Source organism: Rutilus rutilus, assembly GCF_951802725.1.
Source record: "Rutilus rutilus genome assembly, chromosome: 8".
Taxonomy (NCBI): Eukaryota; Metazoa; Chordata; class Actinopteri; order Cypriniformes; family Leuciscidae; genus Rutilus; species Rutilus rutilus.
Window position 1 is genome coordinate 33,608,595 of NC_140222.1, and position 72,089 is coordinate 33,680,683.

At 41.0% G+C, this 72,089-nt stretch overlaps 3 protein-coding genes across 8 annotated transcripts; 1 reads left to right on the top strand and 2 right to left on the bottom strand.

Annotated features, from left to right (window-relative positions):
• Positions 1-2,026: 2,026 nt before the first annotated feature.
• Positions 2,027-8,869, bottom strand: LOC311295526 (T-lymphocyte activation antigen CD86-like). 6 transcript variants are annotated; one of them, XM_084416974.1, is made up of 7 exons: positions 8,789-8,869; positions 8,476-8,686; positions 6,964-7,077; positions 6,641-6,849; positions 4,957-4,994; positions 3,493-3,674; positions 2,027-3,313 (listed from the first exon to the last, which is right to left on the bottom strand). In XM_084416974.1, exons 4-7 carry the CDS (start codon positions 6,719-6,721, stop codon positions 3,069-3,071), a joined length of 546 nt encoding a protein of 181 aa, XP_084273100.1. In that variant the 5' UTR covers positions 6,722-6,849; positions 6,964-7,077; positions 8,476-8,686; positions 8,789-8,869; the 3' UTR covers positions 2,027-3,068. The 6 variants fall into 6 exon arrangements, 5 of the variants coding, with proteins under 5 accessions (XP_084273100.1, XP_084273101.1, XP_084273102.1 ...); XM_084416975.1 differs by having other exon boundaries at positions 6,964-7,105; XR_014628342.1 differs by having other exon boundaries at positions 3,493-3,816; positions 6,964-8,686.
• A 4,914-nt stretch (positions 8,870-13,783) lies between these two features.
• On the bottom strand, positions 13,784-20,866 carry LOC311295641 (sarcalumenin-like; the record flags this gene model as incomplete). Its single annotated transcript, XM_084417107.1, has 2 exons — positions 13,784-14,633; positions 20,854-20,866. 2 exons carry the CDS (start codon positions 20,864-20,866, stop codon positions 13,828-13,830), a joined length of 819 nt encoding a protein of 272 aa, XP_084273233.1. The 3' UTR covers positions 13,784-13,827.
• A 33,439-nt stretch (positions 20,867-54,305) lies between these two features.
• LOC311295585 (uncharacterized protein) lies at positions 54,306-57,102 on the top strand. The gene is made up of 8 exons (XM_084417051.1): positions 54,306-54,432; positions 54,636-55,226; positions 55,314-55,395; positions 55,604-55,790; positions 55,971-56,092; positions 56,185-56,413; positions 56,500-56,646; positions 56,806-57,102. Exons 2-8 carry the CDS (start codon positions 54,832-54,834, stop codon positions 57,060-57,062), a joined length of 1,419 nt encoding a protein of 472 aa, XP_084273177.1. The 5' UTR covers positions 54,306-54,432; positions 54,636-54,831; the 3' UTR covers positions 57,063-57,102.
• Positions 57,103-72,089: the final 14,987 nt, after the last annotated feature.

Consider the following 72,089-nt stretch of genomic DNA (forward strand, 5'->3'; position numbering starts at 1 on the left):
AGAAACTCATCAGGGAAAGTTTCAGTTCTGTTCTTGTTCTCCGGGTCCAGACACTGAATATTTATCCTCAATTATACTATACACAATCATGTCATTATTGTCTCTCCAGTGTACATCAGTGTCTTGAAGTTTCAGATCATGTTCAGTGGAAGAACACGGCAGGAGAACAGAACCACCAATAACAGCCTCTACTGTTTCCTGCAGAGACACTGAAACAACACAAACTGTCCAAACACAAGACTGACATTACTTCATGTGGCCTGAATTTGACTAGTAAATGAGTTATTCAGATGTTCACCTTTGTTTATCAGCACTGCAAACACACAGATGAACGTCAAAGTTTGATTCCCACACAGACGGGATAAGATGTCCTTTAGGTTAAATGATCTCATGTTTTGTAAGTGATAGTGATCACTAGATTTAAATAGAAACATGATCTGTCCTGTTTATAAGCTATAGTGAGATCTGGAGCACTAGCTGGTGTTTAACAGGTTTTACTAGTGAGAACATTTTTTGAATAGTGAAGGACATTCTGGACGTCATACACAGTAGCAGTCTTTACTTCACCTGTTTCACTTCAACATTTCTCTAAATGATGTCTTATATTCCTGCTGCCATTGAGTCTTAATAAAGAACAGCACTGCTGGATCCTGATGAGAGTGTGCAGATACGACCATATCACCTCATCCTCAAATCACTCCACTGGCTCCTTGTTTCACTCACACACAGTGTCTTTATGGTAACGCCGTATGGGAGATCATGGCTTTCTGTTCAGCCACTCCCAGACTGTGGAATGCTCTCCTGACCGTCTCTGAGGACTGTGGATGCTTTTAAATGCGGTCTTAACGCCAGTGACATCCTATTATTAATATTAATACATTATTATGTCTTGACTTTAGTGTATTTTCACTGTAACAGCAGGACAAGATTGCAGAACTTCCAGTGACATCCTGATCATAACCCACAGAGAACAATAAATGAGAGATAATTGAAAAGAACAGGGAAATACAGCCTGACCTTTCCATGAATTTGCCTTTCAAATGAGCTCAAAAGTAAGACTGTACAATAAGAGACTGTATTCTCTGATGGGAGGAGAGATTCAGAGATTCAGGATTGTTGTCAGACTAGATGTGTGAGTGAGTGCGCAGGTACAGTGTGTCCCATAAACACCATCATGTCTTGGTTTTGTTTATTATTACCAGTTACATCCTCATTCTGATCTACAGAGAAACTGACAGACATATTTATGCAAATATAAAAAATATAAAAAAGTTTGATAAAATACTGAGACAGAACAGACAAAAAAGGTGCACAATGATTTGCTTTATTGTATAAATGTTATTCAGGGTTGATATTATTGTCATATTTCACTGTTTACTTTTATCATGACAGGAACTCACAAACCTGACAGACAGGTTTGTATTTCTCTTCTTTTTGACTTTTGTATTGTATGTATTATTGCATTGTGTAGTGTGATTTGCAGTATATGGTCAAAATACTTTGATGCCTAATCATCATACTGTTTCTGAATCACACAGAGGAATTCAGTTTGATAGTTCATCAGTAGTTTGCAGAGGTTCGCGTTACATTGACTAGTAAGGAGTGATGTTGATGTGGAAACTCTGAGCATCAGGATGTTTGTCATACACACACATGAGAAAAGCCCAATCCCATGTGTGTATTGTGATGTTCTGGTGCTGAGATACAGCTGGACCCTTAGAGAACATTCAGAGCCTCACGGGTCCCTCAAAGAGCCCCAGTGCACTGCCCAAAACACACCAAGCGTCAGGAAGGGGTTAGTGTTGATGAGGAGACACTGGCGTTCAGATACTGAGTTTTATCTAAATGTGTGAACCAAACTAAACTGATATACCACTGATGCTGTTTTTTTAATAAACAGAAACCACATTTCTGCTTTCACACTTTGGATAAAAGCATCATCCAAATTTATAAATGTAAATGCAAAACATTTGGTGTTAGTAGAAAGTATAAGATTGTAAATATCCAAACAATTCTGACAGACGCATTATTTCATAAAAACAATTTATTGGGTCTTGAACATCATGAGATCATGCAAATACAATGAAACTATTCTCCTTGTTTCCTCTGTTTATACATGAGAATATTAAAGACAGTACATTAACAATTTAACAATTCAGTTCCAGCAAATAAAACAATATTTTCAAGATGAATGTTTACATAATTGTTAAGACAGCAACATATTGACAGACTCATTTGTCTTTTAAATTTAGCCAAAAATGCAACTTTTTAGGATCTCATTCTGTTAATAAGAATGCAAGAGTGTATAAGGCAAGAATAAAACAAAACAGTATTTTACATCATAAAACTGTAAAATATAAATATAACTTTAATATAAATATAAGTGGAAATACAAGGCACAGTAGCACACTTTATAAGCACTAGTAAAAGCACTTTACTTCAAAGTGATAATCATAAAGGGTACAAAATATATAAAAAAAAATAGTCAAGGCAAGAATATGTAACGTTTGGTCCTTTAGCAGTTGCAGAATAAAATACTTGTGGAAGAACATTAAGTTCTGGTAAATACTAGAGTTGTGAGTCACTTCACTTTTCTGCACAGATTAATCTGATGGTTTGAGGTGCAGCACTTTTGACTTCTTTATCATAATTAGGACTTAGTCAATTTAGATTTTTTTTATGTGATTATTTAAATTTTTAGCATATTAGCATATTTTTAGCTCAGTGCCAGATATGAGAAATGCGTACGAACGGATGAATGAAAGGAAGAATGCTGTTTTCCAAAATCCATCCTAACAGCTGTACAATAAAACTGTTATAGGCTTAATGTGATCAGCAGGAAATACAGCAACACACACTCACTCAATATACATGATTATATTCTGTTCTCTGTTATTCAACCAAATCCTTCACACACTTTTATGATTATTTCTTACTATTTCTATCTAAAAGTTGTGGCAGCAAAATGAAAGCATCAGCCTCCTCCACTGACTCTGCTGTTACAGTTGCTGCTGTTACAGTTATACAGTTGTGTCACATACCAACTGCTTTATCATTATTATCAGCTATTACTGATTCATGTGTGCAACCTCATGAGCGTCTGAACTCATGTTGTGTCTACGACTGCTTGAGTTCTTTCTTATCCGCCAAGCTACAATTAAACCTATAACTATACCTATAACTGTAACTATAACTATAATTACAGATGTAATGACAACCCAGAGCGAAGGCGATGATTTTTCCACACTGTTTAGATCTGTCTCTCCTCGGTTTTCTTCTTCAGTCGATATGGTTACTCTTTCTGGTGTTGAATCTAAAAAAAGTTTCAGAAAAAACATTACCTCACAGTGATAAAGATAAAGTCTATGCAGCAGCATTCAGACTGAAACATCACTAGTGAACATTAAAAATGGATCATTTCCTTGCAGTATTTAAATTTTAAAGCAACCAACTTTAAATTAAAAACGTTATGCACTATTCAGTTTCACAAACCGTTGATGATCAGCTGTACAGTAGGTTTTTCAGATGAGTGTGAGATGAGGCAAGTGTATTCTCCAGCATCAGCAGAAATAAGTTTGTGGAGTTTGATGGAGAAGTTTCCTCTCTCATACTCCTCTGGAAAAGTTTCAGTTCTGTTCTTATACTCTGGATCCTGTTTCTCTAGTGAACGACTGCTGGGAATTATATCACACACAATCACGCCATTATGTCTCCAAAACACATTAATATCTTGAAGTTTAAAAACTTTAGTGGAAGAACACGGCAGGAGAACAGAACCACCAATAACAGCCTGACGTACTGTTTCCTGCAGAGACACTGAAACAACACAAACTGTTATTGACTATATTCACAGTTACTTCCTGGTTTACAATAAGCCAGCTTGGGTATTCCAGTAAACTGTTAGTTGTCATTCTGTTCTTCAACACAAAGCCATCAATGGTTAACTTTTTAATGTTGTATTTATATTTTAATGCAGTTATCACACTTTTGCAAACAACAGTTTTGTTGGTTGCAATAAAGACTTGAATCTAATGGGAACGTTGGAATAAGAAACACAGTGTGTGTAATTGGACACACACACGCAACATTTTTCCAGTAGTTCAAATGCTATTTTCAATGTGATAACCAAAAACATTATTTGTTCATCCTTCTGAGATTGTCCCCATTTGTAAAACCAAATGTTGTAAGATGTAGGAAATGCAACATTTGATAGAAAACACTTTTATTTAATAATAAAAAAGACATTAATTACCACTATAACCTGAGATAAGGGAAGAGGAGCGTTTATTGGGTCAAATTAACCATTTCCTGTAATATTTTTTCAAGTTTCACTTTTGAATTAATATTAAACATGATAAAATCACTAAGTTTAAAAATAAACTGTAAGGTGAAGTATGAAGTATTCACAAAGTCTCATAAAAACAATATGTTTTCTTGCGAATAAATGACACAAAGTGAGCACTGCACTCTCCCTTTATGATAACAGAATCTGTCAGTCAGTTTAACACAAACTCACTGATTTCAGAGCACTTGTGAAAACTCCCATTTTGTTCAATGAATCTAAAGTTCACAATAAATCTTTAATTTACAGTGTGTAGATGATTATTTTTAAATGAAAGTGTGAAAACTGATGGTTGAATTGAATTCTGCTGAGGAGGAACACGTCTTTTATGTTATCTTGCATTTAAATAACTAAATTAATGCTAGGCCTAACTAATTAAGTGACTATAATCTGATTATAAACTAAGTATTACACTATTGATGCTGTTAAAGCTACCTCAGAACATTGAAGATACCGACACACCAGCAAAAGACATTTCACAGGAAGTTTTCCAGCTGGATTATAATATTGCAGAATTTCATATAACATTCTGTGCAGATTGTCAATTGTAACTGTAACTTTAACAGTCAGTGGCAGTAATTTATCTTTCAAATGTAGTTTGTTCAGATGCTCACCTTTGTTTATCAGCGCAAACACACAGATGAAGCCACAACTGCAGAAACAGAAAAAACAAGTTAATTTAACTTCATTTGGTTCAACTTGAATAGTACGGTACAAACACTAAAGTTATGAGTTTGATTCCCACATAACACACATAATAAAGGTAAGATGTAAGATAGGATAGGGTGTCCCTCCCATACTTAGTTTTATTACTGATCACTGATGCCTCTCAATTAACGTTAATCTCTAAATACAAACTGGCAGTAAATGTTTTTAAGGGGACAGCTTTACCCTTCTGATCCTATTGGTAAACACTTGAATTTACTTCAAATCAAACTACTATCAACTAAAACTCCCTGCACACCAGTTCAAACAGCTAATGCTAACTGCTAACCACTTAATCCAGATAATAGTTACAAGCAGATAAACCATGCATATAAGCTTTAAATTCATTAATGAACCAATTCAATGTTTTAACACTTAAAATATTTCCTTTTTACTTTTAGTTAAAATAAAGCATTTATTTAGCCTTCAGCCTTATCAGGCCTTCACTGCTGAAACATAGCAGGATAAACACAAACACGAGCAACAAGCTAAACCAGGCCTTCATTGGCCTCCATCTACAGTACACGTGTGTGCAAATAGCGTTTCATTCTGCTTTCAGCAAACATACCTGATTATCATGGTGGACCAATATATATTTAATTTGACTATATTGCTTAAAAATACTTTTTAATCAGGGTGAAATACTACTGTTTACAACAGAAAGTATCGTAGCTCTTCAGCTTCCGTTGGCCAAGCGATCTACGTCATGACATCAGACGTAAGTGACGTCAACTGAAATCACGTGAATGATCAGACATACGCAGATCTTCGTTCATCTTAAATTTACTTCAGTAGGCTATAATCCAGACTCCTGATCTTCTGCTGAATTTTCACCATTATTAATATAATAATGTTTCTGATCTTAGTCATTGAATCTCTAATCATCTGTCTGTCACATATACACATTAATTCATCAATAAAATATACGACAAAAGCTTTTTATTTTATCTTTATATTTTATTTTATTTTAAAAGTGTTTTATTTATCATTTTCATTGGTTAGACTAGACTGTAAAAAAAATATCTCGTTAAATTTACAGTAAAAAATGCAGTGAAAATGTTCCAGTTTTTCAGGATGCCAATCTTATCATGAACAGGCTACTTTAACTTAATATGCCTACTTTAACTTTTAAAATCGGCCTTTACCTTAAAAACTGCAATAACCACCATAATAATACAGGAGGCACAATAGAAATGGCCTATTAATAAAACATGGTAATACTCATATAGACGGTGCACGGTTCAAACAGAAATTCAAAAAACCATCAGGGTAACACACAACACTAAAATAATGCAATAAACATGTATTAAATTACATAAAATATCACACAAAACACACTGATGTACATTATACTGGTAAGAATTATTTATTAAAAATAATAATAATCATATGTGATGTGTAATGTCCTCGTACTGTTTTTACTGCCTAAATTATCTGGTAATTCATAGTTTTTAATTGCATAAAAACATAAATTTATTTACAGTAAATGTTTATATGTTTATTTAAAAACATTTTCAGTTTTTCTTATTTTTTTTTTACCATGTATAGTAAACCAATGAACAGCAGTAAATGAGTAAATGTTCTCAGACTTACATGAGTATCTGAGTGAAGCTTCTTTCTTAAACTCCTCTGAGAAAACACTGTGTTCTGGATCCTGATCCTCAACTGAAACATTTCTCTGAATGATGTCTCATATATTCCTGCTGTCACCGAGTCTTTAATATACTGTCATGTCTTGACAGGTTTATCACTGAAAGAGCAGGACAAGATTGCAGAGCTTCCAGTGACATCCTCATTCTGACCTACAGAGAAAAAGAAAGAGAGAGAATTGAATTTAACAAGGAAATACAGTCTGGCTTTTAAAAATGTTTTTTAAAAATGAATTAACATATTAATCTTCTACAATAATAAATTACCTGTTTTCTTTTTCATATCTGATCTCAGTCCAGAAAGATCTTCCTCACAGTTCCTCTCTCTTGTTTTCTTCCTGACAGACTGAACAAGAGCTGAGAGACTGAGGTTTATATTCTCTGATGATCAGATGGGAGGAGAAAGAGACTGATGGGAGGAGGAAGAGACTGATGGGAGGAGAAACTAGAGTACAAGTAGTTCCATTGTAAAGATAATCAATTATTAAATTAGTTAATTTCATCTATAAAGCAGTTCTGCAAAAAAAAAGTCATCATCCAGCTCAGTTCAGTTCTCAAACAACACAGTTCAGTTCAACACAACACATCACAGTTCAGTCAGATCAATAATACTGTTGAATATTAATATTCAGTGTCCCCAACTAAGCAAGCCAGAGGTGACAGTGAAGAAAAAAACCTTGAGAGAAACCAGGTTTAGTCGGAGGGCCAGTTCTCCTCTGGTCATATATATTTTATTTGACTATATTGCATATGAAAATACTTTTGAAATTAGGGTGAAATACTACTTTTTCACCAGAAAGTCTCGTAGCTCTTCAGCTTCCGTACCGCATGAGTTCTATGTATGACATGAGACGTAAGTGACGTCAACAGAAATCACGTGAACTGATCAGCCATGCGCAGATATTCGTTGAGTTTGATTTTCATAAAAGTAGCAATACAACATTATTACAACTTCTTTGTCAAGGATAATACAATAAAGTTGCATTAACTTATTTGTATTGTGTTTTTTTTTTTACAAGACATCACAACAAACCATGCACACACACACACACACACACACACACACACACACACACAAAAGCTATCACAAAAAAAAAACACACACACACACACACACACACACACACACACACACACACACACACACACACACACACACACACATATATCTCCATATTAAGCCATTCTATCTAAAAACAAATCTCTTCACTCTTATACTAAAACCAACATTATCCGTTAAAACCTTAGGCTACTGTCCAATGGCAACTTATTCCACTCCTGCGCACCTGTATATTCAAACGTCCATACAAAGTCTTACTTTTTGTACCATGTTTACTTTCAGGAATGCTAACCGTCTTTCATTGGGTAATCATCCAATCTGCTGAAAGTGTCCATTATCCACATGAGTAAAAGAATGATTTCCTAAAACTATTCTCAATAATTTATTTTGTGACCTTTTTAACTTTGTCATCCACATACTGGATAAATCAGTCATTTATTAACAACACGCATACTCAAGTGGACTTTGTACTAGACCTGTAGCAAGAACCTTTAAACTTTATTTATTTTAAAAAACTATCTAGATATACATTTAATTCGAGCATTAACTTTTCCTAAAACTTTCCATGCCATACTTACACCACTTAACTAATTATCCAGAACACAACTAGGATAATTGACTTATGTTGTCTTTACAAGTACACAACCATCAACTTTAACTACTAAATCATCTGCCTTCCAAATGAACAGCAGTAAATGAGTAAATGTTCTCAGACTTACATGAGTATCTGAGTGAAGCTTCTTTCTTAAACTCCTCTGAGAAAACACTGTGTTCTGGATCCTGATCCTCAACTGAAACATTTCTCTGAATGATGTCTCATATATTCCTGCTGTCACTGAGTCTTTAATACACACTCGTGCCTTGACTTTAGTTTATCTATGTAACAGCAGGACAAGAACGCAGAATATCCAGTAACATCCTCATTCTGACCTACAGAAGAAAATGAAAGAGAGAGAATTGAAAACAACAGTGCTAAATTTTGTGATAAAATTATTTAAAAACAAAAATTAATCTTCTACAATAATAAATTACCTGTTTTCTTTTTCATATCTGGGCTAAATCCATAAAGATCTTCCTCACAGTTCCTCTCTCTTGTTTTCATCCTGGCAGACTGAACAATCTCTGAGAGACTGAGGCTGATATTCTCTGACGTCTGATGGGAGGATAAACTCAGGATTGTTGTCAGACTAGATGAGCATGTGATTGGGAAAGTATGTTTTGTGGTTTTGTTTATTGTACATCCTCATTCTGGAGAGAGAGAGAGAGAGAGAGAGAGAGAGAGAGAGAGAAACTGTCCCGCTGGGCTTTATACTGGGTCCTACCCTTTTTCCTCTTTATATGCTCCCTCTGGGCTCTATTTTCCAAAAGCATGGTGCCTTTTCATTGCTACGCTGATGACACCCAGATTTATTTTCCCCTTAAACGCTCAGGCAACATCATCCTGGGCCCGGAGTGTTTGGAGGATGTAAAAATCTGGATGTCATCCAATTTTCTCAATCTAAACGAAAAGAAAACAGAAATTAAATTTTCTGGTCCCCCTAGTGGCATTCCCACAAAGTTGGTTAATGATCATCATGTCACATCTCAAGCCAAAATTCTTGTCAAAAACATGACTTGAAACTTGACAAGCAAGTGAACTCAGTGGTTAGATCTTGTTTCTTTCATATCCGTCATCTTTCCAAAATTAAGCCTTTTCTCTCTTTTCAAGACTTTGAAAGAGTAATTCATGTTTGTTTTTTTTATCACATTTAGACTACTGTTACTCACTGTATTGTGGAATGAAAGCTACTTCCTTGGCCCGTCACCAGTTGGTCCAAAATGCGTCAGCAAGACTTTTATTGGGCCTCCGTAAATTCACTCACATTACTCCTGTGTTAGCATCTTTGCATTGTGCAGTTTAGAGTGGAGTTTAAAACCCTAGTTTTTGTTTTTAAGTTCCTAAACAACTTAGCCCCCTCATATCTATCTGAACTTTTATCTCATAACCCTTCTTGAGCTCTTCGCTCCGGTAGTCATAGATTGCTCACTGTTCCCAGAGCCAGATTAAAACAAAGAGGAGAACGTGCCTTTGTTGTTGTGGGCCCTAAACTCTGGAACCGGTTACCAGTTCACATTAGATTTGCTCCTACATTACAGATTTTTAAATCTTTGCTTAAAACTCATTTTTCCATTGCTTTTAATGTTCCTTGATGATTATTTTTATATTTGAATTCTGTTAGTAAAGCACATTGGTCAGCTGCTGCTGTTTTAATGGTGCTATGTGTAAACCAAACTTGAAACTTGAAACACACAGGGACATGCGTGTGTTTGTAACTCGTCAAAGGACATGTTTTTTGTTGAGATGTGTATTTATGTTTTTGTTATAAATTAATGTCAATTTGACCTCATTCAATTTAAAAACAAATGTGATTTTCAGAAGCCGATGTTTATAATGTATGCCCTTTGTGGTGTTTAAAGTTAGGGGTTCTTAAAGTAAGATTTAAGTAGAAACTGTAATGTGTCACATGACCCGGTTGAGTTTGGAGCAGGTCTGCGTCATTTTGGGTCAAAACAACGAACATGGATTCAGAGAAACAACATGTAGTCTGAAAAAGAATTTCTTAATCTGCATGGTTTGAGAGGCGCACACAGTAATTTACCTTTATATATATTTTTTATAATGTTTAAAATGTTGTTTTATATAACTTAATAAGCACGATGGAGTTGAGTCAACAGAGGAGAAGGGATTGGGAGGCTGGGCGTGACAATTGGAAATAAAGGATACCTGGAGCTGGCCAATGAAACAGACTTGGAGCTGGCCAACGAAGGAGCCAACGTCATCTACAGAGAGAACCAAGAGAACCATGTTTACCCACCAAACCTTTGTCACTTGGCAGAAACTGTTAACTCTTCTCTGTTCCACAGTGTGACTAGACAGAAACCCAGTCTCATGAGAATTCATAATTATTTGCATGGGATCACAAGATGAAATCATACAAATTCAAATCTAAACCTGACCATGGATGTAATAGGAAGAAAAGAAAATCTATTCAAGTTTTAGTACAATCTAAGTTGGACTGTATATCGTATGATTTTAGCATCTTATTCAAATGATTATGAGTTGTCATGAAAGTGTGTTGGCTTTATGTGACAAATAGCAATTTACTACCATGTATAACTTAATAAAGTAATGATGATTGTGAGATGTTATATGAAAAAAAAAAAAAGTGTGTAGAATGTGGTCAGAGCAAACTTGACTTCCTCTGCTGTCTGGTTCAGAGCTGCAGCAGAACTAACTTCATCAACCAGGTTTCATCAGATTCAACAGTTTCAAGCAGAAACATGAAGATCCTTCAGCTTCATTTCTGTGAGTTTATTACATTTTATGAATATGTTTAAATTAACTCTTTAGTACTTTACCATTAATGGCTTTATGTTAAAGGTTCACTGTGATTTTAATCAGGTAGGCTAATAGTAATGATGCTTTTTTTTATATTATAGTGTTAATCTGTTGTTTGTCGAGCTGCAGTGTCAGATCAACTCACTGATTTGGGATCAAATGTGACCATAAACTGTGATCTTGATGAAAATGAGGTTTATTGGATTTTACTGAAAACACCAGATCCTCCAACAGTGATTCTACGGTCAACCTCAACTCCAACAGCACCTTTTTACTCAAATAAAACATTCAGAAATAAATATTCACTGCAATTTAAACATCGTCTGGTTATTAATAATGTGACCGCTGATGAATTAGGAGTTTATTACTGTATGAGCACACACACACCTCCAAAACTCAGCAACAGCACCAGACTGCACTTCACCGGTGAGTTCATTTACTCCTCGATTGATCAAAACATATTGATGTACAGTGTGAATGTTTATTATTCATTACTTGTTATTTACTGCATCAGTTTTTTTAAACGTGTATGAAAATCATAACTAGATGTACCGCATGGCGGTACAAAATATGACCGCCGCTCAGGCCTGCACTGGCTTTCCACAAAAATAAATGACGTGGAGCAATTTGGCTGTATTGCGTGTTTATGTATATACCTAAAAAAAGTAGTAGTATGTGCATGTCTGTCTGTGTGTGTGTGTATGTGTGTGTGTTTGTGTGTGCGCATGTGTGTTTGTGTGTGTGTGTCTGTGCATGTGGATTTGTATGTGTGTGTATGGGTGTGTGTCTGTGCGTGTGGATGTCAGTGTGTGTGCATGGGCTAGGTTGATGTGGGCCCTTAAGACCAACATACCATAAAAATTTCTTCATCCTTGGTTCCTCGGTTCAAGTAGTTATTTAGGAAAAACTGAATTTTTTGGGTTTGCAGGGGCCCAGCGCGGGGGGGGACTGGCCCCCGGGGACCAAACGAAATTTTTCCGTAAAAGTCTAGTGGGGCTACATGCCCACCAAATTTCATGTTCCCCGGTGTTTTGGTGTCCCTGGTATCGTTGACGGAAAATTCAGTAGATTGACGGGAAAAAAAAACTAAAAATAATTATGACCGCCACATAAAAAAATAAAAAAGTGATTTACAGGCCTAGAAAAGTAACGGAAATCTTAAAAAGTAATGAAAATGATTATAATGAATGTATCTTTTTAATGTTCCAAACTTTTTGTAAGTGTAAATTGTCAAATTATATTTAAAAAATCATTATCCAGTAATTACGAAACACCGGTGAAGTCATGAAAAAGTTGCCTGTCCAAAAAAAAAGTTTTCTTCAGGGTTATATCTGTTGTACGTTTAATCCACTTTACTTAAAAACAATAGAAGTATAGTATGGATGGTATTTTCCCATTGAGTGTGTGCCTGTATGTTCCAGCATCATCTAGAAACATACCTGAGTTTCTGGGTGTGTTTTGACCTTTGATCTATCAGATAAGTAACATCCAAGTGATAATCGTCCCGCACTTCCTGTGTCAGACATTCATCACGTCCAGTTTCTGAGACATGCTGTGTCGTGTCAGATGGGAAAGTTTATGGCACAAGAGTGTGTTCAGGAATTTGACCAACACCAGGCTGTGGACTCGCCATGCATGTACAGCTTTTATTTCTTGTACACACTGCTGCAGATGGTTAAACAAACAAGAGAATAACTAGCAACACAGTATTTAGTGCAAATCTCAATTAAAAACTCTTATCAATTGTATACTCAGGCTACAGCATTCACAATTCTAACCCTTATATAGGAGTCATAAATACTTGCTTTCATGTGTATAAATGTTTTACACAAATTACCTTTTTGAAATTTTATCTTTCTATATAGATAAGATTGCCGCTATCAAAACAGATGAGACTGATAATTTACATAAACAGTATACTTTTTAATAAACCAGAGGTTATTGCATTGAACTGTCTGTGATCATAATTTTTATTGCAGTCAGTTTAATAAAATGCCACGCCATCTAGTGGACATTTTGGGTGTTGAAGTGAAAAATCATTTTCATTTGTCTCACAATTCATCCACTTATTTAGGTATTTTATTGACGTAAATATCCAGTTTATTTTCCATATTGTGTAAATCAATAGCCACAAAAAAACACGTTAATGTCACCACAGGATTAACATGCAGTAATATGAGCGAACTCAACATGAAATTCTCATCTCATTTACCAACAACTCGTATACCACTAAATTGCACAAAGGAAAATGATCAGTATGTACAAGTGGAACTGAAGTACTAATGAAGTCAAGATAAACTTTCTACCACATATATAGCATATTCACATGACATTCAAACAAGAAATAAATAATATTATGACATGTTATATTTATTCTGAACATAGTATAAATAAGTAATGTTTTGCAAACCGATTTAAATTAGAACAAGGAAGAAAAAGAATAACCGAAAGAAAAGACACTGATTCCCTTCGTTTTATACAGACTGGTAAAAGTCTCTGTGTTTAACTGGCTTCCCATTTATGTGAATCTCACAAATGTTATGTCACTTTTACTCCCTCCCTTCCTTGCTTTATTTATAACCATTTATTCATAACTGGTATTCTCATCCATCCATTCATTCAACGCTTTGGTGCCCTCAGACTTGACCGATTGTGCCTCAGGTAGAAAATAAACCCTCACTCCGTTCTTCTTTTACTGTCTCCGCCAACGGTTTTGGGGTTTCTCCTTGGTTTCTGCAGCTGCCTCTTCCTTGGCTTCCCTTTTCTCTGCCAAACTGCTGAGCAAAGCCGGCAGGTCATCTGTGATGGCCTTATCAATCTTCTCCAGCATGCATCCTCCCGTCCAGCCACAGTATGAGGAGAGGACCTTAAAGCCGCTGGGAGGATTCACTCCAAAGAAGTCCCGGTACGCCTCCGGTTCTGGCAAGTCGAACTTGCTCACGTTGGTCTTGGCCAGAATGGACTTGAAGATGTAGAATTTGTCAGGGTCACTGACGATATCATGGAAAACCTCCTGTGGGTCACTAAACCAGCCCAACTTCTCATGATACGTCTGCAAGTAGCGGTCGACCAGGAGGGCGTGGATGCGCACGCGGATGCCGTGCTGGCGGATGAAGGCGATTTTGTTTTCCAGGCGTTTCTCAATGACCTGATTTAGGTCCTCCAGCAAGGAGATCTCCTCACGTTTGAAAAGGTCTCTGTTGGTGTCAGGATTGTAGTCCTGCGGCCAGAAGGAGCTCACGTAGACGCGTGGGGGTTCAGTCACATTAATCAGGGGGGCCATGCTCCAGAAGAGGGCGCCGTATACACGCATTAAGTCCTGGGTTGTCAGACTGTCGGCCTTGTTGAGGATGATGCGGATCTGCGACTCGCGTCCCTTCATCTGTCTGAACAGCATTTCCAGTTCTAATCCTACATCCAGTTTGGTTGGGTCAAACACCAGGAAGATGAGGTCAGCACGGTCGATAAACCACTGGCACACTTCGCTATAGGGGTACCCTAAAGGACAACTACACAAATTGTAAACGTGCTCAAAGGCAGAATGTTATACTTTTATTTTATAATCTGATTCTTATTCAGAAATGGTTCATTTAAAAAAAATAATAAAAAAAAACGAATTTAGATACTGAGGGAATACCGTACTAAAATACTCTGAAAGCTATGTATTCAGTGGAGCCGAAACACCACTAGTGAATCTGTGGCGCGAAAACTAAAAAACTAGGGCCTGGTTTCACAGACAGGGCTTAGAGAAAGCCAGGATTATGCAATATTAATGCATAATGCAATATTATTCTGCTTTAATCGCCCCTATCTTCAGTGGAGATGTTCAGAACTGCACCATATTTCATGTGTATAATTAACTTGACATCCTCTGGGGGTATCCTCTGCTAAGTTTCGTAGAATTTCATCCATGGGGGGGTATAAAATAAATTCATTTATGTGCACATTTAGTGACTGTACACTCATCGGCCTGTAGATGGTGCTGTTGAGCGAAGGGTTGCTGGTTTAGGATGATACTGTCACACACACACATGCAGGAATACAAACAAACGCAAGCATGCACACACACTGACATCCACACGCACAGACACACACCCATACACACACATACAAATCCACATGCACAGACACACACACACAAACACACATGCGCACACACAAACACACACACATACACACACACACAGACAGACATGCACATACTACTACTTTTTTTAGGTATATACATAAACACGCAATACAGCCAAATTGCTCCACGTCATTTATTTTTGTGGAAAGCCAGTGCAGGCCTGAGCGGCGGTCATATTTTGCACCGCCATGCGGTACATCTAGTTATCACTCTCATTGGTTGCTCTACACAGAGATGAATATGTTACAGATATTAAAGGTTTATAAAATTACAGTCATTGTGTTCCAGCTGGAGACTGACATTAACAAACTCTGAACACTTTCATTACAGAATCAACTTAACTAACTGAGTGTCACAATCATACAGCGCTGGAGTTTACTGATCAGAATCAGACACAATGGCAGATTATTATCATCATATCTGGTCTGATGAACGGGCTTCTGCTCATTGTGCTGATTGGTGAGAGATTCTTACTGTTTTAAAAATGACCAAATTAAATACACAATAAGATAATAATCAAACAGATAAAGTATGTGAATTTAACAAACTAATCAATACAATTATATCAAATCATGTGAAAAATATAAAAAATATACAAAAAATATAAATGCAAAATATTGCAAAGGCTTCATACAACTTGATACAAGTTGCACTTCGCGTATCTTTGATATCAGAACATGAGGACGTGATTCCATCAGAATTTTCTACAGTCTGTCAACTGTGGAAACCACTCAGATGCTCCCTCCAGTGTATCAGAGTATGGAGATTTACCCTTATTAGCTGATCATTCTGATTATGTTCAAGATGGACATGCACATTTCTATCATAGCCCTCCTCTGAGAAAACCTAGCGATACATTTTTTCAATCTCATCTGAAATGATCAGTGTTGGGGGTAATGCATTACATGTAACATGCATAACACATTCAGATTACTTTTTTGATGTTACAAGTAAAGCAATGTGTTACAAGTAATGTGCATTACCTAATCAGATTACTTTTTGATGTAACGAGTAAAGAAACGCATTACAAGTAACATGCATTACGTAATCAGATTACTTTTTGATGTTATGAGTAAAGAAACACATTACAATAATGCACATTACATAATCAGATTACTTTTTGATGTTATGAGTAAGGAAATGCATTACAAGTAACATGCATTATGTAATCAGATTACTTTTTGATGTTATGAGTAAAAAAAACGCATTACAATAACATGCATTATGAAATCAGATTACTTTTTGATCTAACAAATAAAGTAATGCATTACAAGTGTCATACATTATGTAATCACATGACTTTTTTCGATGTCAATGAAAATTACATTCTAATAATACAAATACATTTATTTACAGTAAAAAAAGTCACTGCAGATTAAGTTTTAAGTTTCAAAAACAATATTCACATTATAATTATGAATTGCAGCTGAAATATAGCAGTTGATGCATGACGTCCACTACAGTGGACATGTGATTAATCAGAGTTTTCTCTCAATCTAAAATCAAAACTTGGAAAATTTTACTGTGATATGACTCATTAGATATTGCTTGATGCTGCAATATTTTTTTTTACCTACAAGAGTCTCCTAGGATAGAAGGAATGGGTGGATATTCCGGAGCAACTTGGCATGTCTGATTGACCCTTGGCCATCTTGGTTTGGAGGGGGAAAAAAATCGAAACACAACGGCTTGCCACTTGGTTGCAATTTATAGGATGATGCACCAGGGTCCAATGAAGAGTACTAAACCTATGCGCGTGAACTCGACAATCGATTACTATGGACTTCGACCGAAAACAGGATGTAAATACAGGTATTTTCGCTGGCTGAATTATTATCATTTTTATTCATTTCTTTCACATCTACTGCAGTCAGATTCACCGTGTTCACTCTAAATAAATTCACTCACATGGCTGTGCACTTGTAATGACAAATCAAGGATGTTAAAGTAGGCTAAACGCAGGTTTAAAACTTGCCCCATTGAAGTCAACAGGGTGCAAATTTTAAAAAGAGGATAACACGGTGTAGGCAACACCGATTTTTGTCGTTGTTCTCTGTAGGCTACTGACAGCACTCCAAATGTACAAAAAAATGAGCTCAATGTTAAAATTGACCGGAGTTCTCCTTCAACACAGCACTTCACATCATGCAGAGGCAAGTCAAGCAACACAGTGTAATATCAGAGAATGTCTAATAAGGGGAGAACTTTCACTCTCAGTAAACTTCCGGCTTCTGAACTGGTTGCAGTTCCACTCTGATTCCATATGAGGGCGCTCACAGGACGAGTGCAGAATGAATGGAGGTCTATGGCGGTATACCCATCAAAATACACTTTTCTCAGGATATAATTTTTTGTCTAGTAATTTGAATGCTTTATTCGAAAGGAGATGAAAAGAAATTACACATCGCTGGGTGTTAGATTTTTTTAGAGTCACTTATTTGCTTTAAAAAGTCTTTTAAAGTGTCAATGACGTCATACACATCGTACGACCAGATATACTGATTTACGGCAATCAAGCGGTATCGCTAGTCGTAATCAGTCCTTCACTGACCAATCAGCGTTCATTAGCAGAATGCTAGCGTGTTATGGGCAACAACAACTCAACCTGTAAGAAATCGAAAGGACATAAGTACTCGTTCATTCAACTTTCGACCTATAACCCATGTTGAACTTGCAAAACCTACAATCAAATCTGAGATTTCTCAATGGCAATCGGGTGAAAGAGACGAATTTAGCTGTCTAGCCCCATTGACTCCCATTCATTTTGCACTCATGGGCGATCGCCCCCAGTGGAACTCTGGTGGAACTACAACCAAAATTCGGTACAATAGGACTTAATAGGGAGTGGGCAGGCTCTCCGTAGATGGGCTCTGGTAATATGTTTCCTCTGCTGCCCTCAAGAGGCTGCAATTGTTATTTTTCTACCATATAAATCCAATGGATCCCTCAGATACTATTCAAAATAACATTTTGCAGGGGCGGTTTCTTCATTAGGGCGATTGGGCGACGCACCACCAGTGCGAAAGGGAGGGATTTTTTTTTGTTCAATATTCAACAGTGTTTACGCTAGCTGTAACTGTTCTAGAGACTGATTGTTCTGCCTCTGGATATAGTCCAATCAGCGTCAAGTCACTCCAATATTATGAAGCTGCAGACTCGAAGCAGTCCCGCACCCAGAGTCCCGCATTCTCAGACCCCTCGTTTTTCGGGACAGCGCCTCCTGCTGTTCAGAAGATCGTAAAACACCCTTATCCAAATGCCATTGAAAACAATAGGATGCAATATTACGGTCTCGTTTTATTTAAAGTTATCCAAATAAATATTTGCGTTCCCTGCTTAATGCATGTGCCAAAAAACCTCATTGTGTTCTCTGACTAACAAATTACCCAGTAGTTATTTTTTGAGCGTGGGTGTAATTGAAAGAAAATTACTGATGGAAGGGATACAATTAGCCTACAGATTGAACTATCTTCTGAAAAATACTATGTGATATTATATTGCTACAATGTTTTTTTTTTTTATTCAAATTCCAAATTTTCTTTCAGTTCAACCTTGTAATGGTCCAATTAACATTATACCATGCTAACATTACAAAACCTGTTTTTTGATATTTTGAACGCAAAGCAAAACTCAAAAAAGAATACACAAAACAGCAATAATAAACAATTCTGTACTTTATTTAACGATCAGCTAAACATCATCTTGCTGTAAACAGGACAAAGCAAAGAAAAAAGGAAGAAAGAATTGTGTTAGTGACTTTACTTTTCGTCTTCAATTGCATTAAAAAAAAAAAGGTAAAATAATTACTTTCTGGCAGTCGAATGTTCCTTCTTTTTTCATTCTTTTTGCAAACGCTCTGTCAAATTCCTCGACTTCACTAAAATAAAAGATGAATGCCATTGTCAAAAATATTGTTAACCCTCTGGGGTCCTTCGGGTCCAAATGGACCCACCATAGGAAATGAATGGGAAATTGGCAAAAATGTGAAAATGCAGAGTTTTTTTGTGCGTACAAATCAGCCACGATCCAGAAAAAAAACACACAACAGTGAAGGGGTTAATCTATAAAACATCAAGGGTGCAAAACAGACACATCCACACACACACACACACACACACACACACACACACACAAACACACTTTTATACACATACACACTAATAAATTCAGATTACAAAAATCTGTTTTGAATTTTTAAAAATCACAGCTTCATCGGAATGTTACGAAACTTGGTGACTTTTATGGTATTAGGTATGTGAACACACAAAAAATATTGGGGTCATGATCCAAGCACGTCACACTTCTGCTCTTTGGTCAAAAATGACCCCCATAGGAAATGAATGGGAAATTGTCAAAAATATGAAAACACAGAATTTTTTTTGTGCATACAATCTACAAATCAGCCAGGATGCAGAAAAAAAGGACTCAATAGTGAAGGGGTGAATCTCTAAAACATCAAGAGTACAAAAAAAAAAAAAACACACACACATTTTTTTTTTATAAAAATAAAATAAAAATAAAATATATAAAAAATGTCTATTATATTCAATGGGAAAAAATGGGTCATAATTATTGCAGAAATATTAATTAAAATCATAAAATTATCTCAAAACACCAAAAAAGAAAAGAAAAAATATTATAAAAAACAAGTAAAAAAAAAATATATATGATTTTTTTTATATATATATTAATCCCGCCCTCCAGGTCCTGAGTGTGACTGTTAAACGAAGGACCCCAGAGGGTTAATACATAGTGAAGGCATAGTAAATTTGATTATTAGGCAGTTGTATGAGTTGTAAATGGCTGGCAACAACTTCATATCACAGTTAAATTAATATTGATTCATTTTAATACTTACGTTTTATAAGAACTAATTTAAGTAGTCTACATAAATTATATAAAGTAAAATAATTGCTCCGGCATTAATTAACGTTAATTCAATTTACAGTTTTAGGAGAAAAGGTCCGGTAATTAAAAAAAAAGGTCAAACGGTAAATCTGATTAAATAATTAATGATGATCGACATTCTTTGATATTAACACACTTAATGTATTTAATTGGTCTACTTTAATGTCAACTAATTTTAATCAAATTTTTACAATGGCGTGTCTACAAAAAGTCCAAGGTTAAAGGCTAACGTTAGCTATCAAAATTTTTTCGGGGAAAAAAGGCGAAAAAACATACATTAACGGCTCAAATTTTGTTACAGACTATCTTTACAAATATTAAATGGACTATTCATATGTTGGTGTATTGATGAGCTTTAAAGTAGTTTGATTAAAAAAGAAATCGAATGAGTATGATTAGCTAAATAAAATTGACGATAGGCTACTCACGTTTCGGCATAAGTTCTTCACATGTTTATCCGATCGAATTTGATAGGAGGCGCTGTCTCGAAAAACGAAGGGTCTGAGAATGCGGGATGCGTCACATTCTGTGGAGTACCGCCTCTTTTTGGGCGATTTTACTCTAGCCGAGTATCGCCCAGAGTGTTCATAGACTTCCATACAAAGAAATTTTTTTTTTTTTTTTTTTAACTGCAGGCACTACAATGCATTCTCTGTGGGTTATGGGAGGGCTCGCACTAACGTGCTTTCGTCATCGTACGTAACCTCAAAGCTACACTGTGTGATAATTTCCCCCATCTAGCGGTGAAATTGTATATGATATGACTACCCAGTGAATATTTCTGTTCCTTTCAATTTCGAGGGCGTTTTAACTCCTACGGTGGCCGTATTATTCCAAGATTAACATGACTTCCAGTTCGACTTCGTCCAATTGCGTCTTTAAAACTATTCATCACCTGTGATCCGTCGCAGCACAGATTTATGTTACAAGGTAACAGGGTCGGCGCCAGGACATATGGAACGAGGGGGCCTCGTTGTGTCACTGGGGGGGCATACCTCTCCCACCCTCAATAATAATAATACACCCACTTTTAATTAAAACAACAACAACCTCTATAAATCCATGATTGCTTGAATGATCAAGCACGTTAGGTGTTTTAGACGAATACAGATTATGAATAAAGAGTAGAAGTTGACTGAAAAAAAAAAATACTTAACGAGCTGCTAGTGACGTAATTTATTTAATCGCCTGTCGCAAGTGAAAATGCAAAGTTGCAAAGCTGATTTGATTCTAGTAAAACTAAATTAATTTACAAAAAGAAAAAATATATAGGCTATATATATATTTTTTTTTTAAATAGGCCTATATATATCGTCGCTGTCGGGCGGAATCCTCGTATCTCTCAGGAAATTAAAAAAACGGCATATTTTTTTAGTTATTAAACATTGTATCGTTAAAGTTGGTGTTATACCTTATATTGCTATCCTATACTGTTGTGTACCAACATTAACACAACATTTCCCCAAAATCATGTTTAATCGATATGAGTGATGCATGCAATACCAAAATACTAGGCTGTCTAAAATAGGCGGAAATTAATCTGCATGCAAACAAAGTCAGCGGTCGCGTTGAGCCTTTTGACAAGAGAAAAGGCTTCAGTAGTTAACCAAAGCTAACGACTGGTTACATACATCTTCCTAAACTCCATTTTAAAGGTTTAAGAGCTATAAGTGAAGCAGAACAAAAAACGATGAGCTGACTAACGTTAGGCTGTCTAATAGGCGGAAATTAGACCAGTAGACCTACCTTTTTTCTCCCATAAATAAAAACCTTGCTACTTGGGGTATTTTACATGCACAGTGCCAACTTCGAGTCAGTAAAATAATAAAAACAATAATTTAATGCTGGTATCCAAAACATTTAATTCAATTCAAGTATTATATTAGATACATTTTAAAACTTCAATGCACACGTATAATAAGCCTAGTAATAATAAGCCTAGTAATAAGTAGACATTTAAAATACATCAATAACTGATATCATAGTTTAACCATAGACTGTAAAAAATAGAGTTTAACACAGATAAAATCAGAGTTAAGGCTTGCTTTACGTGTTGCTCGACGAGGACTTCTTAATCGTTGTGACTTTTCAATCCTGAGGAGACAAAATGCCGCGAGCCTCCCGCCCGCCGCGGAGTGAGGAAGAGGTGGAGTTATGAGGATTCTCAGACAGTTAAGTGTCCAATGGAGTTAAGAGATTTGCTCTCAAGCTATTTTCAACACTTTAGATTGGTTAATAATTTGTAAAAATAACAGTACCACGTGGGGACTGACCAATAGCATCAATTTGTGAAAAAATATGAAATTGACCAAATTTGGATATACGAGGTTTCCACCCGACAGGCGACAGCGACAATATGTAGTTAATTATATGTCAGGAATAAGAGGGCACAGTGGAACCGTCACCATGCCTGTTGCTGAGTCTCAACGGATGAAATCGCGCTCCGAGGCATGGTGGTGTGCTGACCAGAGGTGAGGGGGCACAGTAACCTAGGTGGCCGGGCCAGGCCCCCTGGGGCCCCCTCGTGGCGCCGACCCTGCAAGGTAAACAATACTTTTTCACCATTGACGTGAGGAAAAGTAACGCAAGTTATACTAGAGGTCGTTCCGGCGTTATGCATAACCATGCTATGGTTAGACGAGCAACAATAAAACTTAGAATTTACACAAATAGGCTGAATTACCTGTCGAGAAGAAAGCTGGCAACTTCGGCGTCCGTTTTAAAATCTTTGCTCCACATGAGCTCTTTCCATCTGGGAAAAGTTACTCCAATATTGACTTTCACTTTGGTCTTGCTGATTTGCCTGTCGCGTTGACGTTTTAATTATCTCTTTCGCTTCCTTGGCGACTCTGCTACATCATACATGTCCTCGAAAATAGGAGCCACTGCGTATCTGTGTGCTGTGCACTTGGGGTGCTTCTCAATTCTTATTTGTGCATCCTCGTTTCCTCTCCTCGCTTCCTTTCCTCGCGTCTCAGCTCCGCCCCCTGTAGGATGCGAGGGAAGGCTGCAAGGAAAAGACGCGAGGACGGAGGGATCGAATGAAAGTTTTTTTGAGAGGGGGTTCAGCGAAAAATCGGCAGCTGGCAGCAGGAAGTAGCTGCCGTTGACAGCCGGAAGTAGCTGCCGTTGACAGCCGGAAGCCCTGCCATATTAGGAGGGACCTGCTATTTCGTGACAGCCAATCAGTATCGTCCAACGTAGTAGCAACCAATCACATTTAACTTTAAGTCAAGCGACAGCAGCCAATGGTGGCGCCGGCGAATCTTCAGTAATGGCGGCGGTGTTTGGCTCGGTAAGGTCGTATATATTATCAGATTAATAAATAATTGTTGCTCTGTACGTTGGAGTTTAACTTTTATGTTAGAGACAGTGTATCTGTGACTACTTAAGTTGAATTGGTTAATTTAATCATTTGTAGAAAGTTAACGCAGCTTGTGCACCATTTGTGAGGGGCTATCATTAACTTCTAATACTACGTTACCATTATCATTAAATATTAGCGTTTGTTAACATGTTAACTTAATCTATTGATTAGAATAAAGCTCATGCTGATTTATTGGAATTATTGACAAGCTCAGCCTTGATGATACACGTGCAACGCTAACAAAACATATCCCAAATGTGCCATGTTTTAATACAAAACACCATTTTAATCAACATTACTTCACCATATTCTAAACTTCTGTTTTTTGTAGGTTCACCAGAGCCTGTCACAGATTGCTGGGGACGGACAAACATACTGCCAGGAAGGAAATCCATCCAAACTCACTGGTATGTTTTCACATAAGGAACATAATGTTAAATGTATTATATCCTGTCTTGATCAAAGCAGGCAAAAGGCATACTGTTTTTTTTATCTTTTTATTTTTTTTATACAAATTCTAGATTGTATCGAAAATTTGACATTTCAGTGTCTATTTTCTTTGTTTGATTATTTTTTGGATGGGACCCAATCACCAGATGAGACCAGAATATGTGTGTATGTATGTATTTGTGTGTGTGTGTGTGTATGTATGTATGTGATATGTATATGTATGTATGTTAAATTATTTTATATATATCTATTCAAGATATACTGGAACTGTTCACTTTTTCCATATAACTTTCACCCCCAGTTTCACAGACAAGGCTCAAACTGGTCCCAGACTAAAATGCATGTTTAACTGAAAGCAAATTACACTTGCATATCTTAAAATGTCAGTGCCATTGTTTCTTTTAAGATTCACAACAGTAATGTTTTTTTCTAAGGCATATTTATAAAAGTCCTAATTGCACTAAGGCCTAATCTTGTCATAATCTAAACCCTATCTGTGAAACCGGGCTTCAGAGGTTTACATATTAGTCCAGTGGTTCAGTTCAACACTTTGTTCTCTGGCTTTAGATGGGAATAGACAGTGGCATTTAAAAAATAAATTACACCTGCTTTTTCTCTCGTGTGTATAAAATAACAAACTTTTTTTTTTTTCGTCTTTTTAAGGTCAATTGCAATAAAGATGGATCCGGGATCTTGGAAGCTTGTTAAAAATAAGGGTTTGATTTCATGTTGCAACAATTTTGATTTCTTTGCTATCTTTAGTGTAGAAATAAAATATTAGTTTTTCCATTTAGATTTCTTTTTTTCCAGGGTGTTCCAGCTCAGTTGGGATCTGTGGACTGCGGTGTATTGATGCTAATGGTAAGTTATTACAGTGGTTTTGTTTCCCCATAACTTTTATTTTACGGATAACCCAACATCCATAATTGTCATCAAAAGACATCAGGCTGATCCCAATTAATTTTGTTTTTCAGGTGTGTGTGTGTGTGTGTGTGATTTCTGTAAAAAAAAAAAAAGTCTCCCTTTGCTTTGAACTTTGATCGTCGTAACTTATTCATATTGCAGATATTGTTTATGCTCTGACAGCAACATTACTCTAAAGTTTCTTTCTTTCTTTCTAACTTGTCTATCTTTTTCTAACATCTGTCTTTCTTACTAAGGTTTCAGGGGTCAAACACTATGTGATCTGATTCACAGAATTGTACTTTTATGTGTATTTCTTAAAAGTGAACATTATCTGTACTACTTTTGGAGGAACTGCGATTCCCTTGTGCTTTTGTGTGTGTTGAATGCTCTGTACAGGTCTTGTAATATGCAACAGCTGACCCCAAGACGCCTTTCTACGACCTCCAAGGTCATCACCGGACCATCTTGGACTCGGATGACAATGTCGACTTACCCTCCTATCTGTACATAAGTGTAGAATTGTTTTAACTTTGTTCTTTTGCCAATGAGAAGTAGCCAACATGTATGTACTGATGTCAATCATGCCTTCAGAAATGGTATAACTGGTGTGAGATTTTGTGTACAGTAGAGTCTCTGGCCTGCGACCCCGTGAGAATTTGATGCCTGGCTCTACCGATGAAACTATTCTTCAGTAAATTTGTACTTATTTGATTGAACCTCACGACTCCTGGTCTTCTTTCATCATATCTGGTCTTGGGTCTTTAAGCTGTAACACTAGAAACTTAGTTTTTCTATGAACTGTAACATCTAGTTCAGAATTGTTGTTCATTCTGATTTCAGAACAACAAATATCAAGCCTGTTTTTAAAGTTATAGCTGTTTTATAAAACAAAGACAAGAATGTATGGAAATACTACAGATGTAAAACTGAACTTAAATGATAGCAAAATATGTTTTTTGGGTCATTGAGAATTATTATTATTTTTTTCTTTTAGACAGGACATTCATTATTTGTTTAATGAATGTTTTTGTACGTTTAATAAAAATACAATATTATATAGGCATTCATTTATGTATATATTTCATTATTTGACAAACATGTACACATTTATACACGTTCAAATTCATAATTTCAAGTGTAGCTTAATGTTTGTTTTTTGTACTGTCTATGATCTTCGTTACTTAATTTATATTTGATAAACCTTTTTAAATCAATTACAAAATAATTACAAATGTAAGTATTTTATTTAAATAAGTACTAAAATGATATATATACATTGATATAATAATTTATTTGCCTTGCTAAAAGCGGCATCCACCTCCGACTTCCGGTTATTAGCGGCAGCTGACGTCAGCTGCCAATGGCAGCTACTTCCTGCTGCCAGCTGCCGATTTTTCGCTGAACCCCTACTGGTTTTTTTTATACATTGGAATCCTTGATCACTCGAGCGTCACTTCATCGCGTCATCAGCAGCGCTCAGAGGATCTGCCCTCATGTTGTTGAAATTTGTTTATTTAAGAAATTCATAATAAATAATAATAAAGAAAGATACCCTGTTGAAATATGTGAGGTGTGTGGTTTATATAAACTGCAAAAGTAAAGTATAAATCAAAATTATTGTGACCGATGTGAAGGGGGAGGAGAATTTATACGTGCGTCTCGTTTTAGTCGATAAAACTCTTCCGCATAGGATACACCTGTGTATCCTCGCTCATGACTCCTCTGGAAGCCTCCTAACTCCTCGATCCTCGACTCCTCGCGGTGCAATTAGAGAATTGAGATGTCCTTCAAGATGGCTGTGCTCGATCGGTTTCCGGGTCATAGGATGGAGGACGGAGGAGAGAGGAGACGAGGAGGGATATTGAGAAGCACCCAGGATGTACAGGTGGGTCCCTGGCCCATTTTCCGGGGTGGCGTAGTCTATTTTTTGTGCCATAAAGGTATTGTATTGCGCTTAAGAGAGCAAACTGCCACATATGGGAAAGGAATTTAGTTTTGAAGCGTGAGTGAACAGTTTTGGGAGAGATATGAGCTTTTGCAAGTGAGCTATAGTGTTTTGCTGAACTGTAAGACTGTTTTGCCAAATTATCTTAGAGTTTTGAGAATGTAATTTCTGTTTCAAGAAATGAGCCAAACCAATGGAGAAAAACTGTAAATCCATTGGTGGATGTATGGGTGTTGTTTGTTGATAACAGCTGGGCCACACAGTGTACGGGAGGAAGTGTGCACGCCGGACTTTTAACAATTTCTTTTAGACCATTTTATCTCCCACGGGAGTTTGGCCAGATCACTGTCATACCTGTGTACCTGGACCTAATTTCATGGCAGCAGGGGAGGGGAGAGAATAGCGAAAAGCTACAATGATGCACTCACTCGCTCTCAGGCCCGGAGTGGAGAATCGGGAGTATTCCCGGTGGGCCGCTTCACTTTTGGGCCGGTCGAGGAATTTTTTTTTTGTTTTTTTTACATTTCAATGTCACATTAGTTACATTAGGATACACACGTTCCGCATTCTGCCACCACAGCGCGCAACTCAGCATGGGTTGTACCATGTGAGGGAGTTCTCCCCTCCCCTCCTATAGAAATGGTTGGGTCCATAGCCCGTCTTTTCAAAACGTTTTCTCAGGGAGGCTACCGCGGCTCCGCCGGCGCCTACTGATAGCTGCCGGCCGTAACGGTACGCGTCAGGGAGGATGGATGGGAGGAAGAGGCCAGGAGGTAGGCTATGGAAGCTTGTTTCCGCCACAGAATAAAACATTTTAAAAGATAATTGCGACTTTTTATCTCGAGTTTACATCTCGCAATTCTGACTTTTTTTCTCAGAATTGCGAGATATAAAGTCAGAATTGCCTGAAATAAAGTCGCAATTGCGTGTTATAAAGTCAGAATTGTGAGATATAAAGTCAGAATTGCCTGAAATAAAGTTGCAATTGCGTGTTATAAAGAATTGTGAGATATAGAGTCAGAATTGCGTGATATAAAGTCAGAATTGCCTGAAATAAAGTTGCAATTGCGTGTTATAAAGTCAGAATTGCCTGAAATAAAGTTGCAATTGCGTGTTATAAAGTCAGAATTGCCTGAAATAAAGTCGCAATTGCGTGTTATAAAGTCAGAATTGTGAGATATAAAGTCAGAATTGCCTGAAAAAAAGTTGCAATTGCGTGTTATAAAGAATTGTGAGATATAGAGTGAGAATTGCGTGATATAAAGTCAGAATTGCCTGAAATAAAGTTGCAATTGCTTGTTATAAAGTCAGAATTGCGTGATATAAAGTCAGAATTGCCTGAAATAAAGTCGCTATTGCGTGTTATAAAGTCAGAATTGCGTGTTATAAAGTCAGAATTGCCTGAAATAAAGTTGCAATTGCGTGTTATAAAGAATTGTGAGATATAAAATCAGAACTGCCTGAAATAAAGTCGCAATTGCTTATAAAGTCAGAACTGCAAGATATAGAGTCAGAATTGTGAAATATAAAGTCAGAATTGCGAAATATAAAGTCAGAATTGTGTGAAAAAGTTGCAATTGCTTCTTATGCTTCTTATAAAGTCTAAGTGAATTATTATTTCACCTTTACATTATTTGTTAACCCATGGTATTAATACTAACTACACAATAGTACGAGCTGAACTGTTGCTTCATTTATCCAATTTTAAAAAAGTGCTAATTTGGAATTCCACCATGGAAAAAGTGGGCCGGTCTTGGGCCTGAAACTCCCGGGCTGAAAAGTGGCCCCACTCCGGCCCTGCTCGCTCTGCAGATCAACCTGTTCTAATTCTTGAGGATTTTAATTGTGATTTATCGGAATACCTGCCTACTCTCCAAGTCAAGTCAAGTCAAGTCATTTTCATTTATATAGCGCTTTTAACAATGTAGATTGTCTCAAAGCAGCTTTACAGAGATAAATGTATAATTTAACGTAAGATTGTTTTGGCTTTATAGCGGTTCTTTAATAAAGTTATTTTATTTTCCAGCTAAAGTTAGTTTTGATTGATTCGCTTCCGTCGCAACGATCATTTGTTTTTAAATTAGGGCCGCCAAGACGACACCATTCTCTCTACACAGACTTTAGCGAACCTGTGAGAAACGCTGATGGCGTTCAGATGCGCATTAAGAACGGGTTCTATAGTTATGTGCGTTTGAATATATGTGTGCAGGTTTGGAATTCCCTGCAAACCAAGCCTAAACAAATTACTGGTGTTTCCTTATAGTTTTGATTCAGAATTTTATTTTATTTTATCAATTCGGGGTAGATACGCAAATTGAGTTTTCCCGACGACGCGTTATCTGTAGAGTGGGAAAGGGATCCTCCATAGGGAGAGACTAGTTGGCACTTCAGCACTGCGTTGACATCGGGTCCAGGTGAAGGTCCTTCATCAGATCTGGAAACGGCCTGGATCCGGCAGGCTGCGGGAAAACCTTGGGATAAACAAAGACACTAAAATTAGCGTAGATGCCATTCTTCTCATGATGTAACAAGTACATCAGGATTTATGGGAAGTGTTCCCGGTTCCAGCTGACCTAATCTATGCAGCCTAATATTGAATTATAGAAGTCTATAATGTATTATGTGAACGCTCTGTCAAAGAGATGTGTCTTTAATCTAGATTTGAACTGACAGAGTGTGTCTGCTTCCCGGACAATGGTAGGAAGGCTGTTCCAAAGTTTTGGTGCTAAATAGGAAAAGGATCTACCGCCAGCAGTCGATTTAGATATTCTAGGTATTATCAACTGGCCGGAATTTTGAGATCGCAATAGACGTGAAGGACTATAATGCGTTAAGAGCTCGCTCAAGTACTGCGGAGCTAAACCATTTAGTGCTTTGTAAGTAATCAGCAATATTTTAAAATTGATGCGATGTTTAATAGGGAGCCAGTGCAGTTTTGACAGAACCGGGCTAATATGGTCATACTTCCTGGTTCTGGTAAGAACTCGAGCTGCTGCGTTTTGAACTAGCTGTAGTTTGTTTATTAAGCATGCAGGGCAACCACCCAGTAGAGCATTACAATAATCTAGCCTTGAGGTCATGAACGCATGGACTAATTGTTCCGCATTTGTCAATGAGAGCATATGACGTAATTTAGATATATTTTTAAGATGGAAAAATGCGGTTTTACAGATACTAGACACGTGACTTTCAAATGAAAGATTGGTATCAAAGAGCACACCCAGGTTCCTAACCGACGACGAAGACTTAACAGAGCAGCCATCAAGTGTTAGACAGTATTCTAGGTTATTACGTGAGGAAGTTTTTTGTCCAATAATTAGAATCTCTGTTTTTTCAGAATTTAGAAGTAGGAAATTACGAGTCATCCAATTTTTTATATCAGCTATGCATTCTGTTAATTTAGTGAATTGGTAAGTTTCGTTAGGTTTTGTAACAACAATGACTTGGTGTTGGGGAATTAATTAGCTCGAGTTAGCGGTAATATTCATCAATGTGAATATGCATCTGTTGCTTCCATAAATTAATTTATTCAAAAATAGGGAATAGGTCAAAACCTCGGCTTGTATCAGCGATTTCCCAATTACTTGTAGTAATCATTGATAGAGACGGGTAGAATTTACTCAATTAGGGGGAATTTGAGGTAGAAGTTGAAGAATGTTCATTTATCATGCAGACGGGCCGTCCAGCGGACCGAATGTATAAGTTATGAACAGAAATCGGGCGTCTTTAACACTGATAGATAACACTTTCTTGTGGCCACAAAGAAGATAATTATCTTCGTGTTTTAGACAATTTTTAGATTTCTTTTAATAGTAAGACCAATCGTAGAGCTTATAAGGTAAAATCTGCACTCCTCAGGGACTCAGAATTTGAAACAAACAGGCAAACTTAATTCAAAGGATTTAACAAAGTTTATTTAAACAAGCTAGCGATTACACAATTACTTCAAATCACGCATGAATAAAAATGCATAAACAAAACAGGCAATATAACGATCGTAATACAGAAATACAACAAAATAAAAAGGGTTTGAGAGAGGGGAAGAGAGAGAGAGAGAGAGAGAGAGAATCAGCGAGAGGAAACTAACAGTTGAGGTAAGAATGATTTGAGGTGTGCGTGTGAGATGTTGAGATGGTAGCGTTTGTAAGGTGGGTGTGTCGGCGGCTCCGTGAGCACGTGGTAGTGTGTTGTCTTTGCACACGTGGGTGAGAGTATGTGTGTGTGTATGTGTGTGTGTGTGTGTGTGTGTGTGTGTGAAAGAGAATTTAGAGATAGAGATAGAAACAATTTAGTCATTCACCACAAAACCCCAACGTTTCTCAGTAATATTTAGACACTTTAAACAGCATTTCCTTCAGATTGCAAATTTAAAAGATCTACGTTACTCTGTTTGGAAGATCGGCCTTCTGTGTGTGTGTTCGTCTGGGTTGGATATAAAGGCACCTGGATCACGTGGTCACAGCGTCTGGTTGCTATGGCGACTTGAAGCGAGCGAAGACTCAGCAAAGATTATCTTAGCCTTAAGTTGATTTCGTGGGTTGGTTTCAGAAGACTATACTGAAGTAATAGTAGCTCTAAGAAAAGACTTGGAAATAACAAGAAAATAAAAGCGAGCGAAACTTCCTTGAGGGAAGGAGGCGTGTCGTCTTTCTCTCTCTGGCGGAATGCACTTGAGAGGAGAGGGGCGCGGAATTTTAAAGGGCTAAACTCACGCCTCCCTCACGTACGTGGGCCAATCGTCTTTAACAACGTATCGGGCCCACCTCCTGACGTTTCGAGGTCTATACGCCTCCCTTCCCGCGGGGTTTTGAAACGATGGATTCGTCCATAACTCAATAACGCTGGTATTTAATAAACAATGCATTCTCTGATATTTTGTGTTAAAGATCCAGCATCGTTGGGGTTTGTGGAACACGGCAATACCGCGAATGACAGTTCTAAGATCTAAAATCAAGGAGGTACATCATTTCTTGTAATTGTGGGCACCACAGAGTGATTGCAGGCCAATAACCTATATAGGCATAACATTTGGGGCAGGGGATCATGCACATCAAGAAAATACATTTAAAATATTTTATACAAGGATTTTGGGTCACACGTGGTGGGGCTTCATGTGTTTTCTGTATGTGTGTGGAAAGTTCACAACCGCACGCTGAACTCTTGTCCCTGACGCTGCGGGGTGAGGCTTATGTGTGTGCGTTCGTTTGACTCCTTGCCTTGATGTACTCAGCAGAAACCACATGTTTGGGCATCTGTTCTTACAACACTGTTTTATTGTTGTGAAGAGTTAATTAGTGTCTATGTGCAAATCAGTGTTCGAGAGACTCCCTAGGAGGGGGTGCTTTCGGGCTCGCTCTCATTGGTCAGCGTTAGGCTCTCCAAGCCCTAAACAGACGGTCTTTGTTGATTTAGACGTAAGAGATCACGTAGAGAGAGAGATAGTCCATGATTTACACCATTTTTTGGTGCCATCTGGTCTGCAAGGCACAGAGCAATCTTAAGACAACAGAGGTGTCGTAAATGAGAGTGCTTTGGAATGTCAGAATAGCTTGAGTCAGAGCGAGACAGGGGTTTGGTGGATTTGGACTGCATTAATTAATTTGATTTCATCACCATGCAGACTGGTGATCTGCTCTCCGCTACAGTCCCCCCTTTGGTGAGTCGACCGGGCGTGTATGGGCCTAGTCGAGTCATCACAGTAACAATGGTCAGATGGCAGGTGCATGGATGGGAGGAAGCGGCACACGGGTGTTGCTTAGGACTGCAGTGTGAGCTCGATGAGGTCTTCAGCTTGCTCTAGTGGGGAGTCATCCTTCCGGAGGTTTCTCTTGAAGCCGACGGAGACTGCCTCTGTGAGCTTGGCTGTGGAGGTTCGAATTGCGTTGATCCTTCTGTACAGGATATAGGCCAAACCCAAAGCTAGGGCGTGTCCGAGGATGCTGGTAATGCACAGTGCGGTATCAGCGGCTGTCCATGTTTGTACCACAGGTGAAGTGTTCAGAATGGGTAGTCGGGACAAGGCTTGAAGGGCTGAGTCCAGGGGAGCTATGTCGATAACTTGTGGCCCCCCTTTTTCAATCCAATCTTCCAGTTCGGGATCTAGAGTGAAATTGCGGTTCTTGAAGAACGACGGAATTTCTAGCTCGGCTTGGTACTCTTCACTTGGGAGGTGGTACAAGGCCAGGTCATCTAGGTGGAGGATGGCTCCTCGTGGGACTTGAATCCACATGCTTTGGTTGAGCAGGTTGACACGTGTAGCAGTGTCGTGTTGGTCATAGGTCAGTGTCGCTGACCGTACTGGAGTGTTCACGAGCCATCGGTTTCCTACGATCTCAGCTTGTGTCTCGGTGACCTGGTTGCGAGGTGTCGCCTCAGCCGGACAACGTGCGTCGTTGGCTAGTTGTTGGAGGCCGCAGATCCCATCGGTGTTATCCCGGAGGAAGGGTTTGCTAGGGCAGAGATAGTGTATGTCTTTCGTGAGGGTGCACATGTGCAGGTTAGGGCTAGGTACAGTTGCGGGTTACTGTCGTGGTACGCTACCACTTCTGGAGTCCGTACCTTGAATTGCGTGTTTCCCTGCCAGAATCCAATATTGACCACGTCTTTAAGTCGGTAGATTCGGCTTGACTCTATAATGGGTAAGTTGAGTAAGAAACCCATTTCTCGCTGTGCCGGGTCCACATACAGTGGGATGGCACTTCCCAAGGAGTAGGCGAGGTGAGTTTGTATAGGATCAGCAGGTGTAGTGATGGCGGAGGTTGAGTTTAGCTGGTATTGGCCTCTTCCTGTCTGTCTTTGCTAAGGGCCAGATACCGTCTAATCTGATTGCGGTGGACCCATTTGAGAACTGGTTCTCTTTGTCCCCTTTTAAGCTGGATCTGGTATGCTACGGGGGAGAGTTTGTTCACTATTTCATGAGGTCCAGTCCAATGGGGCAGGAACTTTTTCGACAACTGTTTGGGTGGCAAGGCGAAACTGTAATACAGGACTTTGTCGCCCACGCCGAACTCTTGGTGTGATGCCTTTCGATCGTAATACGCTTTCTGGCCCGCGGCGCTGGTTTTCAGGTGTTGCTGGGCGAAAGCGAAAGTTGTTTTCAAGTGTCTATGGAGCTCGTCCAGATACTGGGACGTGGTGTAGGCAGTGACGAGGTTGTGGTCTCCGGGTTGGTACAACAGGTGTAATGGCAGAGTCATCTGCCTCCCAGTCATGAGTTCGAACGGCGGTACTCGCGTTGATTCCTGCGGGGTGGCTCGGATGGCCATCAGTACCAGGGGAAGTTTCACATCCCAGTCTTTCTGGTTAGCTGCCACGTATTTTCTCAACATGGCGACCACCGTTCGGTTAGACCTTTCTACCTGTCCGGATGAGATCGGATGGTGACTGATGTGAAGTTTAGCTTGTACCCCTAGAGTTCTCCAGATCTTTTGCATGATCTCTGCGGTGAAATGAGTTCCTCGGTCAGAATTGACTCTGAGCGGTAGGCCAAATCGGGAGAAGATGTGGTTCATCAGGAGGTATGCCGTTGTCTGGGCAGTGTCGTTAGGTGCTGGCAGACACTCTACCCACTTGGTAAACTGACACACCACCGTGAGAAAGTATTTGTTACCTCTGCTCGACCTGGGCAGCGGTCCCACCCAATCAATTTGGAGATCTGACCAGGGAAATGTGATTCCTCTGCGTTGCAACGGGGCTCTGTGAGTTAGGTTTGTTGGGTGAAACTGACAGCAGACCAGGCATTCTCTCACATACTCTGCCACATCCTGCTGCATACCTGGCCAGTATGCCACTTGTCTAAGTGTCTCATACGTGGCTCTGGTACCGTGGTGCCCCGCGTAAGGTGCGTTGTGGGCGTGGTTTATCATCTCCCCCCTTTGACATCGGGGCACGACAAGCTTGGGCGAAGTGGTGTCATCGGTGACAAACCATAAAATGTCGTCCCGCACACGCAGCATGTGTCTGCTGTTGTGTAAGTGTCTGAGATCTGAGTTATCAGTGGTGTCAGACGGTGCGATTGGGTTGGGGGAGGGGTCTTTGAGGTGGAGAATCATAGTCTTTATGGCAGTGTCTGAGGCTTGCATTTCTGCAAGGTCGTTGTTTGAAATTTGTGGGGTTAGTGACAGCATCTGCGAAGCAGGTGTCGTAGCAGGTGATGGTTTCTTGCTTCGGGTTAGCATTGCTACGTCGGGGGTGGGTGAGGGTTTTGGGGAATTCCACGGTGCACCGTGTAGGGCGCCCGCTTTTGCGAGGGCGTCAGTGTGGTCATTGAAGTCTTTGTCTTGGCCTGGGAGTTTGGAGTGTCCTTTTACCTTTTTCCAGTACACGGCGAGATCGTGTGTCGTTGTGATGTTATCACATTCCTGGAACAGGTGTTGGTGTTTTACAGGCTTGTTGTTAGCAGTTTTGAAACCATTCTGTTTCCAGGTCTGGAGATGGCATACAAAACTGAGTCTTGCATAGTTAGAGTCTGTGCAGATGAGAATTTCTTTGATGTTGTTTGATGCTGCGATTTGCAGAGTTATGAGAATTGCTGCTATTTCTGCATACTGTGATGACTTGGGGCCTAGCTTGAAGTGTTGTGGTGGGCATGGGTGGTCGTTCACCCACAGTACTCCTGCACCTGCTTTTAGGATGCCCTCGCTGTTGTAGGAGCATCCGTCCACGTAGGCTGTGGGCATGCCTTCGCACGCATTCTTGTCAAAGTACCTGTGGCAGGTCAGTTGTGGCTGCTGGGGCTCGGGTGTTTCCGGCGTTGCAGCAGGTGAGTTGTCCGAGCAATTTTGACATGCCGCCAAGCCGTTACCTAGAGCAGATTTGTGACTTTGTGCATATCGTGCTTCGACATTTCTTCCTTGGAGAGCCATTAGCCATGTAGCTATGCGTGAATTGGTTACCACGCCATCACGAATTCTCTGGCTATTGAGAAACGTGACAGGCTGGTGGCAAGTGTCTATGATAACTTTTTGTGCCCCAATGTAGTTGGAGAAACGCTGAATGGCCCATACTGTGCAGAGCAAAGCTTTTTCACAGTCTGAGAATTTACATTCTGGAGGTAGAAGTGTTTTGCTGGCGTATGCGACCACCTTTTTGTCTTGGTCGTGTTGTTGGTATAGGCCAGCACTGAGACATTGATCTGAGAAACCAGCTTCCAGGTGGAATACTTTCTGTGGGTCAGGGTAAGCAAGGCATGGTGCTGTGCATAAGTGTCTTTTTAGTGCTGCCATGGCGTGTTCCTGTGCGTCTGACCAGACGAAAGGGCAGTCCTTTTTCAGCAGGGCTGTCAGAGGCTTGGCGATGTCTGAATAGTTTTCGATGAACTGTCGGGAGTAATTGCATACTCCTAGGAAGCTTCGTAGTTCAGAGATGTTAGAGGGAGGCTTGATGTTTTGGATGGCATGAATACGGTTTGTTTGTGGTTCGATGCCATGATGTCCAATGCGTAGGCCGACGTAGTCGACTTTGGTACGGCACCATTGTCCTTTGTGGAGGGCTATTTTGGCGCCGGCAGTGGTCAACTGGTTTAAAACATAGTCAATCTCTTTGAGGTGGTCTGCCACCGTTGTGCTTTTCATGAGTACGTCGTCGACGTAAATCAGGTTACCTCTCATTCTGGCGTCTGGGCATGCTTTGTTTAGGAAGATGTTGAACTCGGCTGGTGAGTTTGCATATCCGAACGGACATCTATTGAAAGTGTACTGTCGGTTGCCAAACGTAAAGGCCAGCTTGTGTTGGTCGTCGGGGTGTACCGGAATGGTCCAGAATCCAGAGGCCACATCGAGTGTGGAGAAGATGGTGGCTCCTCTGATCCGTGGGATTTCCTGTTCCAGCTGAGTCATGGGCCACCGTGACAACGGCACCTGTTGATTCAGTTTTCGATAGTCAATCGTTGGTCTCCATTTGCCGTTTGGCTTGAGGACAGGCCAAATGGGGGCGGAGTAGGTGCTGTTACAAATTCTTATCACACCTTTCTCAAGCATGGTTTCGATGATTTCCTGCACTGGTTCGTGTGAAGCGATGGGAATTTTGTATTGCTTGACGAAGGTGGGAGGAGCCTCAGGGTGCGTGGGGATACGCACGGTGTGGAGGTCAGTGAGCCCACAGTCTAAAGAGTCTTTTGCAAAGGATTCTTTGAACTTGTAAAGGACTTGTCGTAGTCTTTGGCGGTCTGTTTCCTTCTGGAGTGCGTCGGCATCTTGTAGAATTTGTTGCACTTGAGATTCAAAACCTTGGTATGGTTCATCGGTTGGCTTGTCATCAGTCGGGTTGGTTTTGACAGGTGTGGCCGGTGCGCCAGTCTCACCGACAGGCTGGTGGGAGACTGTGTACACTGCGAGGTGTTGGTCCTCTGTCAGTTCCGTTCTGCACACCTGATCTTTGGCCATCGGCATGACCGATGTGATGGCAATGAATTGGAAGGGTGCTGTGAACAATGTGTTGTCTGTATGCCCTTCGGGTATTAGTGCAGGTGGGATGGGCCCTATGATGGGTAGCATCAGTTCAAAGTCATGAAAGTCGTGACTGACTAGCCATCCCAGTCGGTAGGCTTTGGGGATGCTGATGTCAGTTGCTGTACAATTGTTGAACAGGATATAAACTACCCGAGATGATACTTCAGTGAGGGGTGTGGCTTCGAGGGTGAGTCCGAGTTCCATACATTCAGGTGAAGGTTGGAAGAAAGCCAGCGTGTGGTTTAGGGTTTGGCCCTGTCGCAGGTTGAGTCGCACGGCGACTCCTTTGGTATAAGCAGGTACCACTGTTCCCTGTTCGGTGATGAGAGTGCATACGTCTGGGATGGTTTGTCCAGACAGTAGATTGTCACGACTGATGGGAGCAGGTGGCTGTGAAGTCAATGGAGCCCATACAACCTCATTGAACATGTCCACATGAGCCTTGAGGCGAATCAGGATGTCTGCTCCGATGTAGACGTCGTGGGCTGGATTTTCCAGGATCAGGAAGTAATGGGTCAAGTACCGGTGGTTCCATTTTATGTTCAGAGCACAGATCCCTTTGGCAGATGTCATTGAGGATGGCTCTGAGTTTAAAGGGAAACGGGTGCGTTTGCCGGTATAGGGCAGGTCCGGTGTGTTTTCAATAATGGTATTGAATAGTGAGAGACTGATGGCTGAGTTGTCTGCCCATAGTGCCAGGATAATGTCTGTTGCGGTTACGTCCTGCAGCTGCAGGGGAGTTTTTACCTGGGGGCAGTACTTATCGGAGTCTGGCGTTGGTCTGAACGTGCAGAGTAGCGAACTTGAACCCTGAACAGCTGTGGGGATTTCATCCTCAGGTCTGGCTGAGGGAATTTCCACGATCCTTGTGGTTTGGCATTCTGGCTCAATGGATTTGTGCGGCTGGAGGGGGAGGGGTTCGCGCACCTGAGCCCAAATTTGGAGATGCTTGAAGTCCAACAAGGGTTCGAAACGGTCCAGCAGGTCCTTGCCTATGAGAAATTGATAAGTGTTCACAGGGGAAATATACACAGGGTGGACTACGCTCATAGGACCGATTGCCAGGTGAATGGGAGCTAAGTTCTTTAGCTGGATGTCGTTCTGGCTGTATGACTGCACGTTCAGCTCACAAGTGTGGAATTTAAGAGTTCGGTTTTGTCTTTGCGCTTCACACTTGAGTTTTTGAAATAGTTGAGCAGAAATTAGCGTTAGGTCCGAACCTGTGTCCACCAGGGCTTCGAGCTGCATTTCTTTTTCTAAGGTGATGGTTAAGTACAGTTTTCGTGCCACTCCTCTCTCAATAAGGTTGCCTAGGAGTTGTGGCATGGGCTCTTGTGTGCTGATTGACAAGCAGTGGGGGTAGGTCTCTAGTGTCTCGTTGTTGGTGCAGATTACTAGGACAGCGCTGTCTGGCATTTTGTTGTGAGAGCTGCTGCAGTCTTGTGCAGGAAGTGTTGTTGTCAGCTGGAGGGAGTGAGTTGAGCTGTCATTTGGTGATGCAGCAGCGAGTTCGATAGTCTTTGGTTTGACAGCGGTGTTTTGCGGGGCTGTCAGTTTGAGGGAGTGAGTGGAGCTGTCATTTGGTGATGCAGCAGCGAGTTCGATAGTCTTTGGTTTGACAGCAGTGTTTTGCGGGGCTGTCAGTTTGAGGGAGTGAGTGGAGCTGTCATTTTGTTTTGTGACAGCGAGTTCGATAGTCTTTGGTTTGACAGCAGTGTTTTGCGGGGCTGTCAGTTGGAGGGAGTGAGTGGAGCTGTCATTCTGTGATGTGACAGCGAGTTCAGCAGTCTGAGGTTTAACAATAGTTTCAGGTGGGCTGTCAGCGTGAGGAGCATTGGTTTCAGGCCTGTGGGCTAGTCATGCGGTGTCTGGTTTATCTTTGTCTTCCTTGTGAGGTTTCTTTTGGACAAGATTTCTCAGTGCTCTTATGAGTTCTGCTTCTTCGGGCGTGGCTGCACTGTTTCTGTCGGGTGTGGGCTCCATTTTGACTTTACCGTTGTCATGTCGAGATGGGTCCCTTGGCCGTTTATCTGGGCTTGTGGTTCGGGGAGATCGGGGTCGGCCCCTTCTGGGGTTGCGGTCGGCTTCCCAGCTGCCTCCGCCTTTTTGGTTGTGGGGGAAGCGATGCCGGTCCCAGGATCCACCGAAACGATCATTTTGCGGCCTTGGGCGGAAACCCCCCCGGTTTCGTTGTCCTCTGCCGGCTTGGAATGGTCGGGACTGTTTGTTGCCGGGTTCGTAGTTGGCAGGTTGTGCACCCTCCAGGGCAAGTTCTGGACCGGGCGCAGCGACGGCACACACTGTGGGGTATTTTACAGGTTTTTCAGACACAGTCTTTTGTTTTACGTACGCTTTGTGGGCCAGGTCGCGTAGCTGTTGAATTGACAGGGTCCGTGGACAGACTAGAACGCCCAGGTGCGCACTTTGACTTGGGTGGAGATTCCGTAGAAAAAGTGTTTTGAAACTCACGTCCTCTTCCATGTGTGCCTCATTCCTCGGTCCGAAGTAGGCGAGCCGCAGACGTTCGTAGTAGGCTTGCGGCGTTTCCAGACGAGCTTGTTTGAGGTCCATTGCCGCAAGGATGCCTTGGTCCGAGTCTGGATCAGAGAATTCACGGATCAGGGCTTGTCGTAATTGTGGATAATTCGTTTTGACAGATTCTGGCTGGCGATCCAGGAAACTTCTCACGATGCGCCCAGAAGTGATCCGAAGGAGATATAACTTGTCCCAAGTCGTGACATTGTCCACAGTTTGCAAGTGAAATTCAATATCGGTTAAATAAGAGTGCACGTCGTTGCCACCTGTTGGATTTGGGTTGAATGGAGGGATGTTTCTTGCCAGCTTGTCCAGTTCTTTAGAGGCTGTGCGGTGACTGGTGGCTCGTCTTCCCGGGACGGGGCCAACAGGTGAGATAGTGTCAGGACGTGGGCTTTCCTCTTCTTCTTTAGCTTTAATAGTTGGGCTGTGAAGTGCAGGTTCGCGGGTAAGGAGAGACGGGGTGATGTGTGTCTCCCCCTCCCGCTTATCTTGTAGGTCGTACACATGTTTGAGTTCACGGTGGACCATGTCCAGCTCGTCCTTAAGCTCATGTCTTTGTTGGATGAGCTCGTCAATTTCGGCTCGGGATTTCTGCAAAAATGTTTCACAAACTTTGATTCTAGCGTCTCTGTCCTTTAATTCTGTGCGTGCTCTTGCTAGCAGATCCTCTCCACGTAGCATCTGGGAATTTAGGGCAGCCGTGGTCTGTTTCTCCGCCTCCACTGTCCTGTCCGTGTCCAGACGCAGGTCCTCCAGGGCCTGCTGTAATCTTTCCACTTCCTGTTGTAGTCTTTCCACTTCCTGTTGTAGTTCCGGGTGTGTTTCCTCCTCGTTTTCCTGAAGTAGCTCGTCCAGTTGTTGTTGTGCCAGCTCCTTTTGCTTGCAGGCCTCCCTTAGCTGAGTCTTTAGTCCAGCGGTGTCCTTTTCCAGCTGGGCGTTGTCCTTTTCCAGCTGGGCTTTGTCCACCTCCAGCAGACGTGCCTGGGACACCAGGTAGTGGGAGAGACTCCCGATGAGGCGACTCCATTCTTTTGAACTGTAGGCCTGCGTGGGGTCCTGGGACATGATCTGGTCCACGTTGGCGTCCAGTTCCTGTTGGGTCAGGAGCCTTGGGTCCCCGAAGTCCTTGGATAGACAGCCCGTAGTCATAGCGGACAACCACGCTTGCAGATCACTCCAGTGAGCCGCAGGACTGGATGAGCGTGACATGCTGACTCACTGTAGGCGAGAGAAAACACAACCCACACACACACACAAGACGGGCCAATGCAATCGTGTCGTGAAGCTAATAGACTATAGGACGGTATGCCGTCTATAGAACTTTGGGCTAACTGACTTTAGACAGTTAGGCGGGTCAGCATAGGACCCGGAATAGAGACTGTTCAGTTGTCCCTCTATTACTTAGCCTTTTGGGGTCTCGTTGGTGCACTGAAAAACAAGTTACCACAGAACGTGCAAGGCACGAGTAGGCGAGGATTGAAAGGGAAGGAAGAAACAGGAATTGAACACAAAAACAAAACAAAATATCAGTGATTTGATCTGAGCTGTAATTTGGACACTAATAGCACAAAGGATGTGCCTTGGGGGGAAATATTTAAGATTATGTGGCTTACAGTGGGAGGCAGAGTTATATATATGTATATATATATAATTTTTTTTTTTTTAAAGTTCAGTCTACCTGAAATGGACGGAGGTCGCCCCGGCCGGCCCCCTCTGAGCGCAGTCAACCTATCTGGCGCCCCGAACACCTGGCCGCCGTGACTTTGGGTCCTCCGTTACTCTGCTCACGGACACGACCCCTCAAACAGGGTGACTTTTAGCACAATCCTAGTAGTTCCGGAGATATCAACCAACCGAACGCAATGCAAAGGTGGGTGCGTCACAGAACGATGGCAGGGACTGCCTAGTGTTTGCGCAGCGGTCCCAACAATTGACTTTTGCGTAGGTTTTTATGGCTGACACTCCGAAGCACCGGATTGCTGAGGTCACGAACTGCGTGCCGCCGCCCGTGGCAGAGGTAAGAGAAACTCAAGGGTCACCGCACGGTCAGTGTCGGAAACGTCAGTCGGGAGACTCACCCACAGAGGTCGAAACGGGACTCCACTAGTCCACTGCAGGTGCTGAGATTCTTGCCTATAAGAGCCACAACATGGAGTGAAACAAGGGACTCTAAAGTGAATTAAGATTTCCTGTTTACACCAAATGGGTTATGTGGTAAAACAATAATAACAAAATAAAACTCCGCAGAGGAAGAAAACACAAAGCAAAGTAAAATTAAACCAACCTTGAAGCGGAAAAACCGAATTAAAGGGGTGTATGGTCTTGTCAGTTAAAGGTGAAACAGAAGAAGGTTAGCGGTTTCTCGATGTAGGTGGAAACAGGAGAAGCGGTGCGGTAGACCACTGTAGTGGTTTAATAGAGCCTCTAGGGGGCGCTCTTCCTCTCGTCGGTTCGCCTTAACTGTTGGACACACTTAGACTTTTAATTCAAAATTGGCTTAAAATCAAATCCAAATAAGCCTGGGGTACCTTAACAGGGAATTCGAATGGTTATTTATAACAATCAAACAACCCTTAAGTTATTTTGTAATGATTACAAACTAATCATTCGAAATCAGCATATATGGAATGAAATTCAACAGAGTAAATTTGTAGAAAGCTGACTTGGACCGGGAGCTTCCACTAGGGGGCTCTGTCTTTCTCAGGGGCTATGATGATTGGGAAAAAAAAAATTCCTTTTTTTTTTTTTTTTAGAGAAATGGAAGGCTTTCGACAACAAAATAAAATAATCACTATAACATTGAAGTTGTTATTAGATGATTATTAAAATGGGAATAAACCCAAACCGAATCATCAAGGTAGATTTAGAAATGGAAAACACAGCAGGGTATAGTGGCCCTGAGGAGAAGATAGTTGACCTGGAGGGGTGTGGCCACGTGGGGCGCTGTCCTCTTCCGGGTGAACTATCAGTGCTTTTGGATTGAGACACTCTATAATCTCCGGTTTCCTTTCTGGGGATTTAAATTCACAATAAACTGTCTCAGTCCAAAATACAAGGGTTGTTTTAAACGAACTCAGCGAGTTGTAAATGCAAATGTGTATTTAAACAACTTCTTAGATACTTACGACCGCGAAAATTTTTTTTTTTTTATCACCAAAAATCAAGGCGGAAGGAAATGGCCGACGGGTGTTTACCCCGTCGTCGACCACGCGGTGGCAGTGTTGCGCTTACGCGGAACAAAGACACGAGGTGGTAAATTTAAAACATGAGAACAATACACGCCTGTAAGATTGACTTCAGCAATCGCAATTTCACGCGTGCAGGCCTTTTACAAACACAAAAATCACACTGCAAATAAATTCTTTAAGAAGGTCACGCAGACCTTTTACAAACACAAAAAAAAATCACACTGCAAATAAATTCTTGAGAGATCACGGCGGATCTTTTGTTTCTGTTCCGTGCAGAAACTATAACGCGGGTTTCTTGCTGGTTAGCGAGGCCAGTGGTTTAACCCGTAACGTGTCGTTGCTAGCGACTTACAATTAGAATATTCTTTCTGACCGGAGTAGCTTACTTGCTCTCGGGGTTTACAGAAATACCGGTAACAATGCCTGATGGACTCCTTTGTTCCAACACAGGTATTAAAACAGAATTACATGTACGGTCAAGCACAAAGAGATGTTTATTTTCCTCTAATTTTGGACTCGCAACAATACTGTATAACTGCAGGTTTTCTCCACGACCAGATTTACTGGTGGTTTATGGCTTTTTGCCCTTTGATCAGTTTTCCGAGTCGACTTATTCAGTAATTTAATACTTTTTTCTTAACGTTTCAAGATTCAAACGCGCACAAAACGTTAAACTTTCAAAAATCACACATGAATATCAAATTGCACAATTTGCATCAAAACTGAGTATGAGAGTGCCCGCATTCAAAAAACCATTATTTATGTAACAACAATGACTTGGTGTTGGGGAATTAATTAGCTCGAGTTAGCGGTAATATTCATCAATGTGAATATGCATCTGTTGCTTCCATAAATTAATTTATTCAAAAATAGGGAATAGGTCAAAACCTCGGCTTGTATCAGCGATTTCCCAATTACTTGTAGTAATCACTGATAGAGACGGGTAGAATTTACTCAATTAGGGGGAATTTGAGGTAGAAGTTGAAGAATGTTCATTTATCATGCAGACGGGCCGTCCAGCGGACCGAATGTATAAGTTATGAACAGAAATCGGGCGTCTTTAACACTGATAGATAACACTTTCTTGTGGCCACAAAGAAGATAATTATCTTCGTGTTTTAGACAATTTTTAGATTTCTTTTAATAGTAAGACCAATCGTAGAGCTTATAAGGTAAAATCTGCACTCCTCAGGGACTCAGAATTTGAAACAAACAGGCAAACTTAATTCAAAGGATTTAACAAAGTTTATTTAAACAAGCTAGCGATTACACAATTACTTCAAATCACGCATGAATAAAAATGCATAAACAAAACAGGCAATATAACGATCGTAATACAGAAATACAACAAAATAAAAAGGGTTTGAGAGAGGGGAAGAGAGAGAGAGAGAGAGAGAGAGAGAGAATCAGCGAGAGGAAACTAACAGTTGAGGTAAGAATGATTTGAGGTGTGCGTGTGAGATGTTGAGATGGTAGCGTTTGTAAGGTGGGTGTGTCGGCGGCTCCGTGAGCACGTGGTAGTGTGTTGTCTTTGCACACGTGGGTGAGAGTATGTGTGTGTGTATGTGTGTGTGTGTGTGTGTGTGTGTGAAAGAGAATTTAGAGATAGAGATAGAAACAATTTAGTCATTCACCACAAAACCCCAACGTTTCTCAGTAATATTTAGACACTTTAAACAGCATTTCCTTCAGATTGCAAATTTAAAAGATCTACGTTACTCTGTTTGGAAGATCGGCCTTCTGTGTGTGTGTTCGTCTGGGTTGGATATAAAGGCACCTGGATCACGTGGTCACAGCGTCTGGTTGCTATGGCGACTTGAAGCGAGCGAAGACTCAGCAAAGATTATCTTAGCCTTAAGTTGATTTCGTGGGTTGGTTTCAGAAGACTATACTGAAGTAATAGTAGCTCTAAGAAAAGACTTGGAAATAACAAGAAAATAAAAGCGAGCGAAACTTCCTTGAGGGAAGGAGGCGTGTCGTCTTTCTCTCTCTGGCGGAATGCACTTGAGAGGAGAGGGGCGCGGAATTTTAAAGGGCTAAACTCACGCCTCCCTCACGTACGTGGGCCAATCGTCTTTAACAACGTATCGGGCCCACCTCCTGACGTTTCGAGGTCTATACGCCTCCCTTCCCGCGGGGTTTTGAAACGATGGATTCGTCCATAACTCAATAACGCTGGTATTTAATAAACAATGCATTCTCTGATATTTTGTGTTAAAGATCCAGCATCGTTGGGGTTTGTGGAACACGGCAATACCGCGAATGACAGTTCTAAGATCTAAAATCAAGGAGGTACATCATTTCTTGTAATTGTGGGCACCACAGAGTGATTGCAGGCCAATAACCTATATAGGCATAACATTTGGGGCAGGGGATCATGCACATCAAGAAAATACATTTAAAATATTTTATACAAGGATTTTGGGTCACACGTGGTGGGGCTTCATGTGTTTTCTGTATGTGTGTGGAAAGTTCACAACCGCACGCTGAACTCTTGTCCCTGACGCTGCGGGGTGAGGCTTATGTGTGTGCGTTCGTTTGACTCCTTGCCTTGATGTACTCAGCAGAAACCACATGTTTGGGCATCTGTTCTTACAACACTGTTTTATTGTTGTGAAGAGTTAATTAGTGTCTATGTGCAAATCAGTGTTCGAGAGACTCCCTAGGAGGGGGTGCTTTCGGGCTCGCTCTCATTGGTCAGCGTTAGGCTCTCCAAGCCCTAAACAGACGGTCTTTGTTGATTTAGACGTAAGAGATCACGTAGAGAGAGAGATAGTCCATGATTTACACCATTTTTTGGTGCCATCTGGTCTGCAAGGCACAGAGCAATCTTAAGACAACAGAGGTGTCGTAAATGAGAGTGCTTTGGAATGTCAGAATAGCTTGAGTCAGAGCGAGACAGGGGTTTGGTGGATTTGGACTGCATTAATTAATTTGATTTCATCACCATGCAGACTGGTGATCTGCTCTCCGCTACAGTTTTGAAGAAATATAGAGCTGAGTATCGTCGGCATAACAGTGGAAGCTAATTCCATGTTTCCTAATGATATCTCCTAATGGTAGCATGTACAGAGTGAACAGCAGCGGTCCTAGTACTGAGCCCTGTGGTACGCCATACTGAACTTGTGATTGATAAGACATCTCTTCATTTACTGCTACAAACTGATAACGGTCAGATAAGTATGATTTAAACCATGCTAGTGCAATTCCACTAATGCCAACATAGTTTTCTAGTCTATTTAAAAGAATGTTGTGGTCAATGGTGTCAAACGCAGCACTAAGATCGAGTAACACTAATAGAGAGACACAACCACGATCGGATGATAAGAGCAAATCATTTGTTACTCTAACGAGAGCAGTCTCAGTACTATGGTATGGTCTAAATCCGGACTGAAAATCCTCGCAGATATCATTTCTTTCTAGAAAGGAACATAGTTGTGAAGATACTGCCTTTTCTAGTATCTTTGACAGAAAAGGTAGATTCGAGATCGGCCTGTAATTGACTAATTCTGAAGGATCAAGTTGCATTTTTTTAACAAGCGGTTTAATCATAGCCAGCTTAAAGTTTTTTGGTACGTATCCTAGAGACAAAGATGAATTAATGATATTAAGAAGAGGATCTATGACCTCTGGAAGCATCTCTTTCAGTAGCTTAGTCGGTATAGGGTCTAGCATACATGTTGTAGATTTAGATGATTTAACGAGTTTAGTAAATTCTTCCTCTCCTATAGCAATGAATGAATCAAATTTTTCCTCAGGGAGACTACAATGCACTGCCTGATGCGATACTGTAGTAGACGGTTGCATAGTTATAATTTTGTCCCTGATATTATCAATCTTATAAGTGAAGAAGTTCATAAAGTCATTACTGCTGTGCTGCTTGGAACCTTCTGTGTTTGAAGCTTTCTTTTTCGTTAGTTTAGCCACTGTTTCAAATAAATACCTAGGATTATGTTTATTTTCTTCTAATAGGTTTGAAAAATAAGCAGATCTAGCAGCTTTTAAAGCCTCTCTGTAAGCAATCGGGCTCTCTTTCCATGAAATGCGAAATACCTCTAATTTTGTTTTCTTCCAGTTGCGCTCCATTTTTCTGGCTGCTCTCTTAAGGGCCCGAGTGTGCTCGTTGTACCACGGCGTTGGATTATTTTCTTTAATCTTCTTTAAGCGCAAAGGAGCAACTGTGTCTAAAGTGCTGGAAAGGAGAGAGTTAAAAGTTTCTGTTGCAATATCAAGTTTTTCTAAGCTATCCGGGATGCTAAAATGATGAAACTGATCAGGAAGATTATTAATAAAGCAATCTTTAGTAGCATAAGTGATAGGTCTAACATATTTGTAACACGGAGTCGGCTTTGCAGCCTTGGCTAAATGTAATTTACACGAGACTAGATAATGATCTGAGATGTCATCGCTCTGCTGCAGAATTTCAACGGCATCAACATCTATTCCATGTGATAATATTAGATCTAGAGTATGATTACGACGATGAGTAGGTCCTGACACGTGTTGTCTAACTCCAATTGAGTTTACAATGTCTTTAAATGCCAAACCCAATGCATCTTTTTCATTATCGATGTGTATATTAAAATCACCAACAATTAGTACTTTATCTGCAGCCAATACTAACTCTGATAGAAAGTCCGCAAATTCTTTGATAAAGTCTGTATGGTGCCCTGGTGGCCTGTATACAGTAGCCAGCACAAATCTCAAACGTGATTTATCATTTATACTATATATTTTTACATTAAGCACTAACACTTCAAAAGAATTATATTCGAAACTTGATTTCTTAGTGGTTTTGAAAATATTACTATAAATTACAGCAACACCACCCCCTTTGTGTTTAAGACGAGGTTCATGTTTATAACAGTAGTCTTGCGGGGTGGACTCATTTAAAGTAATGTAATCGCTTGGTTTTAGCCAGGTTTCTGTCAAACACAGCACATCTAGGTTATTATCTGAAATCATATCATTAACAATGAGTGCTTTTGAAGTAAGCGATCGAATATTCAGCAACCCAAGCTTTAGCATTTGCTCATCTGTATTATAGCTGTTTTTTATTTGTTGAACATCAATTCAATTTTTAACCTTAGATAGGTTTAAACATTTTTTGGATTTCCAAAATCGGGGAACAGACACAGTCTCTATATGATGATAGCTAGGTGAAAGAGGCTCTATGTGATGGGATTTATCTGACCTGGGTGACGCGAGGCCGCTAGCAGACGGTTGGTTTAGCCAGTCTGTCTGCTTCCTGACCTGGTGCCCAATTTGTCATGTTTGAGCTCTAAGACTATGAGCCATATTACTAGATAGAAGAGCAGCACCATCCCAGGAGGGATGAATACCATCTCTTTTCAACAGGTCAGGTTTGCCCCAAAAACTTTTCCAATTGTCTACTTCGCTCCAGCAGTAGGCTATGTGGAATGTTCCACTCGTCTAAACCGGACTATTGATCGCTGTTACTGAAATATTCAGAAGAGGGCAAAGCCTGTTATTAAGCAAATACAGGTGTGGTCTGATAGGTGTAAAGAGCAACTAAGGGACTGCTTTGAGGAAACTAATTAGGACATTTTCTTTCAATCTTGTCATGATGCTGATGAGCTCACTGATACCATTACGTCATATATTAAGTTTTGTGAAGACACTGTGTCTGAAACTAAAACTGTGGAAAATTTTCCCAAATAACAAAGCCCTGGGTATCGAAACAGCTGAAAAGCTGTCTTAATGAAAGGAAGGTTGCCTTTTGTTCTGGTAATACAGATTTACTGTGTGAGAAAAGGAGACAGTTGAGGGGGGAAAATTTGAAAGCAAAAATTTATTATAAAAATAAGGTTCTTAAAAATTCTTAACTGGTCATATAAGACAGGCTTGGGAGGGATTAAATACATTAATGGGTAGGTCTAATAAAAAGGATGATAATTGTGTAAGTAAAAGACAAACTTTTATTAATGATTTAAATAACTTTTATGACAGATTTGACACTGTGGAAGGAAAGACAGAATGTGATGAGATATGTAAAAATCTCCCTGCAGAAACATCAATAGTTATTACTGATCATAAATTGAGCCTATAAAAACACGCGGGTTGCCCAATGATTTTGTCTCCTTCAGCGAGTGACTTCACTTCGCTGGATCTCTGAGAAGCTGCGCCGTCGAAAAGCCTTCAGCGGGACGAGCTTGAGATTTGAGGACGCCGGCCGGATTCGCCGCCTTCGCTCGCCGTACCTGCTGCGCTATCTGGCGCCTATATCCTTTTTCACTGCTCCGTGTGTTCGCCGCTGCGACACACACGTTTTCCTAAAAGAGCAAAGGCATTTTTAAATGCAAACCATGTCCTGCGGCTCGTGCAGAGCTTCCTGCCTGGGAAAGGATCACGCGGACCACGCGCTCGCTGATGGCGGCTGCCAGGAATGCGAGTCTTTGCCTCTCTCGACCCTGCGGGCTCGGCAGGCTTTGTTCCGCGTCAAGTCCGCTTCTCCCATGCCTTCTGCTGGGCCGCGCCGTAAGAAGCGCCGATCTCAAAGGCCACCAGAACCTTCGGTGACGGAGAACTCGCCGGCGACATCCCCGCGAGCCTCCTTCTCGGAGTCCCCTGTCTCTTTCCTCGACGGCCAGCGCCCCGCTGCGGTCGAGACGATAGAGCGGGATGTCATGGAGGATTACAGCTGCTCTCTCCTGGTGTCCGGGAGCGAGGAATGGTATGGCTCTATCCCTGATCCCACCCCATCGACACAGGAGTCCAGCGTGAGGGCCTCGGTCGACGCTGAGCTTCTCCGCCTTCTCTCGAAGGCCGTCGAAGACCTATGCCTTGATTGGACCATGCCCCAGGCGCCCAACCGATTGGATGGCTGCTTCCTGACAGGACGCCGCTCTGCACCTGCTTCAAGGCCCGCTCCCTTCCTCCCCGAGCCTCACGACGAGCTCTCCAAATCGTGGGGAGCCCCGTACTCGGCCAGGCTGAGGTCCTCTGTGTCTTCTACGCTCTCTGCGGTCGACAGCGCGAAAGACAGGGGATATCTCTCTGTTCCTCCGGTAGAGGAAGCAGTAGCAGCGCACTTGTGTCCACCCTCTGCTGGATGGCGTGCCAAGTCAACTCTGCCTACCACTTCAGCCTTGATCGGTCGCGCCTACACTGCCATCGGTCAGGCCGCATCTGCATTGCACTCCATGGCGGTTTTGCAGATTCACCAGGCCAACCTCCTCTGCTCTCTGGACGAGGCTGGACCAACTAAGGAGTGTGTGATGGATTTGAGGAGTGCGACGGACTTGGTACTCAGAGCTACTAAAGCTGCCGCCCAGGCCATCGGCCACAACATGGCTTCTCTCACCGTCACAGAGCGTCACTTGTGGCTTACCCTGTCCGACATGTCCGAGTCCGACCGTGCCACCTTTCTGGACGCTCCTATTTCTCCGACTGGTCTCTTCGGTCCCTCAGTTAAAGGCTTCGCGGAGGGGTTTTTGGAGGTGCAGAAAACATTTCAGGCTATGAGACATTTTCTGCCGCGGCGTTCCAGTTCTGCAGCAGGCCATGCTAAGAAGCAGCCGCCCGTTCGAAGAACGGCCCCCCCACCGCCTCCGCCTCCGCCTCCCGCCCTGCAACAGCACCAGGCCCGGGATGCACGCCAACGCTCGCGCTCGTTGAGCCGCCGCAGACCGCCGCCTGCCCAGGGACCCAGACCCAGGCTCGCACCCAGCTTCGAGCCTCCCAAACCTTCCTAGCCCCCCTAGGAAAGCGCCGATGGTTAAGTCCCGCTGCGGCCGGACCACCGTCAAAATCAGCGCGAACCGCTCTCGCAGTTCCCTCAACAGAGACGACTCAAAGAGTGTACTTAGCAGCCAACGAGCCAGTTCCAAAACTCGCTCGCCTGCTCGACCCACATAAATCTCAAAAAGAGCATTATGTCTGGTCATATTCCAGCTCAGGCCGAAAGTGTTTTGAATGTAGCAAAGGTGCCCGCTGCCCAGTGCCCACCCATGCACATAAACACTACCCTCTCTGTGTGTCACACTCATCCAGGGTCGAATACAATAAAGCTGGCCCAGGCCGCTCGACCACTAAGTGTAGGAAAAGTGCCCACTACCCAGTGTTCACCCCTGCACACAAGCACTACCCATGCAGTGTCTCACACCACCACAGGGTCCATATCAGTCAAACTGGCTCACGCCGTTCATGTTTTAAGTATAGGAAATGTGCCCGCTGTACAGCGCTCACCCGTTCCCGTGAAAACGACTGCATCTGCGCTACTCACACGCATATCGCCTCAGCGTTTGAACCCAGCACGAGCTGGCAGTGTTTCAAGTGCAGATCACGTGTCTGCCTCTCAGCGCACACACTTTGTGAAAAACTCTCTGCGCCGCTAGCCCACAAAGCTGTGTCTGTAATACGGCATCTCCCCATTCGTATGCTAGCTACAGAGCCACCACACAAAGTACTGCCCCATTCAAAATGAACATGATGAACGAACCGTTTCCTCATGGTTTGGTCTCCGGGTCCCCGAATGTGAGCGATCGGAACCCAGACTTCATTCTACCCGTCAATTCACGCGAAAGCATGGGAATTGATACCAGGGGTTTCAGAATGGGTACTAAAGACAGTGAAACAGGGCTACTCGCTGCAATTCGCTCGCAGACCGTCGCGCTTCACAGCACGGGTCGAAACATCAGTGAATCAAGAAGTAGCACACCTACTTCGCACCGAGATAGCGAATTTGCTGAAAAAAAAGGGCCAGTGGAACACGTTCCCTTAGCCGAGAGTGAGTCTGGGTTTTACAGCTGTTACTTCTTAGTACCAAAGAAAGACGGCGGACTCCGCCCTATATTAGATCTCAGACGTTTGAACAAAGCGCTGATGATACGCTTGTTCAAAATGATCACAACCAGACAAATCCTCGCTCGAATTCGACCGGGGGACTGGTTTATATCAGTGGACCTGAAAGATGCTTATTTTCAGATCCAAATAGCAGCCCATCACAGGCCATTCTTGAGATTCGCCTTCGAGGGCCAGGCTTATCAGTACACCGCCCTTCCCTTCGGCCTGTCTTTAGCACCTCGTACATTTACGAAGTGCATGGACGCGGCACTCGCGCCCCTCAGAGAACGGGGCGTGAGAGTCCTGAATTATCTGGACGACTGGCTAATTTTAGCCCAGTCAAAGGAGGAACTGGTGTTACACAAGACATTATTGCTGGCCCGTCTGGATCAGCTGGGTCTCAGAGTCAACTGGGCCAAGAGCATTCCATCCCCCAGCCAGGAAATATCCTTTCTGGGGATAGAGTTGGTCTCCAGGTCTATGGTGGACGTGGCTGCAATCCAGCGCTTTGCAGCAACATTCACTGTAGGGAAGAATCTTCCCCTCAGAATGTTTCAGATGATGATGGGTCTCATGGCCTCAGCCTCGACGGTGCTGCGGCTGGGTCTGCTACACATGCGCCCTTTTCAGCTGTGGTTGAAACGACGCGTACCAGCAAAAGCGTGGAAGACAGGTTTGCTTCGTCTCACGGCGAATCAGACATGCGTTGCAGCTCTGAAACCGTGGATGAGAACCGGCTGGTACCAGACCGGTGTGAACTTAAAGGGATAGTTCGCCTAAAAATGATATTTAACCCATGATTTACTCACCCTCAAGCCGTTCGAGATGCATATGTCAATCTTTTTTCAGACGAACACATTTTCAGTTATTTTAGAAAATGTTTTAGATCTTTGAGTGGTTATAATGGAAACCTATGGGGTCCACCTCGTTGAAGTCCCAAAATGTGCATGCATCCTCCACAAAAGTAATCCATCCAGCTCCAGGGGGATAAACGAAGCCTCCTGATGGTAATCCGTGCGGTTTTGTCGTAAAAATATACATATTTTAAACTTTATAAACGAAAATATCTGGCTTCCGGCCACGGTCGACGCGCGTTCACGGGAGAAGGATTTCGGCGTATGACGTAGGACGTATCGTAGGAAGCATCGTGACGTAGAACGAACGCGCCAGCGCAGCCATAGAGCAGAGCAAAACAAAACTCCACTCAGGATTTCCGTGAAGAGTTATTTGATTTAGCTATACTTAAGTTTTTTATTAGGCTTAAAATGGTTCGGGCCTGCATCTACCCTGGATGCTTAAGCATATGTAAAACTAAGGTTGCGCGCGTGGGCGTCAAAGGAATATGCACCAGTAGCATTTCACAGATTCCCAGTACATGATTCCGAGCGATTGCAGTTATGGCTGCTCGCTATTGGTTGGGATATAAATACACCAAAGGAAAAACTCTTGCGATATCGGATGTGCAGTGAACATTTCAGCCCAGACGATTACGAGGCAAAGATGGGAAATACAAAACCACTTCTGAAATCGTCAGCCGTGCCTGTACCTGTGCTGCTTTTCCAGCAAAATCCGGTATGTATTGAGTACTCTGTACTGTAGGGTGTATTGATTGTGATGCTACATGTAAGGGATAATGTATATGCAGCAGGTTGTTATATAAGTCCATACAGTCTTGTATCACACTTTAGGGACTTATTTCACGATAACAATCGTCTGTCTGTACATTACATCATAAGTTAAGGGACATTAAATATTTTATTTCCTAATTTTACCGAATACATAGTTAAGTTTTACTTAACGTTTTAAGATAAGACATGATGTTAAAATGTCATGGACACACTTTTCTGTTGTATAAATATTAAATTTTTCTTTTAAAATGTAATCATGTATGATCTATTGTTGTAGGAAACACAAGGGGATCCTGTTGTTACTACTCAGTCAAGTCTCTGTTACACAGTTACACAAAAGGATCAGGAGACAGATGTCCTGGGTGCATCAGCATTTTTTGAAGGTGTTCCACAGTCAACTCCAGTCAAACATAGCAGCAAAGAAGAGAATGAAGGAATTGTGGCAGGACTCAAATTGATGCTTAAAAGTCCAGAATCAAATCCAAGAAGGACAGGTCCATCAACACCTGGGACATACATTGCCTTCCCCCCAATACGTATCTATCAGTCAGTAAGTACTCGTATGTGTTTTGTCATGCAATGTTTTGCCCAGTGGTCGTGTTGTTTGGATTATGTTGTCAAACAGTGGTTTACATAACTACTTTTAGTTAAATTACTTTCACTTTAACCTCTACATGTATGTAAACATGTACTATTGCATTATGAATTGTTTTAGGAAACACCAAGGGATCCTGCTGTACATGCTCAGCCAAATCTGCTTTGCACATCAACATAAAAGGATCAGGAGAAAGTTGTCCTGGATGTATCAGCACTAGAGGGTGTTCCACAGTCAACTCCAGTTAAACATAGCAGCAAAGAAGAGAATCAAGGAATTATGGCTGGACTCAAGTTCACGCTTAGAAGTCCAGAATCATTTGACAGAAGGACAGGTCCATCAACATCTGGGACATACATTGCCTTACCCCCCATAAGTTTATATCAGTCGGTAAGTACTCAGAAAAGTGTTTGATCATGCAATTTTTTTTTTACAAGTTATGATAGTTATGTTAGTTGTGATGTCTAAATATCTAAAAAAATTATAAAAATTACTTGAAAAATGTATCTATGTGTAGATTATAATAATGCGTGATTTTACACACTATTTTTATAATTAAAGATTGTAATTACAATTTACTATCTGTCACGTAGGATCAGACATCACAGACTGAACCACAATCTGAAGATTGTGATCTCGATATCAGCATGCTTTCAATGCAGTGTCCATCAGACAAGGACACAAGTTTTGTTCCTGCCAGCTCGACATCATCAACGTCAACTACAACTACAGAGGACGATAGAGAAAATGAGAAGTGGAAGGAAAGAAAATGGATTGTAAACGAATCAAATGTTTAGAAGATGTCAGGATTGTGGAGCACTAATTACTGGAACCGAGAAAAAATCCAATGGGAGCCGTATCGAAGTGCTGTGGGAATGTGAGAACGAACATCAGGGCCGTTGGAGTTCATGTGAAGATGTTCGGGGAATGCCTTTAAACAATCTTCTGGTTTCTGCAAGTGTCCTATTCAGTGGTGCAACTTATGTCAACTTTGCTGATTGGGCTGCACTGCTGAACTTACATGTGCCAAAGAAAACCGCTTTCTATTCAATGCAGTCTTCATACCTCATTCCTGCAGTTGATGCTACTTACAAAGAAAAACAAGCAGGGATTCTGAACGATTTACAGAATCAAAATGCATTACAGAGTGAGGTGCATTTATCTGGGGATGGGAGATCAGACAGGTAAATGAGACACCTTTCTTACAGTAATTAAAATAAATATGAAAAACAAAAAGTTTATTGTTTCATCTTATGTCCTACCTGCTACAGCCCTGGTTTTTCAGCAAAATATAACACATACAGCCTTATGGATGACACAACGGATAAAATTGTACACTTTGAGTTGGTGCAGGTGAGTGTACATGTTGATATATACAGTGTACAGTTATGCAATGTTTTAATTAGTAAACACCACAAATGGTAATATACTTTGTAAAGTAATGTACAAACTTACAGAATATTATACTTATTACACCCTAAATGAAAACACTATAAAGAAAGATGAAACATGTTTCTACTTAATATAAAGAATATCTTTGTTGTGTCTTAAATTTTTTTAGGTAACAGAAGCATCTAGCTCAGCGGCCATGGAGCCCATTGGGTTTAAAAGAGGCTTAAATCAAATTTTGGAGACAGGCATCAAAGTAGATGTGTTGACCACTGACAGATCACCATCCATAAGAAAGATCATGCGGGAGGATTATCCAGTAATTCACCATGAGTTTGACATTTGGCATGTGGTGAAGGGTAAGAAATTGTGTCAGATAAAATTTAATTCTGCAAATGAACAACACTGTTTTTATTTTTCAAACTTAGTTTGAATGTGAACCTTTACTCAAGGATTACTTTTAGTAATTAAAAAGGTACTTTCTATATATACATTCAATTATATTTTGTGTAATTACCGTATCAATAATGTTTTCTCAGGGTTGCTAAAGAAATTATTGTCCTTGTCAAGATACAAGGACAACAGAGATCTCCAGCCCTGGATCAAGTGCATCTGCAACCATTTGTGGTATTGCTGCTCTAGTTGTGGAGGTGACCCTGAAGTAAGTTTTAATTTGTACACCATATAACATTACAAAGATGATGTAGATTTAATTAAAATGAAATAATGAAATGTTTAACTTATGTTTTGTAGGACTTAATCTGGAAATGGAAGTCAATACTTCATCACATCTCTGGGGAACATAGTTGGACCGAAGATGGGCTAGAACAGAGATGTCTCCATCCTGCCCTCAATCCTGACCAACAGAGACGGAAGAGGTGGATTATGAAAGAGTCTCGTGCATACCATACGCTGGAGAAAATAGTTCTTGACAAAGGTATTCTGAAGGACCTGCAGCAAATGTCCCTGTTTAAGCATACAGGTATGTTACACCAAAATGAACTTGTGTGTATATGTGGAAAGTGATTATTTAGAACACCAGGCTAATTATGTTTCCTTATTTTACAGGCAAGCTTGAAGTTTTCCACTCCATGCTACTGAAGTACTGTCCGAAGAACTTGCACTTTCATTACTCTTCCATGTTTGCACGCACACAGCTTGCAATTATGGATCATAATGAAAATGTACATCGCAAACAGGCCACAACCACCTCTGGTAAGTAAAGAACATTACCACAACAAAATTTTAAAACAATAGTGAATTCCAAATTATGAAATTTAATGCAAAGTGCTTTTTTTTAATCAATGGGTCAGTAGTTTAACATTAGTCTAATAATATATAGTACAGTAACGTGTATGTCTTGTTTCTTTCTAGGAGTACAACGCTACAATGTTGTGTTTCCCAAGCACTCCAAGGAGTGGGTAGCTAAGAAACTGTTTAAACCAACCACACAAACATTTAGAGATGAACTGGTTAATGTAGTTCTTGAGTACCGTAGAAACCCAAACATTGTTGTTCGAGACGAGTCATCTCAACTCACTGTTCCCACATTACCAGCAAATATTGCACGAAAGCCAAAACCTGCCAAAGAAGATGCCATTTCAAAGCACCAGTCAAGATTTTCTAAGTAAAGGCTCTAACACAATGCTTTACATAGACTCTTGTGCCTTAGTGGGAATTTAATAAAAGTATTATTGGGCACTGTTTATTATCTTTTTTAGTTTAAAGTTATTTTTTTATCTAAAATTTTATTGTTTTGTTAATTATATGTCATGTTACATTACTGTTGTCTTGAAGAAAAAGCATTGATGTGATGATAGCAACACAGTTTAGAAATTAAAAATCAGTAACATTTCTTTTGTGAAAAAAGTATGTGTAATATTATTTATTTAGGAACTTCAAAAGCCACACTGAAAATTTTAACAAATTTGTATTTACAATTTTTTTTTACAAATTTTGTTTACCAGTTAAACACAAAATAAACGTGGTTGAATCAATGTAGTTGTTGAATTAAACATTACAGAAAACAAAATATATGAAATATATGTATTTATTCAAGAAAAATAATGTAGTAGGTAGCAGACTTGTACACTAAATCATGGCAAAGGCATCATCTGCTTCTCTGAAACCCACATAGGATCCAGACTGGGATGGGTATTTTTCCCTTATGGCTTGAACAACACAGGAGGGAAGAACTTTCAGTTTCCTCTTCCTAGTTTTTCCCCTTTCAGCATCCATTCAAGCACAACTCGGTATGCTACCAGACGAAATTGACTGTAAAATAAATGCAATTTGTGAATAACATAGATCAGCCGCACCTGTAATAACATATTATTTACACAAAACGAAACTTACTCCACCGTTAGTCTGCCCCCGGTTCCTTCAGGCCTTGGACGACGTCTCCAGTTTATGCGAGGTAAACGGAAGATAACTTCAAGAACACTTTGGCTCAACAAAGGCGGAAAGCCATCATCTTCTGTAACACAATTGGACTCGGTCATCTCAATATCAATGGCTTCCAAAGGTGGCATTCCAGTATTCCATTCATGGCAGCAAACACTCTCGACCTCTGTTGGCATGGCCTCGCATCTCCTGCATGAGCACCACCATGTCTCCCGGACTCTCTGTCTGGGAGGCTGTTAGTTGTGCCACTGCTAATGCAGCCTCCTCCATATTCCTGAGTTCTTCATCGCTGTACTCCGGTTCAAACAGATAGGACTGGGCCAAAAACTCAATATCCTCTACTCTAATATCAAAATCCTCCGACATTTTCTTTTAAATACTCTTTTATATAACTCTTCACGGAAATCCTGAGTGGAGTTTTGTTTTGCTCTGCTCTATGGCTGCGCTGGCGCGTTCGTTCTACGTCACGACGCTTCCTACGATACGTCCTACGTCATACGCCGAAATCCTTCTCCCGTGAACGCGCGCCGACCGTGGCCGGAAGCCAGATATTTTCGTTTATAAAGTTTAAAATATGTATATTTTTATGACAAAACCACACGGATTACCATCAGGAGGCTTCGTTTATCCCCCTGGAGCCGGATGGATTACTTTTGTGGAGGATGCATGCACATTTTGGGACTTCAACGAGGTGGACCCCATAGGTTTCCATTATAACCACTCAAAGATCTAAAACATTTTCTAAAATAACTGAAAATGTGTTCGTCTGAAAAAAGATTGACATATGCATCTCGAACGGCTTGAGGGTGAGTAAATCATGGGTTAAATATCATTTTTAGGCGAACTATCCCTTTAAGCACCGCCTCACAAATCAAAGTGATCTCGACAGATGCCTCCAACACGGGTTGGGGCGCCCTGTACGAAGGGAGACCATCCCTTCAGATCCCTGTGGTCAGATGCAGAAAAGTGTCTACACATAAACTGTCTAGAGATGAAGGCGGTCGAAAACGCCCTTCAGTTCTTTCTCCCTGTGTTAAAGAACCACCACGTTCTGGTCAGAACAGACAACACCTCAGTGCTGTCTTATATAAATCGCCAGGGCGGCCTCGAGTCCCGGAGCCTTCTTGCAATAGCAAGACGCCTTCTCATATGGGGCCAGTACAACCTGCGCTCGCTGAGAGCGGCGCATGTGCTGGGCGTCCTGAACGTGGGCCCAGATATGCTATCCAGGGCCAAGCTCTCCCCAGGGGAGTGGTCTCTGCATCCCATGACGAATATCTGGGACATTTTCGGCAGAGCAGAGGTAGACCTTTTTGCGTCACAGACCAACGCTCACTGCCCAATGTTCTTTTCAAAAGAAAGGGACGTGCTGGCCCAAAACTCCCGGTCGCCTTCTTAGGTAATCAAGCTAGTCAGGGAGACCAAATGCTCGATACTCCTGATAGCCCCGCTATGGGAGAATCAAGTGTGGTTCCCAGAACTAATGGAACTGGGGAACACAGCTCCATGGCCAATTCCGCTGAGGAAGGACCTGCTGTCCCAGGCCCAGGGTGCAGTTTAGCACCCGTACCCCGAGCTGTGGGCCCTACATGTGTGGGCGATCAACCATCACCATTTCACCTCCTAGAGGAAGTACTGAACACGATCACACAGGCTAGAGCTCCGTCTACTAGACGGCTCTATGCGTCTAAATGGTCAGTGTTCGCCAAATGGTGTTCAGCTCATGACCTTGACCCGCTAAGTGGTGAGGTAACGGTGGTGCTTTCTTTCCTGCAAGAGCTGCTGGACAGCGGGAGAACCCCATCCACGCTTAAGGTGTATGTGGCGGCTTTCGCGAAGCCCGCGAATGGCCAGTCACTGGGAAAGAACGACCTCATAATCCGTTTCCTCAGGGGTGCTAGGAGACTGAACCCTCCTCGACCACCCTCGGTTCCAGCGTGGGACCTTTCCACGGTCCTTGAGGCCATGAAAGGTAGACCATTCTAACCCTTACATGTGGTGGAACTAAAGTACCTGTCCTTCAAAACCGCTTTTCTGCTGGCACTAGCCTCAGTGAAGCGGGTGGGCGACCTGCACGCGCTCTCAGTGAGCGCTACGTGCTTGGAATTTGGGCCTAGCGACTCTAAAGTTATCCTCAAACCAAGGCATGGTTACATCCCGAAGGTGCTTGCGACTTATTTCCCTTTTGGCACTCCTTGTGTCCGACAGTGAGGCTGGGGTTAACCTCCTTTGCCCAGTGAGGGCTTTAAAGATTTATGTGCAGCGCTCTGCTGCCTATAGGCAAACAGAGCAGCTTTTCGTTTCATTCGGTGGCCGCGTCAAAGGGCTGGCCATCTCGAAACAGACCCTGTCCAGATGGATAGTGGATGCTATCGCGTCAGCCTATGCTTCCAAGGGCCTGGATTGTCCCTTGGGGGTTAGGACCCACTCGACTAGAGGTATGGCCTCGTCGTGGGCATGGACAAGTGGGGTATCACTTCATGATATTTGTATGGCAGCAGGCTGGGCCTCGCTGTCTACATTTATAAGGTTTTATAACCTAGAAGTGCCTGCCTTACAGGCCAGGCTGTTCTCAGTCTGATTATACCATATTAACACTGTCTACCCAACTCAGTTTGATTAGACTGTTGATATGCTGCAACGTCCTGTGGGCTTATGCAGTTTCAAGGTTGAGGTACTGCCTTAACTGTATATATGTGCGCGCACCTATCTCACTTTACCCAGTCTTCCCTCCCCGTCTACCACTCTGTGTGTATTCCACTGATATGAGCCCCGGGCACACTGCCTTTGGGACATTAGTGTTGGAAATTTCACACGCATGGCGTTTTACATGGGGTTACCGTAGCGTAAGCTAAACTTACGCAACACAAGAGTACTCATGTAAGAGAATGACACGCGGTTACTAACGTAACCTTGGTTCTCTCTAGAGAGGGAACGAGTGTTGCGTACGCTGCCGTGCTTGTGCTGCATTATGGTTTCGCTTCCAGTCGACTGAAATCATTGTGCAACCCGCGCGTTGGGTATTTATAGGCTCAAGGCCACACCCATTTTGGCGGGTCATGACGTAGCGCGGGAAGGCTTCCCATTGGCGCTGGAGTCATGCCAAGACACACTGATACTAGACGGCTCTATGCGTCTAAATGGTCAGTGTTCGCCAAATGGTGTTCAGCTCATGACCTTGACCCGCTAAGTGGTGAGGTAACGGTGGTGCTTTCTTTCCTGCAAGAGCTGCTGGACAGCGGGAGAACCCCATCCACGCTCAAGGTGTATGTGGCGGCTTTCGCGAAGCCCGTGAATGGCCAGTCACTGGGAAAGAACGACCTCATAATCCGTTTCCTCAGGGGTGCTAGGAGACTGAACCCTCCTCGACCACCCTCGGTTCCAGCGTGGGACCTTTCCACGGTCCTTGAGGCCATGAAAGGTAGACCATTCTAACCCTTACATGCGGTGGAACTAAAGTACCTGTCCTTCAAAACCGCTTTTCTGCTGGCACTAGCCTCAGTAAAGCGGGTGGGCGACCTGCACGCGCTCTCAGTGAGCGCTACGTGCTTGGAATTTGGGCCTAGCGACTCTAAAGTTATCGTCAAACCAAGGCATGGTTACGTCCCGAAGGTGCTTGCGACTTATTTCCCTTTTGGCACTCCTTGTGTCCAACAGTGAGGCTGGGGTTAACCTCCTTTGCCCAGTGAGGGCTTTAAGGATTTATGTGCAGGGCTCTGCTGCCTATAGGCAAACAGAGCAGCGTTTTGTTTCGTTCGGTGGCCGCGTCAAAGGGCTGGCCATCTCGAAATAGACCCTGTCCAGATGGATAGTGGATGCTATCGCGTCAGCCTATGCTTCCAAGGGCCTGGATTGTTTCTTGGGGGTTAGGACCCACTCGACTAGAGGTATGGCCTCGTCGTGGGCATGGACAAGTGGGGTATCACTTCATGATATTTGTATGGCAGCAGGCTGGGCCTCGCTGTCTACATTTATAAGGTTTTATAACCTAGAAGTGCCTGCCTTACAGGCCAGGCTGTTCTCAGTCTGATTATACCATATTAACACTGTCTACCCAACTCAGTTTGATTAGACTGTTGATATGCTGCAACGTCCTGTGGGCTTATGCAGTTTCAAGGTTGAGGTACTGCTTTAACCCTCTGGGGACCAAAATTTCTGCCTTCAGCAAAAAGACTGCCAATTTCTGCCTTCTCTCTGTCAGTAAACTCCCATTTGAAACGCGTTCGAAAATGATCTATAACTCCGCGAAAATTGTCAAACAGGCAAACAGACCCACGGGCATAAAGCTTGAGATCGCATCTTTTAAATGAAGTAATTTATATAAAAAACAAATATTCTCAGCTTCTGTAATCTGTATAAAAAGAGAGCGACTCCAGTCGAGCTCATTACGAGCCATTCAAAAGTAATGTGACCACTCCCCGGAGAGCGTGTGCTATTCAAATGCAAATTCTGAGAACCATTTCAGTCTGTGAAACGCCCCCACATCAGCTGTAAACAAAGCGCCGCATAATATAGCCTACCTTATGGAGAAAAGATTCCTCAGAACAGTGCTGATATGAGGAGCAATATCTCCTGATATGAGGAGCAGATCCCGCTGAGGAGTGAGGTAGGCTGTTTTCTTTTCTCAAGTGTGGAATAACGTTATGGAATAACGTTAGTGTAGGCCTATGTAAACCGCAAAAAGATGAATCGCATTTCTATAATATGATTCGCCTTTCTGTGAGATGAATGAAGGGTACATATTTGTAAAGACTGTTTAGCCTAAATATGAATCGCGCGTCTGTGTGTGAAAGAATAAACTGCTTTGCTATAGCCTACTGAGATGAGTAAAAATCGACTGAAATATGTTGAAATAAAATATATTTGTATAAGCAACGTATTAAACAGTTTTTAGGCTACTGTAGAATATACTGCCACATTAAATAAGCTTTTGTTTAGCAATTTCTGCTCATATCTGACGTTATTTATATATATATATATATATATATATATATATATATATATAAAATACTATTTTTGTCAAAAATAAAGTCATAGACTAAGATGTTAGATGTTCCAATGTTGGCTATATTCAAACTAATGAATACATATGATAAAATGTAGGCCTATAATCTTTTTTTTTTTTTTTTTTTTTTACAAAGAAAGAGTACACTTGAAATATTGTTGAAATTGTAATTATTGTTGTAATTGTAAATTTTTTAATAAAATAGCAAAACATATTTACAAGAGAGATGTAAGCGAAATCTTAAATGGTCAATGTAAGTCTAAATACATCTTTTGTCCTTGCATTGTGGCTCAGTCAGTGTCACACCTGAATGAATGGCTCATTAGGCAGAGTCATTATGCAGAGTGGGTGGGACATTGTAATCTAAGGTGTAAACTACTCCTCCTCCTCGCATATTGGCTTTCCAAGCAAAACCTGTTTTACACCATTTAAATCAATGTATTTTTTTTTTGTGAACGATAAAGCAAGACTATTTTCACATCATTTTGAAGCTAGAACTCAAAGGGACAACATCAATTAGTCAAAAGTCTTGTGGACACATATTTAATATGTGTTTTGTGGTCTTAATTCAGCAACTTTCATTTTATTTTTTTCCAATAACCACGCATAAACATTATTCTCTTAAAAATACAGACATCTACATACACGTTGCTCGCATATTATGGTAGCCCTGTTTGTGCTATACGACAATTCACCATGACGTCACAACAGTAATAGACGTTCTTCCGGGTGGCAAAAGCCGAAGCGTTCCTATAGCAACGCTAGTAAATTGCTTGAAAGGGAGGCCCACCGTCGACAGTAAAAATGTAATAAAAACAAAAAATTTAATTAAATATAATGCATTTTTTTAATCATAATAACAACTGTGTTTAATGATATAAGTAAAAAATACAATAAATATGTAATATAGTAGGCCTACACATAATTAGCAAAATACTCTATAGCTCTTTTTTCTAGCCAAAATAACATGCTATATAGCCTATCATGGTCATTAAATGGCTTTCCTGAGGTAAATGTTTTGTGACAATTGTTCTCCAGCTGTTATATCGACCTTTGCGCGGTTGAAAAACACTGATTAGTCGATATTATGTATAAGGAATAATATACATTTCGGTAAGTTGCGTGAGAAAATGGATGTGTAGTGAGAGCGTGTGAAAAGTGACAATTGTATGAGGCGCCACGTAGGATTTAAATCAAACTTCGCTTATCAACACACGTAACACACATAACACAAGTGCATATACAATTATAAATAACTCGCATATACATTTATACTATTGGATGTTCAAAACACATATATGAAATACACGTGCACACTAATATGAAATCCATACCAATACATATTATGTTAGTAATGAATGCATATACACTTGTGAATAACTTGCATACATATAAACTTGACGCAGGCATACACCTATAAATACTCGCGTATAAACACTCGTCTCGCACATAATACATCGCTGCACGCAGACACACCTACAGTATAAACACTCGCGCATACATCAAAATAAAACGTGGGTGCATGCTTTAGTTGTGTAGGCTATGTATGCGAGTATTTATAGGTGTATGCGTGCGATCAAGTTTATATGCAAGTTATTCACAAGTGTATGTGCATTCATTACTAACATAATATGTATTGGTATGAATTTCATATTAGTGTGCACGTGTATTTCATATGTATTTTGAACATCCAATATAGCCTACATGTATATGCGAGTAATTTACGTGTGTTATGTATGTATTGATAATTGATAAGCGCCCCATACAATTGCGTGAGTCTCGATCACGGTCAGTGCTTGAGAGTGGGCAGCCCTCTTTTACTTAAGGCAGTGACTGGCAATGAGTCTGATCTTCAAAAGAGACAAGTTTACAAATATTAGTCTCAAATTTCCCCGGCGGAAGATAAATGCTCTGCTGTGATTTTGTAGATGGACCGTTTTGAGAATACACGAAGCAGAAATGTAAACGCTGGATGAATCATATAATTTAGGGGATCGTTAAGATCGTTATCCTCACCCACAGTAAATCGATGAAACCCCTAACGTTACACATTTTGCTGTATATCTGGTAGCGCAACCCCAAACACAACACGTTGTCATCATCGTTTCAACTTTGAGCAACAACAATGTTTTTAATATGTAACTGTTGCAGTCGCCGGCTGGATCTCTTCAGTTAGTCAGTGGAAGCCGCTCGCGTTCTGCCACCCGGAAGTTACTCGGTGCCTATTGTTTACAAACATTCTGAAAAGGCCTATATAGAGTGAATTTACACCTTAGCCATTAACATGTTTATAAATAACTGAAAAAAGCACAAATGTCAAGGCATGTCAGAACATCTCAAGGACCCCAAAAACAGCTTGGTCCCCAGAGGGTTAACTGTAGGCTATGTGCGCGCATAGGGCCGGCCCGCGGCATAGGCGGAATAGGTGTGAATTTTTTGATTTTTTTACTTTTTTTTTAATAATACTATTTTAAAACCATTAATTCGAAATACTACCAAATAAAGCAAAAAAAAAGTCCGGCACATCAATCTTCCCCCACCCAGCGAGTGCTTGAAGTGCGTCAGAAACAGAGCGCGCGCGCGATCAGTTGTTGGTAATTTGCTGTGTAGCGTGCGCGACGCCGCATCCAATGTAGACAGCATTGCTTTTGTTTGGGAGTGCTTAAGACTCGTAGAAACGGGCCTGGCAGCTCGCGCCAGTTCTAGACACGGTGAAAGTTTCCTGATTGTGACGGATGGCCGAATTTACATGACACATTATAAATGAGCATTATAGTCTGCGATAGATACAGTGCCAAAAAGAAGAGAAGAGGATGACAGAGGTAAAGTGATGTAGTGAATGAACAGTTTATCTAATTGCATAGGACAGGAGTAAGATACTATAATTTCATGGCAGTTATTTTTACCTTAAACTTAATGTTAGCAGTTGTTCTGAGTTCTCCAGAGGCCCCAGACTGTGTGATTTTGTAACAATCATGTCAGTTTTAAGACGCATTTTTTATCATCACTTTTTTTTATTAATGTTTTACTTTACAGTTGTGCAGTTTTGGGGGGGATGCAGTACAGGCCAAAAGTTTGGAAACATTACTATTTTTAATGTTTTTGAAAGAACTTTCTTCTGCTCATCAAGCCTGCATTTATTTGATTAAAAATACAGATTTTTTTTTAATATTGTGATATATTCTTACAATTTAAAATAATTGGTTTTCAATTTATTATACTTTAAATTATCATTTATTTCTGTGATGCAAAGCTGAATTTTCAGCATCATTACTCCAGTCTTCAGTGTCACATGATCCTTTAGAAATCATTCTAATATTCTGATTTATTATGTGTTGGAAACAGTTCTTCTGCCTAATATATTTGATGAATAAAAGGTTAAAAAGAACTGCATTTATTCAAAATAAAATAAAATAAAAATTCGAATAATATAAATTCTTCTTTACTATCACTTTTTATCAATTTAACACATCCTTGCTGAATAAAAGTATTGATTTATTTCAAAAAAAGAAAGGAAAAAAAAATACTGACCCCAAATTACTGACCAGTAGTGTATATTGTTGTTACAAAAGATTTCTATTTTTAAAACATTTTCTTCTTTTTATTTATTTATTTATTTTACTTTTTATTCATCAAAGTATCCTAAAAAAGTATCACAGGTTATGAAAAAAATATTAAGCAGCAGAACTGTTTCCAACTTTGATAATGAATCCATCATATTAGAAGAGTAATGAGTAAAGAGTAAAGAGTAATGATCCTGAAAATTCAGCTTTGCATCACAGAAATAAATTATAATTTAAAGTAAAATAAATTGAAAACCAATTATTTTAAATTGTAATAATATATCACAATATTACATTTTTTTTCTGTATTTTTGATCAAATAAATGCAGACTTGATGAGCAGAAAAAACTTCTTTCAAAAACATTAAAAATAGTAATGTTTCCAAACTTTTGGCCATATGACATTTTTAAAATCTATTTGCCAAAATTAGTAATGATATTTATTTACAGGTTTATTAAAAATAGCAAAGTTCACATTAAATCTGTATTGTAAAACACTATAAAAGATAATGGGGACTTGACTTGAATGCTAGATGTAATGCTCTTGGTATTTGTGTTTAGGCTGTAATGTGTGTGATATATATATATATATATATATATATATATATATATATATAGGGCCGGCTCTAGCCCTTTGGTTGCCCTAGGCAAGATTGAGTTTTTGCGCATCCCCCCCCAGCCCCCCCCCCCCCCCCCCCCCGCTCTTAATAAGAAATAAGAAAATTGATAAGTGTCAAGCCTTTATTTGTTATAATTTTGATGATTATGGCTTACAGCTTATGAAAACCCCAAATTCAAAATCACAGAAAATTAGAATTGATATGAATTGATATGTCATAAGCTGTAAGCCATAACAAAGTCTTGAAATATCTCACTTTGCATGTAATGAGTCTATATAATATATTAGTTTCACCTTATAAGTTGAATAATTGAAATCAATGAACTTTTGCACGATATTCAAATTTTTCGAGTTTCACCTGTAGTCACTCCAACACTTCAACAAGCAAAATATTACTTAAATGATACACTCTAATAAATTGCACATACAAAAATGCTACAAAGAATGTTCATTGATGAACAAACAAAAATGCTCTAATAGTCACTCCAACACTTCAACAAGCAAATTATGACTTGAAGAATCAACTGTAAATTGTTTATACACAAATTCTACAAAGAATGTTCAAGGATATTTACCAAATTGGATTAATTTAAGCAAATTATGACCATTAAACTGGTTTAACTATACCTTCTACAAACAAATGTGCTATTATGGATAATGTATGTAGCCTACCACTACAAAATTAAAATATTTAAGTTCTTTTAGTTCTATCTCAAATAATAAAATATTAACAGTTGTTTCTGCCATTTCTATTCACCTTCAAAGTAACTATAGCTAGCAAACTATAGCTTAGTGACAGCAATGAAAAGTCCAATATTAGGTGATGTAGGCTACAATACTAAGTAAATGTATTTCATTGGACACCTTAATAGCTAAGATGAGAAGACTTACTCTATACTGAGCTTTATTTTTTATCTTCTTCCTTTCTCCGTTTTCGTCCCTGTGCACCAGAGGTTTAGACCGCTTCATTTTCGATCAACGCGCCAGCAGCTGAGCACTTCCCTAACGCCCGTTTCACACATACTCCGTGTGCAGTGCGTGTGCGGTCCGTGTTGCGGTGCGTATGCGGTGCAGGAGCAGCACGCCCTATAGTGCTTTCACATATGCTGCGTTTGCAGTGCGTAACTGATCCGCGGCTGTAGCTACAACAAACACATATAGACCTACTCATTTTATTTCAAATCCATAAGCTATCAGCAACTTTTATTTAAAAAAGTTTTAGGATATTCTCTTTGTACACATCCTCCCTTGTCTGTCTTGGCGTCGCTCTATCTTTTTGAGCGTGTAGTACGTGCGCTCTCTCCGACGCACCTGTTCGTGATTTGATTGAAGGAGCTGACTAATAATAATAATAATAGAAGCGTCGACAGATTAAACAATTGTCTTTAGAATTGTATTTTTGTTTTCTTTGTTAGGCTAGTTGTTGTCCGTGCTTTTATATTTCGTTCACTGGATGGAATGTTCGTTATTATTGTGAGTCTTTGTGGCGTCTGTTGTGGGTGAGTAAATAAATAAATAATTGCATTGATTCCGCCGTTTACTTGTTCTTGTTTAGGTAGTCTCTTCTCTCAGAGTTGATATTTTTTATGAGAGGTCGTAACACAACGTTCAATACATTACTTCTATATAGATTATAGGCTATATTAAGTTGCTCACGCAGTGGTAAAATATTGAACCATGTACTTATATTAAAATTGCATACATTTTAAATTAAAACTTAATTTACAAAAACAGCAGATTCATACCTTTTCTATTTAAATCGTTATACAAAGTCTTGCACGTCACAACCAACTTGTTTTTCCACGAGTGTCGTTTTGTTGCCTTGTTGAAGTAAATTGTAGTTTTCCTTGCTTTACCTCGTCTTAAAATAAAAAGATGACTGAAAAATGGTTTTATTTAATTAAATGCATTCATGGTAAGATTACTAACCTACATTTTATTTAATTAAATGCATTTATGGTAAAATTATTACATTTTCATGTCAATCTGTGTGCATTTTAAACACGAACCATGCGTTGTCACTTTAATTCAGCGTTGCAGCACAGCAAAAAATAGACTCGGTACGGAAACGATCTCTGCACTGCTGTATACGCACCGCAACTGGAACGGATGGACGGACTGCATTCGTGTGCAGTGTGAAAGCTCTAACCTGTTAACATGGGTACGGAAAAAAATACGCACCGCACACGCACTGCAAACGGAGTATGTGTGAAACGGGCGTAACGTAACGCAACCCTCCCGCCCCCCGCCAATCCAGAAATGGTCGACAAAAATCATACATTCAATCTAATAATCAGGTTGACAAGTAATTAAACGTGTGGTTGAGGGGGCGCCCTTTGATCATGTTTAATAAACATGTTTTATTTCGCGTTTCGTTCTAATTTTATGATTAATATGGGAAGTAGATAGGGCGACACTAGAGTCCGTCCGCGCCCCCAACACATTTGTCGCCCTAGGCAACCGCCTAGTTCGCCTATAGCAATCGCCGGCCCTGTATATATATATATATATATACTAAATAATCATGAACACAATGATGGGGTGAAATGGGCTGTGATGCATGGGGCACCAGGTAAAATGGGGCACCAATTTGCCTAGGGCAGCAAATTGGTCAGGGCCGGCCCTGTGCGCGCACCTATCTCACTTTACCCAGTCTTCCCTCCCTGTCTACCACTCTGTGTGTATTCCACTGATATGAGCCCCGGGCACACTGCCCTTGGGACATTAGTGTTGGAAATTTCACACGCATGGCGTTTTACATGGGGTTCCCGTAGCGTAAGCTAAACTTACGCAACACGAGAGTAGCCTACTCATGTAAGAGAATGACACTCGGTTACTAACGTAACCTTGGTTCTCTCTAGAGAGGGAACGAGTGTTGCGTACGCTGCCGTGCTTGATCTGCATTATGGTTTCGCTTCCAGTCGACCGAAATCATTGTGCAACCCGCGCGTTGGGTATTTATAGGCTCAAGGCCACACCCATTTTGGCGGGTCATGACGTAAGGCTTCCCATTGGCGCTGGAGTCATGCCAAGACACACTGATAGGTTGCAGCAGTTGCTGCAGAGCAGCCAGGCGCGCGAGCTGTGTCGCCTATGTCTGCCTGCTGCAGCATGTAACGACACTGACAGTCCGTCCGGCCAGATGTTCTGAATTAGCGAATCCTGATTGTTTCTCTCCTGCTAAAACACATATGAGCATATACCTTTGAATAATGTGGCTTGGTAGCATGTCTCCAAGTTTGCAAGCCAGACCGCTGGTTAATGTTTACCACGACTTAATGAAATCAACGAACAGGCCCCTGTTGTTGCTCAAACTATCACGTGCTGCGACAACACCCCTTTTGCTATGTCTAACGTTTGTTCTTTGTGTACTGAAGGCAAATTAAAAGACTGGCTCCTTTCAGTTCTCCAGAACTATCTGCTTCCCTCAGCATCAATTCTACAACGCCTCAGGCTGTTAAGTGACCATGCCACAGAACTACCTTTGTCTTTGCTGAGTGCCATCTTCAGATTAAAACCCTAACCCCTCACGTGGTATGCACCACGAGATGCAACCAACGCGACCTCACAGATACACACAGACACGCACTTTGCCATATTTGGACTTCCCCTAGTAAAATTTAATTTTACCAACTATTACAACTGTATAAAGAGTGTTCCGGGTGATTTGCATGTTCACCAGTGTGATATTAGAATATTTGTGTTTTTGGATTACAGTAAGGTAATTTTAAAGTGCCTTTGTTCAACCAAAATAATGTATCTCTATGTTGCTATCTTTGTCAATATTCGTCCTTAGTATTGTTTTAATCCCCTTTGCACGACGAAGGAGATTTTTGATAAGAGACTGTGATAAACGTTATGGTTCCATGCGTTTTAATTACCCGAGCATAATATCATATTTTGCTCCCTCGTGATTCCACACGAGGGTCGGGCAGCATTAACACACCAAGACAATCTTCCTGCTGCTGATTCGTCCTTCACGAAAAAGGAGGCGTACACGGGACACTGATAAAAAGTCCAAACCTTCTCTCTCTTCTCTTGCTCCCATCGATCGCCCTGACCTCCTCCTCTTCTTCCTCCTCCAAACCCAAGTCCGGACCGGCTTCGGCCTGCTTCTCTTTTCTTTTCTTTTATTTCTTTTTATAGTCTAGTTTAGTTTTCCTATTCGCCTCTGTTCATTCACGAGCTGAATGAACTTAGCCTGAATCATTCCCGGCAACTTCACCTCAAAGAAAGAGACTCTTTGAACCTCCCGCGCTCGCGCTCGCATGGAAGACACAGCACGCGCACGCGCACGCCTCCCCTCAGACAACTCACGCTGCTTTTAAAGACACACGCAGGACTCTGCCTTCCTTCCTCATACAAAGAGAACGTACTTGGTTACTTACGTAACCTCGGTTCCCTTAGAGATAAGGGAACGAGTACTGCGTTGCAAACGCTGTGGGAAAACTCCTTTTCTCGAGAATATTGAAGCCTTTATTTTAAAACGCATTGCTGCAGCATAAGCATCAAGCTCGCGCGAGCTAGCTGATAGGCTGTGCTGCAGGCAACTGCACGAACCAATGGCGAGAGAGCAGAGGCGCGCGAACCAATCAGAGAGCTTGGCGCCCTGCCATACTCGAGCGCGCCAAATAGGGCGTGGCAGGAGAGTATAAATACAGAGAAATCTCGCCATAAAACAGGTCTAATCGACTGAACGAAAATACCTGATGTTCGAGAATAGCACGGCAGGGCAACGCAGTACTCGTTCCCTTATCTCTAAGGGAACCGAGGTTACGTAAGTAACCAAGTACGTTCCCTTACGAGAACGTTCTCTCGTACTGCGTTGCAAACGCTGTGGGAACACTTTTTAAAACGCCGTGCTAAGTCTCGTGACTACTCTAATCCAGGGATCCCGGGATAGAAAGAGTAGCCAGAATACCACAGACCAGAACATCGGGCCTAAAGATATATAGCGTGTACATAGACTAGGGCAAAAAGGCCAGCCTATGTAAAGTTCCCTTACAACTTAGAGAACTAACCTGGATCCAGAGAGCCAGGGTTAGATGGAGAGAACTCGTGCTTGTAAA

What these genes read in the sequence shown, in the direction of transcription:
- LOC311295526 (XM_084416972.1), bottom strand. An exon ending in GTTTGCGCTGATAAACAAAG is followed by an intron (nt 3,817 to 4,956) that starts GTGAGCATCTGA and finishes GTGTTGTTTCAG; the next exon opens with TGTCTCTGCAGGAAACAGTA. An exon ending in TGTACAGCTGATCATCAACG is followed by an intron (nt 3,314 to 3,492) that starts GTTTGTGAAACT and finishes AACTTTTTTTAG; the next exon opens with ATTCAACACCAGAAAGAGTA.
- LOC311295585 (XM_084417051.1), top strand. Translation starts at nt 54,832, where the DNA reads ATGTTTAGAAGATGTCAGGATTGTGGAGCACTAATTACTGGAACCGAG. An exon ending in TACACTTTGAGTTGGTGCAG is followed by an intron (nt 55,396 to 55,603) that starts GTGAGTGTACAT and finishes AAATTTTTTTAG; the next exon opens with GTAACAGAAGCATCTAGCTC. An exon ending in GTCCCTGTTTAAGCATACAG is followed by an intron (nt 56,414 to 56,499) that starts GTATGTTACACC and finishes CTTATTTTACAG; the next exon opens with GCAAGCTTGAAGTTTTCCAC.